At 35.5% G+C, this 71,475-nt stretch overlaps 6 protein-coding genes and 1 long non-coding RNA gene across 12 annotated transcripts; 4 read left to right on the forward strand and 3 right to left on the reverse strand.

Annotated features, from left to right (window-relative positions):
* Nucleotides 1–6,709: 6,709 nt before the first annotated feature.
* LOC122307133 (ABC transporter B family member 28) lies at nt 6,710–15,648 on the forward strand. 2 transcript variants are annotated; one of them, XM_043119794.1, is made up of 16 exons: nt 6,710–7,150; nt 7,740–7,927; nt 8,767–8,790; nt 10,571–10,672; nt 10,925–11,015; nt 11,450–11,550; nt 11,625–11,675; nt 11,765–11,893; nt 12,592–12,654; nt 12,731–13,010; nt 13,702–13,850; nt 13,955–14,044; nt 14,628–14,762; nt 14,839–14,895; nt 14,977–15,033; nt 15,168–15,648. In XM_043119794.1, the coding sequence occupies exons 1-16, from the start codon at nt 6,760–6,762 to the stop codon at nt 15,402–15,404; spliced, it is 2,145 nt and encodes a 714-aa protein (XP_042975728.1). In that variant the 5' UTR covers nt 6,710–6,759; the 3' UTR covers nt 15,405–15,648. The 2 variants fall into 2 exon arrangements, with proteins under 2 accessions (XP_042975728.1, XP_042975729.1); XM_043119795.1 differs by having other exon boundaries at nt 7,011–7,150; nt 7,744–7,927.
* A 61-nt stretch (nt 15,649–15,709) lies between these two features.
* On the reverse strand, nt 15,710–17,004 carry LOC122307134. The gene is made up of 2 exons (XM_043119796.1): nt 16,395–17,004; nt 15,710–16,111 (listed from the first exon to the last, which is right to left on the reverse strand). The coding sequence occupies exons 1-2, from the start codon at nt 16,857–16,859 to the stop codon at nt 15,836–15,838; spliced, it is 741 nt and encodes a 246-aa protein (XP_042975730.1). The 5' UTR covers nt 16,860–17,004; the 3' UTR covers nt 15,710–15,835.
* A 1,794-nt stretch (nt 17,005–18,798) lies between these two features.
* Nucleotides 18,799–22,482, reverse strand: LOC122307393 (calcium-dependent protein kinase 26). 4 transcript variants are annotated; one of them, XM_043120267.1, is made up of 6 exons: nt 22,228–22,482; nt 21,611–21,668; nt 20,753–21,455; nt 20,337–20,633; nt 19,487–19,891; nt 18,799–19,399 (listed from the first exon to the last, which is right to left on the reverse strand). In XM_043120267.1, exons 3-6 carry the CDS (start codon nt 21,339–21,341, stop codon nt 19,134–19,136), a joined length of 1,557 nt encoding a protein of 518 aa, XP_042976201.1. In that variant the 5' UTR covers nt 21,342–21,455; nt 21,611–21,668; nt 22,228–22,482; the 3' UTR covers nt 18,799–19,133. The 4 variants fall into 4 exon arrangements, with proteins under 4 accessions (XP_042976201.1, XP_042976200.1, XP_042976199.1 ...); XM_043120266.1 differs by having other exon boundaries at nt 21,590–21,668; XM_043120265.1 differs by having other exon boundaries at nt 21,547–21,668.
* Nucleotides 22,483–25,612: 3,130 nt separating this feature from the next.
* LOC122307075 (ycf20-like protein) lies at nt 25,613–27,676 on the forward strand. Its single transcript, XM_043119691.1, has 2 exons — nt 25,613–25,818; nt 26,859–27,676. Exon 2 carries the CDS (start codon nt 26,900–26,902, stop codon nt 27,365–27,367), a length of 468 nt encoding a protein of 155 aa, XP_042975625.1. The 5' UTR covers nt 25,613–25,818; nt 26,859–26,899; the 3' UTR covers nt 27,368–27,676.
* A 2,024-nt stretch (nt 27,677–29,700) lies between these two features.
* On the forward strand, nt 29,701–40,607 carry LOC122307074 (zinc finger CCCH domain-containing protein 48-like). The gene is made up of 9 exons (XM_043119690.1): nt 29,701–30,734; nt 30,877–30,972; nt 37,420–37,509; nt 37,648–37,749; nt 38,414–38,560; nt 38,728–38,847; nt 38,947–39,006; nt 39,902–39,999; nt 40,119–40,607. Exons 1-9 carry the CDS (start codon nt 30,309–30,311, stop codon nt 40,261–40,263), a joined length of 1,284 nt encoding a protein of 427 aa, XP_042975624.1. The 5' UTR covers nt 29,701–30,308; the 3' UTR covers nt 40,264–40,607.
* A 17,702-nt stretch (nt 40,608–58,309) lies between these two features.
* On the forward strand, nt 58,310–65,192 carry LOC122306047. Of its 2 annotated transcripts, none has more exons than XR_006241434.1 (4): nt 58,310–58,461; nt 58,575–58,630; nt 59,065–59,349; nt 59,439–65,192. It is a non-coding gene; the product is annotated as an uncharacterized LOC122306047 (long non-coding RNA). The 2 variants fall into 2 exon arrangements; XR_006241433.1 differs by having other exon boundaries at nt 59,312–59,349.
* Nucleotides 65,193–68,935: 3,743 nt separating this feature from the next.
* On the reverse strand, nt 68,936–69,739 carry LOC122306191. The gene has a single exon (XM_043118630.1). The coding sequence runs from the start codon at nt 69,737–69,739 to the stop codon at nt 68,936–68,938; it is 804 nt and encodes a 267-aa protein (XP_042974564.1).
* Nucleotides 69,740–71,475: the final 1,736 nt, after the last annotated feature.

A 71,475-nucleotide genomic window follows, 5' to 3' on the forward strand; every position in this document is an offset into this window, starting at 1 on the left:
GCAGCGAAACAGTTTTTCCACTTCCAATGCATGCAATTAATGCTTCTGAGAATTCATGGAAATTACCGTTGTTCACCAACCGTAAGCAATTGAGCAATATCATCAACATTTGGAGGCTGCAAATATTCATACGATCATTGTCTTGCAAAATTTATTTAGGCTCTCTATTGCGATGTTTTTTACCAATACGTATATATTCATTCATAAAATCTGGAGTAACCCCATATGTCAACATTTGAAGGGCTGCAGTTATCTTTTGCATAGAAAATAAATCGAAACCTTCGACATTATCTCTTTTCTATATGAAGTATGATTCGTAAACCTCTACCTCATTTATAATATAGAGAAATAAGAGACGACTCATCCAAAATCTCTTTCAAAATAGGCTTGAGGAATATACTTGATTTTCTGCGAAACAATCGCGAAATAGGCACTCGTGTCATTGAACATGATCACGTTGAATAAACTTACAACGTTGGCGATTGCCACTATGCGTTGATAACTCTCTATCGGCCTCGGCATTAAGAACAACCTTAAACTCATCTTCAGATGACAAGCATGTTAGTAATTTGTGAAAGAATGACCGAGTCATTTGATGAACATGAATTGAAGATGAGGGGGGAATGTTAAATTTCAGTTTTTAGATCAAATGAGATTTAGGTTTGTGAGAATGTGAATACTATTAGAAGGCGGATTTATAGAGTAAAAAATTACCATTACATTTAGCACAAAACATGTTACTGCTGGAAAAAAAGATAAAACAAGCTACTGTTAAAGAAAGGACAAAGCATGTTACCGTTTGAGGTAGAAATTGAAAATGCTATCGTTGGAGAAATGACAAAAAATGTTACCGTTGATAGAGGAATGACAAAAAATATTATCGTTGAAGAAAGGACAAAAAATTCTCAAGAAGATATGCGGATGCATGGTGCCATTAGAGAAACTGAAAAAAAAATATTACCGTTATATAAAAATGAAAAAATGTTACTGTTAGACAAATACAAATCAAATATTACTCAAGTATATGTAGACAAAATCAAATAAAAAAAAAACACCATCATATTGGAAAATTCACATAGTTTGTTAAAATATTATTTTTAATAATACTATATCCGGGAAAAAAATCGTATAAATGTTTATAAATCACTTTAGAATGTGATATTTGAAAAGAATAGAATAAGATAAAATAGTTAGTGGTTAATAATGAAAATAGAAGTGAGAGAAAAAAAATAATAAAAAAGAATAAAATAATATTATTTTAATATAATAGAAAATGAGATGTATGAGATTTTTTTTGAAGATGAATAAAATTTAAGATAAATTTATAAAAAATACTTTTTAGCTAAAATTTAGAGGATGGATGCTCTTCGAACATTGGCAATAGCGAGGCCCAATGCAAGTGTAAAATAAATAGAGTTCTGGGTTAAGTTGTCTGCAATAGCCTAGTCAAAGTTGATAACTTTGACATAAATGCTACAATTATTCTTAAGTGCTCTCCAAGTCTGGCGAGACCCTGTATAAAGACCAAACAATATTTTATAAATTTTCATCTACTTGCTCCTCTCTCTTTCCCTCGATTTCTCGTTTATTCCCCAAAATCCTCCAAGTCTCTTTTCTCTTTCTTTCTTTCGAACTACTTTTCACCCCGTTGCCCTTCTTCAGCCCGCAGCCCCTATTCAGGTCCAGCGGTCGCCTTCTCTAGCGGACCCCGTCATCTTCGAGCTCTCCAAAATAAGTCTCTCTTCCTCTCTCTTCCTCGCTCTTCTCTCCTTCTTCTCTGTTGAAGTAGTTGTTCGTCGGTATGCAGCCCTCTTTTCTCCCTCTTCTCCAATTTACTTTTTTTCTTCAACAACTTTATTAAATCACATCCTGTTTTGCCCATCCAGATCGAATCAGTTGCTCAGCATCGGCTTGCTCCATGACTCATGCCAAAGGTTCTTCCTCCATGAATCTCCCTCTTCTTCGGTAGTATCTGTTTGGGTAAATGTTTTGCTTTATTTTTTATTTTTTATTTTTTTAGGATGAAATGGTATACGAGATATCATCTATTAAATTTTCTATAGTATTTTTTTGGACAACTATTGATATTAAAGATGACAAGAACTAGATCTATATTTAGCACTTTCAAATCTGCCGTTAGCTTGGAATTGTTGAGATTATATGATGATAATTTCTACCATTGGCCGAAAAATTGGTGGCTACTAAAATCTGGAAGTGCTTGGACCTTGTATATTACACATTGACAACAGATGAAGTTTACTAATATAATAATACAATATTTAGAGGAAATATAAGCCTCGTAAAAGGTCCTCATATGGGAAAAGAAAGCTTAGTACAAATCTTGATGTCTTCTGTATTTATTGAGTTAATCAGTGAACCACTAGAAACCTTGTTAACTCTGCTTCAAAATCTTGATCATTTCTAAATTTTATAAATATGTTAGAAGGTTTTATCAGAAAAAAGAAAAGTTTGATCCATTCTATTTGTGTTGGAACTTGCCACCATGAATGATGGCATGCAATCAGAGAGCTATCCGAGCACCTTGAAATGGTTTGTTTGACGTTGTTTTTCAATGTTGTTTGGGGTTTTGACTTACATATATATATATATTATAAAACATTTATAAGAAAATGTTTTTTGAGGTTTTGAATTACTTTCCTTGAATAGTCATGGGTATGAGTTTAACTAGGACTTAGGACAAATTGGTTTGACTGGTTTGAATTTGATCAAGTTTTGTTTTATATAGACTTATCAAAAAACAAGTTTTGTAATAAGTAGTAAGGAAACAAGCAAAAATTGGAGTTTTGGACTTTAAAATAGTTATGGACTTTAAACAAGCAAAGAAAACAAGTAAAATAGTTGAGTTACTTTAAACTTTATAAATGTAAGTTTTATAAGTATTGGTTAATACTTAAAAATGATATTATATCAGCAGTTTATGATACTGATGCTATGGTAGTATAGGTTGTTGGGACTGTGTTAAATTGAGATTGTATAACTTAAAAGACTGGGAATTATATTATAGCCCTAAAATCCTAGATTTTCAACCAAAATCAATCTCTCTCTCTCTCTCTCTCTCTCTCTCTCTCTCTCTCTCTCTTCACACACCCGCATTTATTTCTTTAGAAGTTAAGGACTAGCTGGCCACTTCCACTGGTGATATATGTAGATGATCATCATGAGTTTTCTTTAGTTGATTCTTAAGTATATTTCATCTAGGTTCTACTTTAGTTTTTCAAATTATATCTTGTTTCATGTGTACTTCTTAGATGATTATTTTATCATCAAAACCAATGCACATTCAATATTTCAAATCAAAACCGTCAAATCCTATACTTGGCTATGTAGTTGATCATGTTTTTCCCAAGGACTTTAATCTACAAATCCCATTAGGCAAAGATATCACTACAATCCCTGATAGTTGTTTGATTGAGTTTATTCTTGATGAAGGTGCGCATTCCAATAGCAAAAAATGAAAGCAAGCAATTTATTGCAATACAAAGACATCTACTTCGCCTTCGACACCTTATAGAGGTGTTTAATTTATAAATGTTGGTAGTAAAGATTATTTTGTGAACTGTTGTGGGGTTTTTTGTGGATTGTTAGTTTGTACATGTATGGACTATATTTGGAAATATGCAAATAGAATATTATGGATGTTAATATTATTTCAAAACATAGTAGCTCTTTTTAACTATTTGAGTAATTTTTGAAATGTCTTTGTATTTTTTTTTTTTACAATTTTGTAACATAGCATGGAGAAGGTTATTGTGAAAATGTCAACTATTTTTTACAACATGACATCGGTTGCCCTCTAAATAGGGGTGAAAACCGAACCGACATCATCAAAAGTGGATGAATCTCGACCGAAATCAGCCGTTTAAAGGGGAGAAAACCATCTACATTGGTCTCGGCATCACTCCAGTCGGTTCGTCGGTGTCTTCGGTGGCAATGGAGGATGTTTTCAGGGACGCCGCAGTAGCCGTTGACTTGGTGAGAGACGAAGCCGAGAGCGGCGAGAGGTGCGATTTGAGAGTGAGAGAGAGAGGCCCTCTGCCCTGCCATGGCTTGCGTGCGCCATGAGAGAGAGAGAGAGAGAGAGAGAGAGAGAGAGAGAGAGAGAGAGAGAGAGAGAGAGAGAGAGAGAGAGAGAGAGAGAGAGAGAGAGAGAGAGGACGGGGGCGGCGTCTGAGAATGAAGAAGGAGAGAAGAAGAAGGAATCGAGGAAGAAGAATGACTCGGGGGACCTTAAACCCTATAATGAAACGGCACCGTTTGGCTTAAGCCAAACGGCACTGTTTCATTTAGTTAAAAAAAAAAAAAAATTTCAGATATTAAACGACGTCGTTTCACTTATTTAAGTGAAACAACGTCGTTTAAGTAAGGTATAAATAAAAAAAAATAGGTTATTAAGTCGGCCGGTTCAGCGGTTTGAACCAGGGTCAAACTGCTGCCGAACCGATATTTAGCGGTTTTGAATAAATTATATCGTACGCCGACCGATTCACCGGCGGTTCCGGCTGGTTCCTGACGCGGCAGGTCGATTCCCGTCGGTGGCGGCTGGTGGCGTCGGTTTTTGTACAACCCTACCTCTAAATTCGTATACACCTGCAAAAGAAAAGCATTTAAAATAACCTTGGATATGAACTAGAAAAAAATATCTACATAAGCTTGGATATTCCATGAACTAGAAAGAAAATCAATGTCATAGCTTTGCTTCAGGTTAAATATTGAATTACAAATTACATAAACTCCAAATCTAAATTAGGTACGGCCATGAATATTCCATAAATGATCGATAAGGTCAGCCTGGAGTTGCCTATGAGTGCCTCTATATCTAATTTGATGATGTTGTGCAATGAATTCTATGAATTCAGGTATACTATCACATGAAATTGGCTCATCTGGAGTCTCTTCTATTTGTTCATAAATGAATTGCTCAGTCCTGAGATATAGATGTCGCTCATCTTCAACGATTATATTATGTAAAATAATGCATGCGTACATAATGTCTTTTAGTACTTTAGGACGAAAAAATCTCGCAGGTCTATGCACAATTGCAAATCTACCTTAGAGTATTCTGAATGCACGCTCCACATCTTTCCGAGTAGACTCCTGGCAAGCAATAAAATGTTTTTTCTTATTTTCCTGAGGATATGAAATTGTTTTCACTAATGTTGTCCACAAATGATATATACCATATGTAATATAATATCCCATTATATATTCGTGACTATTGATTGTGTGATTGCACGGAGGAGCACGACATTCGGCCTACGCAACAAAAACATAAGATCGATCAAGTGCATTGATATCGTTATGCAACCCAGGCAAACAAAAAAAAAATGCCATATCTAAAGATCATAAGATGTAACAGCATCCAAAATAATAGTTGATTCATTCACATGACCATAATACATATCTTTCTATGTAGTAAGACAATTCGTCCATTTCCAGTGCATACAATCAATGCTACTCAACAGACATGGGAATCCACGTCTTTGTTCAGCATATAGTAACGTCACTATATCACTGCTGTTTGGAGATCTCAAATACTCATTACCAAAAATCGAGACAATTGCCTTAACAAATTTTTTCTTGCTTTGTTGTACTATACTTTCTCTGATTCTGATGTACTGGTCCATTAGATCTGCGGTGACCCCATATGTTAGCATCCTAATCGTTGCAGTCATCTTTTAAAGGGAATACAATCTAAACCTCCCACTAGCATCTCTATTTTGGGTAAAATAATTATCGTGGAAGACTACTGCGGCATGTATGCATAAAAAAAAGATCATAACTCATTTGAAACCTTCTCCTAAAAAGATGGGTGGATATATTGGTATTTTAGCAAAATAATCATTCCAAAGGCGTTGATAACTTTCGAATGAATCACGTTTGATGAACTTACGACGTTGAGGAGTACGACGAGGTGTAAAAGATGTTCACTCGGATATTATTGCAATTGCTTGCATCATATCCAACTCATGATCAGAATAATCATCATCAAAATTTGAAAATGGATCTATAGCAAATTGAGGGAAGAAAATTAGAGGATTGGAGGAAGGAAGTTTGGCATTTGATGACTAGAGGATGAGTCTATTTATAGAGTTTGATCCTCAACTATTAATCACAACTAAAAAAGTTGGTAAAAGAATAATGGTTGGCAAAAATTAGTTTATTCAAAAAGTGTAAATGGTGATTGGTTGTTATAGAAAGTTGTTGGCATGTTTGTTGGCTTCAACCACAATTCTAAATATAAAAGTGGAGTAAAATAAATGTTAGTATGTTTATATATATGATTGTTGGGTGAATAGTTGGTAAAATATATTTATTGAATAATTAAGTTAATTATAAAAATAGTATATTTATAATAATTTGTAATTAAATAGTTAAATAATAATTTATTTAATAAAGTTATTAATTAATATATGAAATGTATTTATAAAATATAAAAAAATTATTAAAATATATAATATTTTTTTATTATTTATATTTTAAGATAATTAATCCAATATAAATTAATCTATTTAAAAGTTTATTTTAGAATCAAAAGTTAACATTCTAATCAAATTATGTACTTCAATGACTAATGCTATTACTGCCTCAATCAAGAGTAGCGTGTGCCATTCGCATTCTAGCGCGTGAGATGGACATAACCAATCCCAAAATATCTGACAAGTAAAAAAAGCTAAGCGCGCGCCACCTCACCGTTATCTACCCATCTCTCTCTCACTCTCTTTTTTCTCTAGCACATCCATGGCCTCTGTAACTCACTCCTTCTCTCCCATTCACTATCCCACTCGCGTCCGTACGCACAAATCTAGACTCTCCCCCTCCTCTCTCCCCCTTCCCTTCCAATCGAACCCCTTCCCGCCATTGCCACTCGGGTCAATAACCGTACCAGCTAAGACCAGGGGCTCAATCTCTTTCGCTTACGTGTCCGGACCCGCCTCGGACCCCAGCGTAACCGAGTCCGGCCCGAGGGTCGACCCGCAGGATTTTCGTCCCGAGAAGGTTCGGCCGGCGAAGGCCATAAGCTGGGGACTACTCTGGAGTCTCTTGGGTGCACACAAGCTGAGGCTCGCTATTTCGGCTTTGACTCTTCTTGGTTGCACCACGTGTACTCTCTCTATGCCCATATTTACTGGTACGGCAACCACGATTTATCACTTTCACTCTTATTTCAATACCCGTTTGGAGGAAAGGAAAATAGGAGAAACAAAATAAAAGAAATGTGCCAGGATTATGACTCTCTCTCTCTCTCACTCTCTCTCATTATCTGCATTTTCTTAGGACCAACTGAAGGAAAGCAAAACTAATAAGAAATGCTGAAATCTAATGTTTGGGCCTCTGATAGTGGGAGAGTTTGGTAGATTTTGTAGCGCGAAGTGAGTTTTTGAGACGTTTATGTTGTATTTGGTTGGTAACAGAAACTTTGTAAAAATGGAAATCGAGTTTCAGAACAAGACAAGTAATAATTGGTTTATGAAGTTTATGTAAGTGAACAATTTTGGTTCATAGATATTCCAAATTTTCAATTTGTTGGCAACAAAATGTTGCTTTGCAATCAATTTGTTATCAGGGCACTGGTTCTGATATTTATGACTACCGTTTTGGTTGTATTTTCTGTGTGATCAACTTTATGGAGTATAATTTCGAAAGGCAATCATTAATATAAGAGAGTTACACTTCAGTTATGTATCGTTGCTCAGTATCTATGTTAATGATTTTCCTAGGTAGATTCTTCGAAGTACTTATCGGTGCTAGACCTGAGCCATTGTGGAACCTGCTCGGTAAGGTCGGACTTTCGTATGCGCTGGAACCAATTTTAACGGTTATTTTTTTTACAAACCTGAACACTGTATGGGAGAAAGTTATGTCAACGCTAAGAGCTCAGATTTTCAGAAGGGTGTTGATTCAGAAGGTAAAACAAAATTTTATAATTTCGTATTTATCTTTCCCTGAATCCCTAGTGTTTCACAGTCCTATATTTTCCCTTGGGAAAATGGAATGTTATATTTTGTTAAAACAAAACATTGGAAGACTTTGATAATATTAAATTTTTAAGTTTTGTTGTTATAATATTTCAAATGATGCATGTGTGTCAAACTTTATGAAGTTTTGTTTTTTAGTTTTCAATTTCAAGAGTTTTTGCCTTTTGGGCATGCATCTAAATTGTCACCCGGTGATACTGTTAAGATTTGGGTAATTTGTGGTGGTGTTGCCCAAAACATAAAACATTTCATGCGTTGCTGATGTGAATTGGTATTGACATGCATGTCAAACGTATCCATGTTTGAGAGCACATACAAGAGGGTTGCCATGCCATTATGATATTATTCAGACATTTTGATTTATATCACTGTCATTGTCTAATAATCTCTGATTTGTTTAATTGTAAAATTTCTTTTTTGGGGAAAGTATATTTTGCACCCCTTAACTACCACTTTTTTCCCAGTTTGTGCCATAGATTACCACACCTCAAACTGTCACATTTTGGCAATTTTTACCATCGGCAATTAGCTAACTATCAAGATTGTATCACATATCCTATTTTTCATCAATCTAAATGGTCAAATTTAGGTTTTAGTAGTTTGGAGTACAAAGTAAAAAAAAAAAAAAGGTTGTAGTTTAGGAGTACAAAACATATTTTCCCTTTTTTCCTGTTAGGTTGTTTCTTATGTATTTTATTTTGTTTCAAAATTTCTGTATGAAAGATAACACTTAGTGTTCTATTGTTTTGTTGCTCCTTTATCTATGCAGGCGGAGTTTTTTGACCGATACAAGGTATGTTTATAAAATCCTTGTGTAAATGCATGCAAATGTATTGAAACACATGCACACCCATACAGACACATCCTTTCGAGCACTTTCATATGCCAATCTATGATTCATGTAATGCATGTGGAATAAGCTGTCATGAGATTTTTTGTTGTATTTGTTCAACTTGATTTGTAAGCTTGACTGAATTTCACCTCAAAGGGGGAAGTTTGTGAATTAGAATCCAGCTCACTACCTTGTGTGGCAAGTTGTGTATCCTAGGTCCAACTGCTTTTTAAACTTGAAAACTGTATAAAGCTGAAGTCTGTGTCTTGTACTTCATTATTGGAATGATATATTATTGATCAGGTCAATTATAGCATATTGGGGCATTCTTCTTGTACCCTTGCACTTTCTTACTTTGTAATGATCCAGTGCAGATTTCTAATGTTTGGTAGGTAAGCTGGCACTCAATATATTGTCTGTCTCAGATCAATTCTTGTTGGGTGGAAGCAAATATAGAAAATTTGGAAGATTTTAATTTGGTGGCAGGCATGAGATTGTGGAAACAGATTGGTGTATTATGATTCTTAAAATTAAGAATCTTATTACGAAATAAGCCAATTGTCATGGCAAAGGAAAACAACTACAACAATCAGTAGTGGAAAGGATAAATGGTACTGCCTCTCACCAAGTGTGACTTGGAAAAGTTCGCCGATGAGTGGCGCAGTCAATGCTCTCTTCATTGAATCAACGACACCCACAACGGAACCTGAGGTATTGCCGAGTTTTGGGGGAGTTTCTGCTGACCCCAAACTTCAAATGGTGACCATGGTTCCACCACCCATGTCAGAGGGAACTAGTTCCTCTGTACCTTCTCAGGCACCTTGTGGGTTGACACATAGCCAAGGTGGTGACAGCATTAATGGCGCTGTGGAGGAAATGCGAGAAGATGCTGGTGTGGAGGAAGGGATGGGGCTGTCATTGGTGCCTTGTGAGTAGGAATATTTAGGGCTTGGCCTACAGTTTGGAGCAGAATCTGCAGAAGATGTTCCCTTGATATCTCTCCCACCGATTAACAATATAGCCGATTCATCATCAGATTGGGTTTTGGACAAGGTAAATAAGATACAGCAGTGTGTGGGGATTACCTGCAAAGGATTTGAGGACCAATTCACAGCACTACTCACTGCATTAGAGCGGGGGAGAGTTAAAGCATCTTACTTAGGAAATCAACTATGACGCTAAGGGAGGTAGTTCTAGTTGAGCCAAGACTAGAATTGTATATTTTTAGGAGGCTTGTTCGGAGTTTACAAGTATTGAGGAGTCTGTTGGCAAATTTACACTGGCTTGGTGTACAGGCAGAAACTGGTTTGGTGGGATAGGCATTGGTGCACTTGTGGTGGTTTGGGACAGGCACATCTTTGGCCTTGAGCTAGGGTTTTGTTAGGATCATTTTCCTTGTTTCTATTTCTGCACCCCAACTAGGTGTTTTCTCTTGTATACATCCAGTGTACTTGGCTATGGCTATTGGTATTAATAAATTTTTACTTACCAAAAATAAAGAAATGGTACAACCCACGTCCTCTTATCATTGATTTTTGTTTTCATTGTTAGGCATACAGAAAATCTGTTTTATTATCTGGTCAAATTGTTTCTTTTCCTTTCCTTTTTATTCTTTTCTCTATGAAAGTAATTACCCACATCAACATCTTTCTCTCAATTTCTTTTAAAAAATTCCTGCCAATTGTTTCGGCCAATATGCAGTTTCTATTTTACTGGATTAACTTGGTTTTGCTCCTTACAGGTTGGTGAACTTACCGGTTTGCTAACATCTGATTTGGGTTCTCTTAAAGATGTTGTGAGTGAGAACATTTCAAGGGACCGTGGATTCAGGGCACTTTCTGAGGCAAGCAACTCTACACCATGCACAAGTGAGCTTTGTGTTGTCTACATTTGAGCCAGTGCATAATACTTATGATTAAAAAGTAACATAGATTTCCATATTTTTTGATTTAATGCTACTAAAATTTTATTGTTGTTTGACTGCAATGATGGGGCCGATTACCTTTCTATTATATACAATTTGCCATTGTGTTTCAGTTTTCCATTTATTACCCATCTTCAGTAACATGTCTCTTTATTTTCATTACTCTTGCAGGTCACTGGAACATTATTGATACTATTTGCCTTGTCCCCTCAACTTGCACCTATTCTGGGCTTGCTAATACTTGCTGTGTCTGTTTTAGTTGGTAAATATTTTCTTTTATGTTTTTAGCTTGTACTATGTTGTATGTTAGAAGCTATGTTTATCCTTACTTACCGATAAGCATGACAGCCTTCCCCCCACAGGTGCCAGGGAAAAAAAATCTCTTTAGAAGAAGTCCTTCAGTATTAGAATGATTTTCATAAACATGTTCAGTAACTACTGGCTTGGCTTAAGAATTCTTTCTACATCATTTTGATGCTCTTTTTTGCTATGATAATGACATATTGCCATTGGAAATTTCATAAGCTTGTCTTTTATTCATATTTTTGTCAGTGGCTGCTCGTGCTTCCCTCTTTTCCCTTCTCCTCCCCTTGTGGATGTGGTTACCTTCTTCTCATTATGTTCTAATTTGGAAATGGTTATCATTGCTTTTTTGTGTTTCCTTTCCTTTAGCTGATTATTTTTGGTTTTATCAAGCTGTGTACAAGAGATCAACTGTGCCTGTTTTTAAAGCTCATGGGTTGGCCCAGGCATCCATATCTGATTGTGTGACAGAAACATTTTCTGCCATTCGTACTGTAAGCTCTTAAAATTCTCTGCCAAATTTCTTTCTCTCGCTCCTGCAGATGAATTGTGATGAAAAATGCTACAGGTCAGATCCTTTGGTGGTGAAAAGCATCAAATGTCAATGTTTGGTAGCCGGGTAAGGTCATATAAACACTAGTAGCTGTTGTCACGGAGACATGAAAGCTTCTTCATTGTGCTTAGCATTAATTTTATCGACCTTGGCAGGTTCTTTCTTATCAGGCTAGTGGCATAAAGCTTGGGGTTTTTAAATCCGTAAATGAATCTTTGACAAGAATTGCCGTTTACATTTCTCTAATGGCCTTATATTTTCTTGGAGGAAGCAAAGTGAAAGCGGTAAGCACTCCTAACTCACGACAACTTTTGCCTTAGCACTTTAAATGGATACTACAATTTTCCCTTGTGTTATTTACAATATCTCCTTTTGAATATGGTAACTATATTTTGTCAAAACTTAGTATCTCACAGTTTTTTATGGAATAGTTTTCTGCCTTGAATGCTTTTCCAAAAAGAACTCCAATTAAAGAGAGATGTATTTCAATCTCCTGAAATATGTCTACCTTATTTTATGTTTCTCCCTTTCTAAAGGGCAGAGAATTATGGATTTTGTATTTGAGGAGCTCTCATGGTCCTGTTGTTTTGTGGCTTCCCTTCGTGGTAGTTTCGGTGTTCCTGGCCATTTTGAATCTTTGATGTTTGCTTACTCTGTATACATTAAATTAGATAGTATCACATATGAAAATAGGAATTTCCTTTTCAATTATGCTATGCAAATGGATGCCTTCTTACGTATAAAAAAAGCTAATGGATGCCTTTTTTTCTTTTTTTTCAAATTTTCAAAACAATCGCGCCATACTGATTCACTAACTACAAACATTTTTGCTTTGCAGTAATTCTGATTAAAGCTTTACCACATACTTTTAATCCATATTCAATCTTGCATCGTTTTCATTTTTATATCAATTCCTGATTCTATCAGTACTAAAGCCAAGGTTTTTTTTTTCCTTTTAATCATTCACATTTTCTGCTTACAGGGTGAACTTTCTGTCGGAACTGTGGCTTCTTTTATTGGATACACATTCACGTTAACATTCGCAGTGAGTTCTTTGGTGCTTCTTGCATGCTCATGATATTCTCCTCCCCTTGGTCCTGTCTTATAGATGTGTCTTTCAGGTTCAAGGGCTGGTGAACACATTTAGCGATCTTCGTGGAACTTTCGCTGCTGTTGAGAGAATTAACTCTGTTCTGTCTGAGGTTGAAATTGATGAGGCCCTTGCATATGGTTTAGAAAGAGAAATGCAGCATAAAGAAGTGCAAGATGACAGTTATAAATTATTCCTCATAAACGGTTATGATGAGAAAATCCTCTCTAAGAATATGCATTATATGTCAGCCCTGAAATCATCTAGCAAAGTGTCTAGCTTAGCTTGGTCTGGTGATGTTGGTCTTGAAGGTATGGATCATGCAGTTTTATTCATTTTGTTGAGGTGTATTGACTATCTGATTTGCCTTATCTTCTGTTTTTTTATTGCAATTGTGTCATTGAGTTTTTTGATTGACACCGAGTGTCTGGGAACAACGTCCCAACTAATCCTGGGGGTGCACAGGCCCTTAACAAGGAGTTTTCCGCAAGTGCATGTCGGGTAATTCAAGGGAAAAATCTCTGAGTCTGATGGCCATAGAGATTGTTTTCACCCAATGGGATTTGAACCTCATGGCATTTTATACCCCCCATATCCACATATTATCCTTTTAACAACTGCTAGTCTATTCTATGAGATGATATGCCTGGTTTCCACTTGTTATAGAGTTCTAACTATAAGATCCTGATCGTTAGTCCTTAAAAATAAAAGATCCTGACCAGTAGTGTTTAGAGAAAATTGACCTTGGGAATAGAATTTTTACGTGCTATGTCATATCATTTTGTGATTCTCTGGTCTCTCCTTAAATCTCACTTTTTCCCCTCATTTTGTCAAGATTGTGTTTTCCATAAATCCCTTGTTAGCTGGCTATATTATGGGACAGTATTTACTTGTCAAAATAATTATTATGGGATGGTATTCTAAATCTTGCTATTTGCATACAATAAATTTATATACAGTTAGTTCCAGTGGGAATATGAATGCCCTCCTTTTGATCTCCAGATGTCCACTTCTCTTATCCTTTGAGACCCGATGTGGAAATACTGAGTGGTCTACGTTTAACTCTAAAATGTGGAACCATAACAGCTCTTGTGGGCCCAAGTGGTGCGGGCAAAAGTACAGTAGTACAGCTATTGGCACGTTTCTATGAGGTGTTTTTAATATACTTTGTTTCGTTTAACTCTCTGTTTGTTAAATGGAAACATTTGCTTGTCATGGATTGTGAAGAATCATGTGCATTGTGTACTGTTTGCAGCCAACCAAAGGTCGTATAACAGTTGCTGGAGAAGATGTTCGAACATTTGACAAGAGTGAGTGGGCACGGGTTGTTTCCATAGTGAATCAGGTCTCTTCTTGGGTCTCCACACATCTGCTAAAAGCATCACACACAAATGTGACGTACTTTTGAAGTCAATTCTCATTGCTTCTCAGCATAGGCATGTTTTTATTTCTCAGTAAATTTGTGATATAGCTTGACCGTAGTTACTATGGGTTACATCTTGGTCTAGGTCTAAACCAAGTTGTTGGTACTCAGCTTACCTTGGATTAGTTTTGGGTTGCCAATATGGGATCCTAATAGCAGACCATGTTCTATGCTGTTTGCAAGTATTTGGATTAATTATAACTATCTATAAGCTGATATGTATGCGAGCCAGTTTTTATTTACTAACAAGCTGGAGGTAAAATGTTAAAATTGGGACAGGCTGGGTTTAGGATTGAGGAATATTGAGTTTGATAAGGTTAGTCTCGACCCTTTCCTTTTGATTTGCACTGATTGAGTTGGATTTTGGATGTTTGGTTTTGTTTGTGCTTTTAACGTCAAAGCAACCAACCTGCAACCAAATTTCATAGACGCTGAGAAGCACTAAGAAAAGTGATTATTTCGCACTGTATTGTTGCCTCTATCCAAAGTTCATAAGATGATGCAGGAACCGGTTCTTTTTTCGGTATCTGTTGGAGAAAATATTGCATATGGGCTTCCAGACGAAGATGTATCCAAAGATGATGTGATAAAGGCAGCCAAAGCAGCAAATGCTCATGAATTCATAATTTCACTGCCGCAGGTTAATTGTCTTCTTAGTACTCAAATGTTCTAACCCCGCTAGTTTGTTGTTTCTGAATGTTTATTTACTCAAAAAGGGTTATGACACACTTGTTGGTGAGCGTGGAGGACTACTTAGTGGAGGCCAGAGGCAGGTATGGTTCTGTAGTGTAGAGAGAGAGAGAGAGAGAGAGAGAGAGAGAGAGGCGTTTGACTCTTTATGTTCTGATCTGCAGAGAGTTGCTATTGCTAGAGCTCTGCTTAAGAATGCCCCCATTCTAATACTTGATGAGGTAATGATTTTTTATTCTCTCTCTGTGTCTGTATTTCTTCTACGAGTTTTGGTCACCATAACAAATGACACTTCCCAGTTCCCACCCCTTCCTCATGTTAGAATGCATAATATTTATGATATCTTTCAATGCAGGCTACCAGTGCGTTGGATGCAAAAAGTGAGCGCTTGGTCCAGGATGCATTGAACCATCTGATGAAGGACAGGACAACATTGGTGATTGCTCACCGATTAAGCACAGTTCAGAATGCCCATCAAATCGCGCTTTGTTCTGACGGGAGGGTCGCTGAACTCGGGACACACTTTGAATTATTGGCTAGAAAGGGTCAATATGCTTCATTGGTCAGCACTCAAAGGCTGGCATTTGAGTGACATTAAAATTGCAAGAGTTTGGAACAAACGCCAAGTTGGCATGCGAATGAGGTGCGGCATTGGAGAGTATTGCCTCACCCACATTTACTTCCCTTTTAAATCATTTTCTTTCATACCATTCAGTAAAGTATACGAAGCCAAGAAGTTGCCAGAGATTATAGTCGAGCTGGCGACTCCAAAACAGCTGGAAAACCTTTGTAAATTTACTGATATAAGTTGATATAACATAACACCTTTCGATCAACTGAATTAGTCAAGCTAAAACCGTTCAAAATTTAAAAAAAAAAAATCCACATCCGAAAGAAGAATCAGAACTAAATCCATGTATATTTTCTAAATCCATTCCGATTATGGAAACTAAGAAGATTATCAATGCTCCATCTCTTATTTAGTATGCCTTTGGCAATGGTAAAATCTGTGGTTTTGAAATCTTAAGAAGAATTAGAAAGGGAGATTACAGCATTAAGACAAGCAAGGCATTCAGTAGGAAGTCCAAGGAAGGTGTTCATTAGGAAATCATCAATGGGTTGAACAGTAGCCACCCCAACTAATCTGCAATTCTCTTCTTTATCCAATCTCTTTCCTCTTCCACTTCTTATGGTTCCGTTTGACTCCTCAGATGTCAAAACGGTCTTCACCAGTAGTGGAGGAGCTCTATAGATGCTGCCAACAGAAAACCAGAACTTGGCCATGAATTCAAGATCAACCTGCACGAACAAATTAGAAATCAAATCCAATCCAAGAGAAGATAACTCATGATAATGCTAGAGCAATCTTCCACTTCCAGAGAGCAATTAGAAATCTTATTCACACTCAGGTCTGACACTTTTTCGTTGCACTACAAAGACATGGATTCCTACTTTTTTCTACTGACTTTCTCATCTTAAAGCTATTTGGTGCCGATAACATCGAACAGGAAGGCATCTCAAAACTATTTGGCTACAAAAAGATGTTGAAATAGTAAGAGTGGCATAACTCATTTTAATTTACCTTGCCAGATTCTGGATAAATGCTCCCTTGAAAGAGTTCTGGGACAATATCAATCCTCAGAAATGGTGGTAATGGTAATCCCAAGAACCTAGTCGTTGCACCTGTCACTGGCGGTATATACAGTGTTTTGATGTCAAACGAAACCGAAATTTCATCATTCAAAGGATCACTATCTGGGACCTTTGAACCAGACCCAGTCCCTATTCCACCTTCAGCATCGTATTCAAAATCAGGATATCTTGAAATGCCAAGCTTGCATGCTCCAAGAGTCTTGAACTTAACACCATAGGCATTACTTTTCAGGACTTGGGTTTTGGTGGCTGCAGTGGTGGAAACAACTTCTCTTTGTTCTTGGCTGTTAGAAGAGGCAGACAAGGTGATAGTTTTTGATCCAACCTTTGCTTTTATTGAACTAAATCTGCAAACGACTGGAGGGTTTGAGGAGTTTATTATTTTACACGCCATTTGGTGCGAGCCTTCTGAATTCAATGACGTAAAAGAAGATGAACTGGGATCCTGGAGTTCTTGTGATAAGGAAGTCCGCGTGGAATAACCCAGCACAAGTCTTTTTTCTTTTTCTTTTCGTCACGGAATTGGCTACGTAACAAAACAAAAATATGCGGCTGGCTTGTGGCATTGAATTACAGCCTCATCTTTTTATGCTGTGAAGTCTTACCATGGTTACCCACCATTGCATCATAATTTGCGTGCCATAAATGCCTGAAGATGGAGACATTGGAAAATCGAAAAATCCATCGTAGTACAGACATAATATTATGAACTTAAAATAATGTACAAAATAATATAATATCTTAAAATAATCAAATGTGAATCTCAAAATTTGATAACGTTAGAAATACTAGATCAAAATATACAGTGTAAGTGATATTACATCGTTGGAAATATATTGATAGAGTGAACTGCGTGGTAAAACTAGAACAATACTCACAAGTTTCACAACCTATAAGCCGAAACTAAAAAGAACCATATCTTAAAAGTGAGACTGGTATTTTCGTATTGCATTTAACATAAAGATGAGGTGTTATTATAAAGTCACTTCTATGTAACATACAGTTAGACATTTAAGAGCGTCCTCATCCGGTTCCCCAAAGTACCATATTTTCCATAATTTGAGATTTATTTTGGGGTTTTGATCAAAATGCTCCCCACATCTGGATCTCTATTTTAGGAAAAAGGTTTAGGGACTAAACAGTAAGTCTCTATATTTGGGGATTCACTATTCACTTTCTAAATCATTTTTATCAATATTTTATTCTAATATATCAAATAAATAATTTTTCAATCATCTACACTTTCTCTCATTTTCATATTTATTATAGTTTTAAATAATAATTTTAAAAATAATTTAATTAATTACGAAAATATAAAAAAAATTAATTTTAAAAATATTCTCATATTCACAAAAAAATAATTAAATTTTTTTTTTTAAAACATTCATTAGAGTAATAGTTCAAAAAATAAGAAAAAATATTGAGTAGTTAAATTTGTAAATAGAAGTGAAAGAAAAAATAATTAAAAAGAATAGAAAAATATTATTTAATAGAATAGAGATAAGGATGGGAAATGAAATATAGGAAGTTTTTGAAAGATGAATAAAATTTAAAAAAAAATTTAAAGAAATATGATTTTGAATTAAATTATAAAGATAGAGATAAAAAATGGAATGAAGATCTTCTAAGCCCAATAAGTGACCATTATGTCATTTTACTGGATAAGGCAAAACTCCTGACATTATGTCAGGGCATGCGAAGGGGGAAGGCTTGCCCGGCGCCCCCTTTTTATTACAGATAAAAAATTTACAAACTATTTTACGCATCTTTTCCAACAAAACTTGGCAACACAGCGTCCACTCCCGACCTCGGCATCACAAATGTTAGATGTAATTATGGGTTTTTGATCATTCGGGATTAGTGGTGGGATTTTGGAGAGAACTAAATGAATGTGTCCCCCCACTAGCCGTTCTACACTCATTGTGGCATGCCAACAAAGCTGGTCCATTTGCAGGCTCTATATTTCTTTCTGAATTCTGTAAAGTCATTTTATATTAAAAAAAATGATATAATTAAGCATATTAATAGAATACATACTGAATAAAGAGTAAGTAAAAATTACTGTTGTTTCTTTATCGTTTCCAGTGAAGATGTTCAAAGCGTTTCTTCTCAAGAAAAATATATTTGTTAGCACACTTGTTAACATAGCAAGCACATCAGTAATATAATGTGGATATAATTAACTTAAAAAATAAATTTATCTTTTAAATCAAATTATACCACGTAGATGGTGTGTGGTGTAAATGAATTAAAATAGAATTAGTCTTTAAGGAATAAAAGAAATGGAAATTAAACAATAAATAAGGATAACAGCATAATTCTGGGAAAATATGTAGTTGCAAAGTACTAAAATATGAAGCTTGGAAAAATTCATATCGCAGAGAACCAACTTTATACACAAGGAAAGAGTCCATTTGCCACAACTTGTTACACTAACCTACTGGTGAGAAGAAAAACCTAATACTAACTCTTAGAATCAAAAGACACCATCCAAACCACCACTCCTAGAAACAAAACTCACTCGAGAAGTAACACAAGATTTCAGTAACAAGAGCACAAACACAATATCACACACCAATACGAGACTTCTCTTGGGTATGCCATTTCCTTCGCAATCTTAATACCTCATCAAAGCAATTAGTTCGATGCAGTCAGCCAGTCCATATTTTCAACATACGAGAGAAGATCTAAGGGACGTAGGAAGATGTGTGCATGATGACCAACGGATGACTGATTCAGTCACCATGAGATCAAGTTGCTCGTGGTCACCAAGTCCAATTGTATGGTTCCTCTTGCTATGGGTGCATAAGGTTCTAGACTCGATCTTTCCTCCTGCCCTTTTAACTTCAGGTTCCTTGTGTTCCATTCCGTTTGCCTCGTGCCTCAAGCAACGAGTAGAATCTGGTAACAAGAGCAGCTTGCCCAGGCTTCCCTCTGCATATTATCGCAAAAAAAGAATTATAGATGCAAGTGTTATGAGATGTTAGTTATCAACGGCAAGAAGATTTGAAACTCAAGTACCTTCTTGGAATGGATCCACTCTGGACATGCTGGCCGAAAACTCCAATGCACAACTCCCTTGTTCAATTGCAGAACCAGGGCTGAAGAATGCAAAACTTGGCATTGAGGGAACAGGGGAAGAGAATTCCAGCGTATTAGAATCACCATTGCTGCAGAAGGAAAACCCACCAGCTGCAGGGCAAGGTGTTGATGGTTCCGCTAGGAAAGAAGAAAAAGATGATCTGCATGTGAATGTAGGTGATTCAACCTCACATGCAATAGGTGATCCAGTGCCAAAGCTGACGTCCTGATTCCTGGACATAAATGAGGGAGAGAACGAGCCACCAGCTACACCCCTCTCTCCACAATTTTGGTTTTCCCACCCATTTACTTCTTTAGGTCCATTGTCCTTCATCCAGGGATGCTCTATAAAAGAAGAGTAATGTAGGTTATATTTCTAGCAGAGAGAGAGAGAGAAACAGCAAGGCCTCATCCATATCTTGAGATGTATGATGTTAAGCAAAAGGTCATTTAGCATTGATCAATACTTCAAAAAATATCCTCCAAAACAAATTGTACTGCCTTAAGGAGAAACGAAATATTTCAACAATGGATGGCCAAATCATCTATATTGTGTAACACAACAATCTTGGGATGTCCTAATGATGCATACATGTCTAGGTCTGTCTACGTCATTTGAGAATAATGACACGACTAACTAAACCTTATAAAATATCAAGGTATCATCTCCTTCATCACTGGTATATAACCAAAATCCAAACTAGGGTGCATGAGTTGAATGCTAAAGAAAGTAATAAGTACATAATGCCACTACCAGTAGACACAGTGAATTGTCAAGCGTCCAACCTACCTAAGACCTGTTGAGCAGTAAGCCTTTGAGAAGGATCAGTACAAAGCATTGCACCAATAAGATTCTTGGCAGATTCTGATATGTGATTCCAGGGTTCAGGTGGGAACCTCAGATCAGCTGCCCTAACAGCATTGAATATATGGGACTTCGTCTTTCCCCAAAATGGTGGCATTGCACTAAGAAGAATGTAAAGGATAACACCTGCACTCCAAACGTCGGCAGCCTGGTTGTAGCCCCCGGCAAGGACCTCTGGAGCTATATAAAACGGACTCCCAACTAGCCCATGCAAGCTCTGCCCTGTTAAATGGACCCAAATGCTTAAAATATTGCAGAACTTTAACTTTCTCGAGGAAGTACTAATAAATACAAAACAAGAGCCAATAATCTATAAAGAAAACCAAGAATTGTGTGTATACCAGGCTTGATGTAGGTTGCAAGACCAAAATCTGCCAATTTAATTGGAGATGAGGCAGCCTTTGTGGCCAGGAGGATATTCTCAGGCTTCAAATCTCTATGAACCACCCCATTTTCATGACAATACAAAACCACTTGCATCAGATGCCTGAAGCGAACCCTTGCCTCATATTCGGAGAATCGCCCATGCTTTTCTAGCAGGTGAAATAGCTCCCCTCCAGCACAAAGTTCCATCACCAAATGAACATGGTCTTCCTCCTCATACACTGCCTTGAGATCCACAACATTTGGGTGCCCAGATAGCTTGGTCATAATTTCAATCTCAAGCTTCACACTTCGTACATCATCCAACGTAAACAATCTCTCTTTAGCAATCGATTTGCACGCTAATACCTCTCCGGTTAACTTATCAGAGCATACTCTGATGACACCAAACTGCCCCCAACCCAATTGCTCTCCAAGAATGTACCGATCTTTCAAATTTGAGGTCTGATTTGCGTCCAAAATGGTTTCAGTCAAGCTCTCAACTTTATAACAATTGCAGGGCTGTGTGAGTGTGCCGTTGCCGTTGTTGCTCTTGGCAACAGCCATAACAATTCCTTGCCGCCTCCCACCAAACAGCCCAATATAACAATTCCGTACACTCTTCAGAACCTCGACTAAAACTCAAGTAAAAAGTTGGGAGTATTTTCTCCTCCTCTTTTCCTAGATTTCCATTCAACAGAACCAATTTCAAAGTCAAAATCTTTTGATTTTTATTTTTTATTGATAGGTAATTTCAAAGTCAAAATCTTATAGCGCATCAATAGCCAGTCGTTGAGTGCAGCATCGACGTTTACCTTGAAGAATATGAAACCAACCTTAAAAACAACAGAAGCTTGAGCCCTTTCCTTTCAATCCCTACTGGATCACCCGGATCTGCAACGCGTTTGAAAAGCGACGAAACTCAGACTCACACCATCTATTTCTTAAGATTAAATTGCAATTATTATGCAATTATTACTAATAACAGACCAGTAATAACCCAATTAGACAATTTCTCGAGATGATCATTGAATTCGTCAGAAATATTTGTCAAGCTTCGAAACGAGCTCATAATAGAATTTAAGTCAAATCCCAGCACAAAGGTTTTTTTTTTTTTGGTGATAAGTCTACGCCTTTTCCAATTTTGTGCCATAGCAACAAGAAATGAAAAAAATAAAAAGAAACCCAAATTTGGTTTGAAGCTCCCAAACTGTCTGCTTCTAACCTATCAAAAAAACCCAAAATCACCTCCAAATGACAAAGGCACTAATGACCACCAGGTAGGAAATCCTAAACCCAAAATAGCAACAAAACTCAACACAAAGCCATCAAAGTTAACCTGAAAACAAATCAACCCAGATCCAAAATTTTCCCCTCGACCATATAGCCAAGTACGAAACAAAACCCACTTCTAAAATTCAGACAAAAGGACGCACAGGGTAGAGAGAAAGACCTGGTTAGGGGGAGAGAGGAGGAAGAAGAAGAAAAAGACCACGCAAGAAGGAGTCCGTTGGAGCAGTGGGTTTGAGTTCAGGTGCCTCCCCCGAGACAGAACTCCCCTCCAGTGGGTGGGTCTCCTATGTGAGAGCTTTTTCTCGCCCCCAATACCCAGAAGACTAGTTTTTTGTTCGGTTCCTGTGTTTTTGAAAAATGGAAGTGTAATAAAACGGGGGGTTCCTCGGACATCAAGTCCGACTCTCATTCGTTCAATTACTTAGCACTAATCAACCAAGCGCCTATCCTATCATTCCCTTTGTCTCAACCCTTGCGTCCCATGCTCTCCTCTCTCTTTTTTTTTTTGGCTGATTTATTTGGATCATTACATTTTATAATTTTGTGTCAAATAATCTAAAATATATAAACAGGGAGTATAAATAAAAATTTACAATGTCAAACATTATATTTGAATACCATCAAATTTATTTATGTTTCTCTCTTTTTGAATGGTAAAAAGGAGCATGTTGCTTAATTATAATTAAAAAATATTCTAGTAATAAAGAGATTACATAAAACTAAATTTATAAATTGATGTGATTTGATATAGTACATTAGATTATAAAATTATTTTTATTATAAAATAAATTTAACAGATTTTATGAATTTACATAAATTTGTAAGTTTATTTTATATAATCTTTTTATGCATATAGCAATTATCATTATAATTATGCCGCAATAATTTTTGTTCAATTCATATAATAATTAGGTTTTAGAATAGTGATTTGCACATATATCAAATAAATAAGTCCTATATAATTTTTTTATACTCTATTATGAAAAATGCAAAAAAAAAAAAAAATTATTAGCGAGATCTTTTTTTTTTTTTTAATTACTTAAGCTTGCACAATACTTATTTATTTAATATTTGTAGGTGGCATTACTTGATGCATTTTTTAGCCAAATTTCTCAAAGACGAATTGTTGGTTGAGCTGGAACTGGTGACTTGGTAATATGGGTCGACAGAGGCCAGAGGGTGAAAGACATTCGAGAATAACAAATGCTGTGTACCTATGCATAATCGACAAATATTAAGGTTGTTATACCTGTTGGGACGTCATCCACTATGAAAAAGATACAGAGCTTGAGCATTGTTATCTCATGTACTTCTCACTTAAAAAGGGAGAAAAAATAAAATAAAAGAATTTTTCTCACATCATCGTCCCTTTGGCTCTAATATCACTTATAATATTATTGTAAATTGTCGATCTATTTAGAATAAATTGATGTTAGAAAAGACACCCAGATTTTTTTAGATATTTGAAATGGCATCCTGTGGATTGTTCCAAGAAAACAAAAAAATGCATGAAATTTATGAGATGTTTGGACAATGAGCTGAATTGAGATGCGATGAAATGATAGTTAAAAGTTGAATAAAATATTATTAAAATATAATTTTTATTTTAAAATTTTAAAAAATGAAATTATTTATTATATTTTATTTAAAATTTTAAAAATAAGATCACCTCATTAACAAGTAAAACACTGTAAATAGAAGACAATAAGCTGGAGAGGATGATGATGCAGATGCTATATACCTTGTGATGTTACCAAGACAGTCTATGCCAGACATTGCAAGCACTTTGGTCTCAATCAGATGGGGGTTCCTTAGGGATAACGCGAAAAGAAACTACCACTCGTCCAAAGCTGAAAAATAGATATTTGGACGGTTTCGATGAGCATTTTTTTTTTTTTTACTTTCGTTGGGAAAAAAAAAAACAAAAAAGGAATGTAATTGAGTGATACACAATCACACATCCCCAAGAATTAAAAGGCCCCACAATTTGCGTAGGGGAAAGAAATTCATGATCTGTAGATTTCTACTCCCTTTTTCCACTCCAGTCTCCAGTTTTTAGTGGTAGCATTCACGTCTTCCATCCTAATGGTTAACGATGTGTTTCACACAGTTTTCCCTACAAATATAAAGAATCACAACAAAAAAGAAGCTGAGATGATGGTCGATGAGTCTCTGATGTTAAAGTTATTATTATCTTAAAGTTAAGTACACACATATAGAGTGTTCGTAGTACACAAGGATCGTCTTATATATCTGATTTATGCGGATTAATTGATCATTTCTTATATCAAAAGTACATGTTTCCTCAACTATCTCATTAGTCAGATATCATAAATGCAACGTGACCTTCTATTCACTCTACCTGATAGCAGGCATGCTCTGTCAGTTACCCCCTCGTTGTCAGGAAATTAATGGTTCCTTGCGTTTAGCGCATGCCTGCCTATATAAATCCTCTAAGGCTAGATAATGTAGGGGGACACTAGAGTGGCGTGTCTCATACTCCCATTCCTTTAGGGCCAAGGAGTTGCCTGGCTGGCTCAGGCTCCTTATATTTGGGCCTAGGCCGGGGTAGTAATCCTCTTATACTAATATATAATAAAAGTGTTATATCTACTTACAATTTTATATGTAAAATTCATTTTATGAGTTTTTTTAATTTAAATTTTGAATTTCAAATTTTATAATTTCCAGTCTATTAATAATTAACACATCAATTCGTAGTATTATGTAAGTAAAAATTATAAGTACAGGTAACATTTTAGATTGACATTAAATAATTGAAAAATAAGTTGTTATTATCGATCATTTGATGTTGGAGATGATGAAACTATCATCCCATTTGTAGTCATCTTCAAGTGAGTAGTAGTAACTTTCATTGTGATGGATTATTCTAAGGCCATGTTTGACAAACATTTATTTTTTAGACTTTTTTAATATTTATCGTATCTTTATTCCTAAACATAAAAAACACAAAAACATCTACTAACTCAAGGTTTCTTCACTCCTCATTTTAACAATTTTGAACTTCAATCCAAATAACATTTAAAAAAAAATTCATAACATAACCAAAAATAAGTTAGAAGTATGAGGGCGGCCACCATAAGACCTACATCTTAATTATTTTTGCAATATAGTATACATCAGCTTATATAATTATATATTTTTTTTCTTTAATCATTCAAAATAATTATTCTAAATCCATTCAAAATTTCTAATATTCTCAATTATTTTAGTATTTTTTAATACCTTCTCATGTATTAATAAGATTGCAATTTTATCCACTACTAAAATGCAAAAAAAAAAAAAAAAAATCCAAATAAAAATTAAAAAGAAAATATAACCTAGAAAAAATCATTCATCATACTTTTTTTTATTGATCTTTATCCTTTTTCATGCTCCACAAAAATTTTATCTTGAGTATTTTTCTGTTCATTTTTCCACAAAAATCAACAAAATAAACTAAAAATAAAAAATAAAAAAATCATTCACAAGAAGTTTAAGTGCAACATTTTTCCACTCAAAAAAAAAAAAAAAAAAAACCCAGCGTTTTCCCGGAACTGCTGAGCTATCCAAAACGACCCGTTTGGTCGTTTGAGAGAGTGAGAATACATTCGCCTCGCCGCTCCTCCTCTGCATCACTGATTTACTCTTGAGTCAATCTCTCTTTCCCTCCCTCTCGTTTTCAGGAACAAGGATAGATGGAGCTGGGGAAGCTTCTGAATTTCAAAGCGTAGCAGATACTGCTTTTAAGGTATTTTTTTCTGATTTTGTTCTTTCCTTTTTCTCTGAATTTTGGTTGGATTGAATGCATTTGAATTCTTACATTAGGGGAGATAGATCTTCTTTGAAGTACTTCTTTCATCATTCTTTAAGTTTGAAAGTTCTAAAATAATTGTTGTATTCCTAATGGTTTTTCCCAGGCTCTGAGTTCCGAGATTTTGATTAATCCATTAAAACTTCGGATAAATATACAGTTTTCAAGTTTCTTCTTTTCCCAACAATCGACCTTACAACGTACAAGTAAATCAATTTGCTTAATCATTTTTGTTTTCTTGGTATAGTTTATCATTTGGGATGTATCATTTGGTCTCTATGATGTATTTGATACGTATATCTGAAAAACCTGTTTCTGAGATCGAATTGATTTATATATTGTATTAGGAAAGACATCAGTTACTGGGATATGAGGGTATGAAATCAACTTCTCTGCAAACAAAACAATGTCAAAATTGGTTAGGGAGAATGTGTTGAAGATTTATTTTAGAGGTGCCTAGCAGGGGTTTTAAACCCTTCTGATTCCGATCGCGGCGATCGGGATGAAACAGGTAACACGCACAATAGTCAATATTTTGAAAAAATAAAAATCTTGATGACTTATGACATCTGATGGGGACTGTTGAATGTTGATATTCTTGAGGTCTGCATTGTGGTAATGAACCAAGAAATAGTACTAAGATGAACAGGCCATGACAGAGCCAAATTCTTTGGATTCTTGTGTTACCAACTTACCAGGTACCTCTGAATTAAATATATACCAACATCATATGAACAATTAGGCAGAATGAAACAATGGTTTTCTGATTCTTTTTTAAAACCTTGGAAATTCAGGCAAGATATAATAACCATATTGTAGTCTCTTATTACTGCTCCTGTGAAACTAGTAGATGTTCTGTTAGTGTAGTCTTCTATTCATATATGAGTGGACAGTGGTATTTCTTGCTTTTGTATTTTTCCGTTGTCTGCGTTGAGGAATGTGTTTTTATCTAACGAGCTTGTCTTCAACTTTTTCAGAATAAGCATTGGGGTTGGCCTTGTTGGCAGTGATACTTTAGATGGCACATTCTTCAGGTTTGATCTCTTCCGGCCTCCTGACAATTGGCTTGAGTCCTCAAACCCAAGTTTCACGTGGGAAATATGGAACTTTTCCCTTGAGATCCTCACCCGGGCTTCTTCGTATCCAAGCTGTGCAAGAGAATGGAGGGCCTCGAAGACTAGTTGACATTATCAGACTTGTACCAGAGATTTCAAGGAACTATTTTCGAAGTCCTTCTCGAAGGGCTCTTTTTGGGGGAATCTCTTTGTTGGGTGGCTTTTATGTTGCACAGACGATCTCTTTGTCTTTTGGAGCTTTAGGAGTGAATGATGTGATTGCTGCAGTTGTATGTGTTCTCCTGACAGAGTATGTCACAAAATTTTATTACAGCCAGCCGAAGGTGACATTCCCCCTTGCTCTTCTCAACAATTTTAAGATGGGTTTTACTTATGGTCTATTCATCGATGCTTTTAAGCTTGCCAGTTGACAATACCTCATAAAGCACTTGTAATTAGTTGTCTTGTAAATTCTCTAGTTACATGTTCATATTTTCTTTTTGGAGTTACATGTTCATGTTGTTATATATGATAAAATACATTTTCACATTTGATCTTATCATATTCTTAATTCATCGCCGACCATTTTTTTTGTCTGTTGACTTTACTTTTTCCTAAAATCAGGACCATATCACCCTCTGCTAGTATGTTGTCTGCCTTGGTTGTTATCTTTTGGTGGTCAAGTACGGACTACCTAAACAATAGCATATTTTTACACGAACTATGGTAGCCAATATGACCAAAAAAAAAACAAGACATGAATTGTGTTCATTTAGGAAATGAGGCTTCCATTTGTGTATCTTGATCTGATGGTAATCGCTTAAATTTGAATTGATGATAGAGTCATTTCATTAGCCCAGCACCAATAAGAATTTGCTATTTAACATCATGCATGGTATAGATTATGGCATTTTTTCCTGGTACTTCCAGATCTCATCCATATACTTGGTGTGAAATAGGTAATTTTCTTGTCTCGTAACTTATTGATGATCAAAGCATGTTTTAAAGTAAGCTTTTATACATGTGGTAGGACGGGTACTGCTAAATCTACTTGATTAAAAACAGCTTTGACTGTGAGATACTTGTATTTCAAGTTGTGTTGTTATTAATGTTTGATTATGTATGGTGGTAATTTGTGTACTATGGTACATGCATTGAGATTTTTTTTTTTCCTTCCGATAATTTGAGAGGAGAGGACAGAAGAATGCATTGGATTTTTAGGCTAAATTTTTGTGAGGTGTTTTGATAATACTAATAGATCTAACGAGATGATAGCTAGTGTTTTGAGAAAGAGATTATGCTGTTCTATAATGGATGATGCTATTGGACTTAGTGTCTTTTGTAGGAGTTTTTGTTTTATTTTTGGACTGGTATTTGGACCCAAAAACTTGCGTCAGTTGATTAGAACCATGTGATGAACACCAGCTGCCAGAGGTATTGAATAATTTCAAAGAGACGAGTTTTGCACCTTGGTCTAATCTGGTTTTGTTTAAATTTTAGATAATGTTTTTGTGTTGAAAATGTACTATGATAAAACTAGAATGTTGGAGCTAAAAAGTCTGCAGTGGAGGCGGTTTAAGAATGTCTATCCACCCTCACACTGGTGGTGTTTGAGATGAGGTCTTGTCCTGGAGTGCGCTTATCGATTATATGCATAGCCTAATTTTTAGAGAAATACTTGATCTATAAAAAAAATTACTTGAAAATAAACTTACAAACTGATTTATCTTGATATGGTAGGTGAAATTGTGAAGTTCCTTTTAGTATAAAGTAAATCTGGTGTCTCATATCGAGTTGCATTTGTTTGAAAGTTCTATTTTTAAGTATTCTTTTGTAGATGTAATACTTTTCTAATTTTTATCACGTCCAATACGGGTGATTAAGGCCATGTTTGGATACAAGAAGTGTTTCATCTCATTATTAAAAAATTTTCATATTCTCATGCAAAATATAATAAACAGTTCAACTTTTTCAAATTTCAAAATAATAAGAATAACTTTTAATTTTTATCTCAATTTATCTTATTTCAACCCACTATCTAATTGGCAGCTAAGATTGTGGGGATGTGTTATTACAAATTTTTTAAATTGGATATCATTTTAAGCATATTTGCTTATGTGAAATATTTTAAGTGACTGTGTATTAGTTAAATAGACGATTAACTTAAATATACCATGTCAATAAAAATAACTAAAAATCATAAAATATAAGTTAAAAGGACATTTAGAAAATTAGAATAGGTTTTGATTGAGTACTGTGCCACGTAAACGAGAGAAATATTTTACTTATAAATAGATTTTATTAAAATAAATTTACAAATTAACTAATATAATTTGATATAATACGATAAAATATAAAATTATTTTATTATAAAATCATAAGTGTCACGATTATGAGGAGATGTTACAAAAGTAAATAACAGATTAATATGATGATATGATAGATTTATTTTATAATAAAATTAATTTTATAATCTAATATATTATATAAAATAAATTTATGTTTATAAAACCTTTTCCATAATAATACTTGTTTATATAAAAAAAAAAATCAATCAACGGTCTTGTGGTTTTATGTTTTACTTTTAGATTTTGTACGGATTAAAAACATATTAATTTATCTTATTTTATCTTATTTAATTATTATAATTTTTTAAAAATTTTAAATAAAAAATAATTTAATAATTTAAATATTAAAATAAAATTAATATTTTAATATATTTTATTTAATTTTTTAATTTTTTAATTCAAATCATTTAAAGTTATCTATATCCAAACCTGCCGTACATGATCCAAAGCTGTCCGGACAGCGGCATGCGGTATTGGGAAAAAAAGTCTGTTCATTATTTATTATTTTTATCCAATATCTTTTTAGTTATTATTTACATTAAACAATTAAAATAAATTACTCATTATTTTAATTTATTTGTTAATTATTTGATGTACTTTCAGTGACCCCAATCCAGGGAACAGATAGAGATTAGATAAAACGTAAACAAAACTAGGGTTTCTGATTCTATTTCACCCCAGAATCTCACTCCTGCATCCACACTTTCCGGTTCTAACATTGGGACAGTCCACGATCGCGCTCAAACCATCCGCAATTTTCCTTATTATCTCGCACATCTCCCCAATTCTATTAACTTTTATTTAATTCCCGTAGATTTAAAACCACCACGGATTTTCTACCTCCAATCCACACTACTCAAAGAGAAGCACTTCTTTATCATCTCACCGTGACGTGATTACTTTCTCTCTTTGGATTACAATCTCATCGACTTTCCACTTTCAATTACATAAGGAAAATAACACACACAAAGGCGGTGAGTGCTGGATCAGATTGATCATTCAGTGATTGGGAGGAATTCAAGCTATGGACTTGGACAGCGGCAGCAAGCGCGTGTTCCAGCGGCTGGGTGGGCCCGTGGACCCCAAGAACCAAAAGGTCTGCTACCATTGGCGGGCGGGAAATTGCAACCGCCGCCCATGTCCGTTCCTGCACAGGGAATTGCCACCTCCCCCTTCCAACGGCGCCCCCTCCAAGCGGACCCACGGCTTCGTCGATGACTCATCCGGCTTCTCGGGTCCCCGCTCCAGGACCAATTACACCGGGTCGACGTGGGGCCGTTCCCACGGCAGTGCGAATAGTAGAACAGTTAGGAAGCCGGAGAGAGTTTTCAATGTTTGTAAATATTGGGTTCAGGGGAATTGTGGGTACGGTGAGCGGTGTAGGTACTTGCATTCTTGGAGCTTGGGAGAAGGTTTTGCGATACTAACGCAGCTCGAGGGGCATCAAAAGGTCAAGACTTTGGATGGACTATGAGTTGTTTTGGTGATTTGTATGTTTTGGTTTCGCCTACTTTTGGGGTTTTGATGGTTTTTTTTTTTTTTTTTTTTGTATTGAGGGATTTCGTGTGTTAATTGTGATATTTTTTGAACAGGTTGTGAGTGGGATTGCATTGCCATCCGGGTCGAATAAGCTTTACAGTGGCAGTAAAGATGAGACTGTAAGGGTTTGGGATTGCCAGTCTGGGCAGGTTGGTGTCGATTTTTTGTTTGCTGTGATATTATTGGTTTTAATTTTATTCTTAATTTTTTTAACTTATTTTGATGTTCTAGGAATCTGTAAAAAAAGGAAGTGAGTTTTATAGTTTAAAATTTATTTTTAATTAGCTGTAAAAGCAATACAATTTCCATTGCCTCCACTTCAGCTCAAGGCAACGAGTCCACCTCAGCTTCTCAAAAGAATCTTCAAGCATCCTTGTCAGCAGAATCTTCTCGATCATCCTCTGTGTAATTCTGTTATGCAATTTTACGTTTTTTGTATTGAGGAATCTTTTCTGTTACAACCGTGTCATAGGTGACCTGGAAATGCCCGTGCACACCACCTGCTCGTCGTTGTGAGCAACTCAGTATAGGGCTCTGCTTCTCTATAAATAGCACGCTGTAAATCAATATTCATCAAGACAAATCAATATATTAGTCTTCATTTCTTTCATGGCATCAGAGCTATTCCAAGACTAACATCAAAACCATGGCGGAAGAGTCTGTCTCTCCCAAAGTTTCAAATCCAAACCCACCCTCCTCTAACCCTCTTCTTCCTCATCTCTCCCATCTCGTTAATGTCAAACTCACCAATGACAACTTTCTTTTATGGCATACTCAGATGGTTCCATATCTCAAAAGCCAACAGCCTTTTGACTTTGTTAGTGGCATCAACGTTCCTCCTCCTTCCTTCCTACCTGATAAAATTCCTAACCCGGCCTAAATTGGGTGATGCCGAAGTCAGTGGTGGAATTATTAGCTAGCTGGGCGATGCCGGGAGGCGATCCACAAATCAAAGCTATGTGGAAGATGGTACCGATCTGTATTATGTGGTGCATTTGGCAAGAGCGTAATGAACGAACTTTCGAAGATAAGGAGCAGACTATGGAGGAGATCCGTATCTTATTTTTCAGTACTTTATTCTTGTGGTCTCTAGCTATAGACTTCAATGGACAAAATGTACATGACTTTCTAGTGACTACTATAGCCACCTAGATAGGTCTTATCTCTTGTATACCATCTTGTGTACTTGGGCTATGCCTATTATTGTTAATAAGATTGTGTTTACTTATCAAAAAAAAAAAATTCCTAACCCGGCCTTTCTGTCCTGGACCCAAATTGATGATCTTGAGCGCATTAATCTCATCCCTTTTTGATAATCTTATTGCTCAAGTTGTAGGCCATTCCACTACTTGAGAGGTTTGGGAAGCCCTTGACAAACTTTTCACTTCTCAATCTCACACCCTTATTATCCAACTCTGATATCAGCTAGCCACTATATCCAAAGGATCTAGCACTGTTTCTGAATATTTTCGGAAGGTCAAGCACCTTTCCGACACCATGAGTGCTGTTGGCTCTCCCCTGACCTCAGTTGAACTGCTTTCTTATTTGGAAAAGTCTAGTTGCAAGCACACTTGTGTACTAATATGTGCACTAATTTATTGTGATCGGTCAAAAAGTAGATTTTATTGAAAACAGTGATAATTTAAATTTTAAGTATGAAAGAATCAGTATTGGTACGCAGATTAGTACGCGACTTTGCTTGTATGTAGCAAAACTCTTCTTATTTACTTGCCAATCTTAATAGTGAGTATGATGCTTTTGTAACCTCTGTTACTGCCCGTCTTGAACCCCTCTCCACTGAAGAACTCTAGTCTCTTACTCATCCATGAAAGTTGACTCAGCCACAACAATCATCTTCCCTCGTCCTTTAATCCCTCAGCCAACATCCCCGCATCCTCTCCTAATAGGGGCCGTGGTGCTTACCGTGATAACTACTGCGGCAACTCTTGTGGACGTGGGCGAGGTCGCCACAATCCCTCTCCATCTCCTGCGTACTCCCCCAACTCTTCTTCCCAGATGCTTTCCACCCTTCCTCACTCCAAACCCACCTGTCAAGTCTGTGGCAAAGTGGGTCACATTGCCCTCAAATGTTATCATCACTTTGATCAAGCATATCAAAGTGACCCACCTCGTTCACTGACAACCAACTATACTACCTCAGCTTTAGCCCTAGATATGGCTTGGTACCCAAACACTGTAGCCACCAACCACCTTACATCTGATCTTTCTCATCTTAACCTAACCTTGGCTCCCTATGGTGGTACTAATAAGATACGTGTTGGTGATGGTTCAGCTCTTCCATTCTCCAATATTGGTGACTCTACTTTCTCCACTTCTTCTCATTCTTTTCTTCTAAAAATTTTACTGCATGTTCCTAATATCACCAAGAATTTATTTCTATTAGACAGTTTTGTTTTGACAACTCTGTCTTCTTTGAGTTTCACAGTTCATTTTTCATTGTGAAGGATTCCAAGACGGGGGACTCCTATTCTTCGTGGTCCCATGCATGATGGCCTATACTCTTTTCCGTCGTCCGAGTCTTCTTCCTCTCCTCAAGCTCTATTTGGTCAATGTACCTCTTCCTCTCAATGGCATGCACGACTTGGGCATCCTTCTCTCCAACTTTTGCAACGCATCATCAAGTCAAACTCACTTCCAGTATTCAGCAATAATGCTTCTTCTGTCTGTCCAGCTTGTCACCAAGCCAAGAGTAGTCAACTTCCCTTTTGGACCTCACATCAGCTTTCTACTAAACCACTTCAGCTTATTTACACTAATGTATGCGGCCCTGCCACTGTTCTTTCTAGAGAAGGTTTTAGATATTATGTATCCTTCCTAGATGATTTCACACGCTTTACATGGTGGTTCCCACTTGTTCAAAAATCTGATGTCATCTCAGTTTTTATTAAATTTCAGAAGCATGTTGAGCTCTTGTTTAATGCAAAAATCATTTCTATTCAGAGTGATTGGGGTGGAGAATATCGCTCTCCCATACTCTACTTGAAACTTGGCATGTCTCATAGACTATCATGTCCTCATACCCATCAACAAAATGGGGCTGTGGAACGTAAACATCGGCACATTGTCGAAACGGGCCTTGCACTCATGTCCCAAGCTTCCTTACCTCAATTATTTTGGGCCGACACTTTTCACACATCCGTATATTTAATAAATCGGCTTCCTACCCCTGTTCTCAAAAATAAATCCCCTTATGAAAAATTGTTTCTCAAACTGCTTGATTATAAATTTCTCAAAGTTTTTGGTACCACATGTTGGCCACATCTGAGGCCTTACAACCATCAAAAAATGGACCTACGCTATCTTCCATGTTTATTTTTACGATACAGTGATTCTCATAAAGGGTATAGGTGCCTACATCTCCTTCTGGCGCATCTATTTCTCGCGTGATGTTATTTTTTATGAGAACACGTTTCCATTCTCCACTTCTTCCTCGGCTCAAGATTCATCCCAATCCACTCTTCCATCCATATTGGGGCTTGCTCCCACATTGTTATCTCCTCACTCTCATACTTCCCTTACCCAGCTCGCATGGCCCATTGCCACACCTACCAGCTCTTCTAACTTTTCGGGAACCTATCAATCAAATAACTCTTCACAAGCCCAGCCCACTGAGCCCAATACCATATCTCGATCCTTATCCTCTTCCTTAGATTTTGACGCCTCATCTCCATTTGCTTCTTCTCTTCCCCTTGTTCCACCTTCACTCTCCACAGAATCTTCCCGTGATTCTTCTCCATTCTCTCTGATGGTAACCAAGTCTAAAACAACTTCCCTCTGTCCACGGCAGTATATTGATGGAACCATACTCTGGCCACCATCACGTGGCTATCTTACCACTACCACCTCCATCCCTAAGGAACCACACACCTACACAGAGGCTACCAAATTTGAAGAATGGCGCACTGCCATGTCTCAAGAATTCCAGGCTAGGCTTAAAACAAACTCGTGGTATCTTGTTCCTTGCTCTAATATCACTAATTTGGTGGCTTGTCGTTGGGTTTTTAGGACCAAGAGTTTGTTTGATGGTTCGGTTGAGTGTCGCAAAGCTCGTTTGGGGGCCAAGGGCTACGACCAATAGGTTGGGGTTAATTATTCAGAGACTTTCAGTCCAGTTGTCAAACCAACAACCATTCGTACAATTTTGTCTATTGTTGTTATAGAGAAATGGAACCTTCGGCAGCTTGACATATCCAATGCATTTCTGCATGGTGATCTCTACGAGCAAGTGTACATGACTCAACTGGTTGGCTTCATCAATCTAGACTTTCCCACTCGTGTATTGCGTGTTGCCTAAATAAGGCCATCTATGGTCTTAAACAAGCTCCAAGGGCATGGTTTTTCAAGCTAAGTCATCGTCTCCTTGAACTTGGTTTTACACCTTCCACTGCTGATCTATCCCTTTTTGTTTACAAGCATGACTCTGTTACATTGTTTTTCCTTGTTTATGACGATGACATAATACTTACTGGTTTCCACTCGCATGCAATCTCTTCTTTGCATCATTTTCTAAGTTTAACTTTTTCTGTTAAGGACCTTGGTCCATTACGTTTCTTACTTGGCCTTGAAATTAACTTCCTTCCCATTGGTCTTCATTTATCCCAGCAAAAATATATTTGTGATCTTCCCAAACGTACTCACATGGATTTGGCCAAACCTGTTACCTTGCCGATGTCAACTTCCACCCATTTATCCCTCACTGATGGACCCAACTTCCATGATCCTACCCTCTTTCGAAGCACTGTTGGGAGTCTCCAATATTTATCATTTACCAGTCCCGACATTGCATTCACTGTTAACAAGGTATGCCAGTTTATGCATGCACCCAAGCTTCCTCATTGGCAAGCTGTGAAGTGAATTCTCGGGTACCTCAAGCACTATGCCAGTCTTGGTCTCCAAATTCGGCCTTGTCCCAGTTACTCCTTGAATGCCTTTTCAGATGCCAATTGGGCTGGCTGCCCAGATGATCAGGGTTCAACGGGAGGTTTTTGTATTTTTCTTGGTTCTAACATTATCTCATGGGGATCCAAAAAGCAGAAAACTATTGCCCGTTCAAGCATTGAAGCTAAGTACAAAGCACTTGCCAACTCCATTGCCGAGCTTCTATGAATTCAGTCGCTTCTCAAAGATCTTGGGATTTCTCTCTCCAAACCTCCTACATTGTGGTGCGACAACCTTGGCGTGACATACCTTTATGCCAACCTTGTACTACAGTCCCCAACCAAGCACATGGAAATTGATTTCCATTTTGTGCGTGATCGTGTCTCGGCCAAAACTCTTGATGTTGCATTCATCTCCTCTTGTGATCAGCTTGCAGATGCTCTTACAAAGGCCCTTGCAACCTCTCAGTTTCTACATATTCAATCGAGCCTCAACATGGTGCCCATACTGGACTCGCGGGAGGGTAAAAGCAATACAATTTCCATTGCCTCCACTTCAGCTCAAGGCAATGAGTCCACCTCAGCTTCTCAAAAGAATCTTCAAGCATCCTTGTCAGCAGAATCTTCTAGATCATCCTATGTGTAATTCTGTTATGCAATTTTACGTTTTTTGTATTGAGGAATCTTTTCTGTTACAACAGTGTCATAGGTGGCCTGGAAATGCCAGTGCACACCACCTGCTCGTCGTTGTGAGCAACTCAGTACAGTGCTCTGCTTCTCTTTAAATAGCACGCTGTAAATCAATATTCATCAAGACAAATCAATCTACTAGTCTTCATTTCTTTCAAGCTGGCTTCTATTAGTGAAAGAAATTTTCACCCACTCGAAACAGCGAGGAAGATAACCTCAAAACAGTGTGGCTAAGTGTGTAATATTTTTAAAATAACTATGTGCTGGAGTTAAAATCTTACGGGGATTATCAAAATCATTGGAGAAATAAGTACTAAATGAAAGGTGTTTTGTACTTTCATTTAGTGCATATATATATTTTTTGACTGATCAAAAAAAATATTTTAAAAAAGACCAAGTGCTGGAGTTAAAATCTTATGGGGATTATCAAAATCATTGGAGAATTAAGTACTAAATGAAAGTTGTTTTGTAGAGTGCAGTTGTCCAATGTCATTAATTCTGCCTGTTTGGTCTAAAATGTAGCGAAATGTGTATGGTTCTCTTGACCTTACTGTCCTTAAATACTTAAATGGTTGGCATTAGAGATGGTCTATGAAAGTAATGGTCGTCCATGTGTCTTGGATCACTTCTCTGGAATGTTATAAATGCTAAAGGAATGCTTAACTCTAACAATCGAACTTGTCTAAATTCAAAAGACTAAAGGGGAGTTGTTTCTAAAGAAGAAATGATCTAAGAAAAGGGAAAAAGAAGAAAAAGAAATACAAAATTCATTTTCTGCCAATTGTCAATATCATTTGTTGAACACTTATAAAAAAAATATATCGTTTGTTGAAATGATAAACCTCGTCTTCTTGCTTTCTTGAGTTGAGTTTTTTTCCTTCCCTCTCTCATACTCCAGAGACATTGAAAAATAAATGCTAACATTATATCATAACTCATTAGTTTGCAGCCAATGAAAGAATAGGCAAATTAAATTATATTCTCTGGGTTTACCTTATTGTTTTGCAGTGTATGGGGGTGATTAATCTGGGTGGTGAAGTGGGTTGTATGATCAGTGAAGGTCCTTGGGTCTTTGTTGGGATGCCCAATTCTGTCATGGTAAGATGCGAGGAAAACTTTGGCTTGTGTATTTTATTATAATACAATGTTGTACTTGCTTTTTTTGGTTATAGTATAATGCTATCGATCTGTTCTGAAATATTCTACCTAATTCAGTTGGTGATATTGGTATTGCAGGCATGGAACACCGAAACTAACACTGAGCTGAGTCTTAGTGGGCCTATAGGAGAAGTTTATGCAATGGTTGTGGGCAACGGTTTGCTTTTTGCTGGTACGCAGGTAATTTTTTTTTACTTACGAATATTTGGTTGCATGTCATATTTCCTCTAAAAAAGTTGTCGCTGTTACATTGGGTATTTATGCATTGGTTTTTCTGAAATGGATGGAATTGTATGAACCATCAGATTGTTTTGAATATGTTATGGGGGCTCTGAATATATAAGGTATGAAAGAGTTGTATAAAATATTGTTATTTTTATTTTCAAACCCATCAAAGTCAAAGAAAATTCAAAGAAATTGATAAAATTGTAGTATTTAATTGAAGATTTGTATAAAAATTGTAAAATAGTTGTCTATATCATTTTTTATTAGTATATGATATCTACTATACATAAAATGTAGGACACAAGCTGGAGGTTTACCTGGCCGTTAACTTCAGGGCCCCATGGGATTAGTCGAGGTGCGCATAAGCTGGCCTGACACCCAAGGATATAAAAAAAAAAAAAAAAATGTAGGACACAAGGCATCTTAGTTTCCCTGGAAGTCAGATTTGACAATGTTACCTGAATCTCACTAAGGGAAAAAACCATTGCATCTTTAGGGATATATGTTTCTCTCCTTGTGCCTGCGTGCATGTTTGTTTGCAGAATTAACACATTTGACTTGTATTTCTTATAAAAAACATGTCTTAACTGGTATTGATGGAAGGTTTTCTTTGGTGCAGGATGGGTCTATATTGGCATGGAAGTTTAATGCAGCTACGAACTGTTTTGAACCGGCTGCATCACTTAAAGGTCATACCCTTGGAGTTGTTTCATTGGTAGTTGGAGCTAATAGGCTATATTCTGGTTCAGTGGACTGTACTATCAGAGTAAGTTGGTTTTGATATCATATGTCGTCTGTACATCTCATCCTTCTGGTGGAGTACTTCTAGAGGATTGATTGGAACTACAGTGATTGCATTTGGTATGTCTATTTCTGCTTTTGTTTTTGTTTTTTTTTTTATGAAAAGAACATTGTATTCTGCCTGTTTTTCAGGTCTGGAACCTTGAAACTTTGCAGTGTATACAGACACTTAAAGAACATACTGAAGTTGTGATGTCTGTTCTTTGCTGGGAGCAGTGTCTATTATCATGTTCATTAGACAAAACAATAAAGGTCAATGTCTCTAATGCTTGTCTCATACAATATTAATGCATGTGTATGTTCATATGCGCTTGGGCTATAAACTCTTTATTCCTTTTTTTTTTCGTGCAGGTGTGGGTTGCTACAGAAAGGGGAAATTTGGAAGTAACATACACTCACAATGAAGAGCATGTATGCATACTGAAAACTTACTTTCAAATAAAATAGCTATATTAGAAATATATTAGAAATGAAGTGTATTGAACTTTTGGGGCTTGTTTATGCATTTAGTTGTAATATCTTGAATTCAGATGTGGATATTGATAAAATGAGCATTTCATTTTCTTTTGATCTTTTCAAAAAATTATTGTCGGTAGTCTGAATCTGGAGATTGTAGGATTTAACCTCAAAACCTAATATTGAAGATCAATCTGGTTTTCATTAACGAACTAAGCATGTTGAAATTGGTTGTCACTTTGTCTGTTACAAGTTGATCAACAAAGTTATATAAAGATTTTTATGACAAGGAATCTCAGACCGCATATGAGACATGTATTTTACCCAATTAAACATCAGACCTGTGTAATGTGTCTCCATCACACGATCATGGGGATTGGGTAAATCATAAGCTTTTCACCAATGGAAAGTGATCCCTAGAAATTGTTTGCACCCCGAACCTTATTGGTGTGGTGTTTTTTTTTTTTTTTTTTTTTTGGTGGGGGGCCGTGGGTTGGGGGGGGGGGGGGGTGCTGGGGTTTGGAGGTTGGGGTAGTTAAATCCAAACTACTTTAAACTATTATTGGTATTGGATTCTTGTTAGGAAATTAGTGGATTGGGGTGTTATCATTTACATTATATGAAATCACTGTTCCCTTTTCACATATGATTGTGATAGTAATTTGAGGTTGCATAAATCTATAAAGTTTGTTCCAAGTATGGTTTATTCACGCATACAAATTCCTGAGATCAAATCATTTGCATAGAAATATTAATTTTTGATTGATCTAGTTTATTTAATGATGTTGTTACTTTTTACGCTTGTTTTACTTATAAAAAAAAAATGTTGTTGTTACTTTGGCTCCTGCAGGGCCTGCTTACCCTCTGTGGGATGCATGATTCAGAAGCCAAGCCCATCTTGCTATGCTCTTCCAAAGATAACTCTGTCCACCTCTATGATTTGCCGTCGTTAGTATTTTCTTGGTTGACTTCTCTTAGTTTTGAATTTGAATTTCTTTTGGGAGTCTATTCCTGTTTTCAAGAACCCACTTTGATCTATTTGTTTTCTTTTGGTCTGTGCTGGTTAGATTTTCGGAGAGGGGTAAAATTTTTGCTAAACAAGAGGTTCGTGCAATTCAGATGGGTCCTGCTGGCCTGTTTTTTACCGGTGATGGAGCCGGTCAAGTGAAAGTGTGGCAGTGGTTAACAGAACCAGCAGCTATCGCGCATTGAGCGGCATTATTATTTTTTCTTCCGATTATATTGATAGTTTTGTTTATTTTGTAACTGGTGAGTTTGAGTTGGGAAGGAAAAGTTGAAAATGCCAGTTACTTGTAGTTGTATTTGGTGTATTCTGTTTAGTAGCACCGAAGCTGTTGTCTCCTTTCCTGTGCCATAATTATAAAGACAGGCTTCTCGGCCCAATTCAGGCTATTTTCTGTTTAGGAAGCACCGAAGCTATTGTCTCCTTGTCCTGTGTCGTAATTATAAAGACAGGCTTCTTGGTCTAATACAGGCTATAAGATTTTGATAAATATTGATGAAAACTGAGTAAATATTCGTACTGCTTGCTGCAAGATAATTTGCATATTCTTGTCACTGTGTTCTGCACCTCATCGTTTTAGATACCTTGTACCCTATATTGTAAATCAGGAAAACTTTGTTTTTGTTGCATATCGTAATGCAGGGACCGTTCTTTCCTTTAAAAAAAAAAGAAAAAAAAAAGGTTATCTTTCAGGGCCGTAGATTTGCAGATTTTAGAGCTAGCTAACAATATCAGTAGTTTGTGGTTTTGGTTCGACGGTGGCAGAATGCGAAGTATTTAACATGATGAAGTATTATTTCAGCGATGCTTTACTAGGATCTCTAAGAGTAAGGATCATGAATTCCTCTTCTTCAGTTTGAATCTTGGAAAGGGTAGTGAAGATGGTGCTGCTGACAGAGATCCACCATACCATATGACTAGGGGTGTAAACTTACTGGTCCAGACCAGGAAACCTAGCTGAATCGAATGGTTCGGTCTGAAGCGATAAACATGTTGGTCGGTCTCATTTCATGCTATTTGAAAATTTTGTTTTCGGTCCAATCCCTAGTTGTGTTTTTTGGAATTAGGTCAAACTGGACCGACCGAAGTGTGTATATATATATAATTTTTTAAAATATTTTTTTATACAATTATATATTATTTTATATAGTAGTTGTTGAAGTTAAATTAGTTAATTATGTAATTTTCTTATAACGCATCATCATTGATCATATAAAATATTAAATATCCTATTAACTATTAACTAATATGCTATCGATTAACTAATATATCATATACTAAATCATGTTATAATATGTAGATACATACTCTAGTATCTACACCTAATTAAGTTAATTAGGTATATTTTTTTTAAGAGACCTAAGTTGCAAGTAAGTAGGCCTGCAACCCAATGCACCGTAGTCACATTCGGGGCCGACCCAATCTGACCTGGTAACCAGTTGAGATGAAAATGACCCGATCTGACCCGACATGTTGCGGGCCAGGCCACCGCGTTCCAGAACCGAACACTGCATTTCACGGTTTCACCACTTTCCTTTTCCCTTGTTTCTTCTCTAAGCACCGACACCCCATCACCACTAACACCAACAACAATGGAAGAAGAAACCATGGAACACTCAGATAGCCAAATTCTATAGCCTTTGGGCTCACGCACAACACCAGCAATTTACCAATGATAGCAAATATATCGATGAGAGCAAGAAATTTGGCCGAAGCTTGTTCAAGAGAGCAGAAAAGGTCCTCCTGTGCCTTGGAATGCTTCTCTGTCTTAGGCGACATCTTTTCTCATTGTAGTCTCCAAATAGGCGTAGCATTGAAGAAGTGAAGCAATGCAACGCAAGATATAAGAGTAAGCGAACTAGGCAGTGAGTTTTTAGTTTAGAAATTAAACCCACCCACCTTTAGGTAGATCCCACTTCCATTGTCGTTGGTTCTTTAGATCCCACTTTCGTCATTCTCGCTATCATCAAAAGTTTTTGAATCTTCAGATCTCCAAATCCCTAGATCTTCAAATTGAGTCAATGTTGTCTTTAAATCCAAAGAAAATCGAGAGGGGAGTACGGGCGAGGAGAATGAACGCGATCTTGGAGCAATGATCATGGAGAGAGAGAGAGAGAGAGAGAGAGAGAGAGAGAGAGAGAGAGAGAGAGAGAGAGAGAGAGAGAGAGAGAGAGAGAGAGAGAGAGAGAGAGAGAGATTTTTTCTCTTGTGGGAAGAAAGACTAAGAGTGTGGAAGGCGAGGGAGAACGCGACGGAGAACGGTGACAATGGCTAGGGTTTCGCAGTGGGAGAAGATGAGGCAGAGGAATATCGGTTTGCACGGGTTCGACGGGCTGCATCTAACTCAACCTGCTATGTAATTGTTGACCCGATGAACCCGTCTTTGACGGGTTGTGTGGGTCAGGTTATTCAGGTGTGTCGGGCCCAAGCCATTTATGCACAGACCTACAAGTAAGTATGAAGAATCTATAGACAATGAAATTATTTAATATTCATTAAAATTTTAATACAGGTCATTATGCATTGAGTATCACAATTCATTTACATACTATTGAATAATAAGTTAATAACTATTGAAATCATAAATATAATTATAATTAATTATTTTTTAATGAGTTATTTATATAATCCACGTTAAAGAAGTCACTTAATCTTAGTTTTACTATTTTAAATTTAGTATTAATTTATCTACCAAAAAAGAAAAAAGAGGAAAAACGATTACTCTAGTAAAGGGCCGGACCGAATAGACCGATAGTTAATGGTCTAGTCCAGTCCATAGGAGTAATTGATTTAATTCAGGATGGAAAAATGGTGAACCAAAATTTTCGGTTCAATCCCAAAAATCCTCTTTGGACCAAGGGGATGGGACCAAACCGTTTATACCTCTATATACGACCTTACTATCTTTCGGTCTTTTCTGCCCTCCATTCTATTATGCCCCGACATCAAATGCATGCTAATTTGGAGAAAATTTTTATTTGCAAACAGGTATGAAAAATGCACTCTATATCATTTATATGATTTGATTTACAATAAAAATTAATAATTTGAATCTTGTCATTATAGAGTGTATTATAGGCTGTTAGGGGATAGAAATATAAAATTTTTCCATGCAATTATAGAGTTTATTTCTTGCCATTATAATTTGAATCTTGTCATTATAGAGTGTATTTCTGTCCCCTTGTTGGAAAATTTTAATAATTTAATATAGTGTATTTTACTATCAAAACCTTTATTTTTTGGGCTAAAATTTATTCTTTTTTTAAGAGACTGTAACCGGAGTCTATTAGAACACTGGCTTATTGTTAACTTTGGTTGTTGTTGTTGGTCTCTCAATCGATAAGGATTAGAATAGATTTTGTTTTTTTGCCATTATTCCCAATAACTGTTCCACTAAATATGTGTTGCAATATTTGAATATGGTTGATATTAAGTTGGTGGCCAACATGTTATTAGTGATTCATAATTGCATTTGATTTGATTTGAATGATTCCCATCACAATCTTAGGATGCAACACAATATTTTGGGATACTGATGGATGGTTATGCTGTGACGCCCCCAAATTCCGTTTGGGATCGGACGGACATTTGAAGCGTCGAGACATGCAACACAAGGTTATCTGCCCCCGTTCATGACATATAAGATGCAATGTTCCTAACATGCATCTAACATTATGCAATATTCGCAGCGGATAATTTTTTTTTCTTTAGCAATACTATGCACCAAATTGAAAATATCTCAAATGCTTAAAACATACTTCATACATAAAGACCTATTGAGTAGATCACAACACTAGTCCAAAATGGTTATGATCCAAAAAATACTAAAGATGCAACTCCATTGTACAAGTAGTAATTTTACGTTAACTACTATATTAACATTGACGTCGCACCATCGCTTAGTCAATTGTGTCTAGTTGATCAGCTCCTAATTCTCCTTCAGGTCCTGTAACAAGATCTACCATTCGGGGGGAATGGTAGTTGGGATTACCAAAGTGAGATTTGATTACAAATCTCAGTAAGTTAACAAAAAAACTTCCACACAAGCTAATGATGCATGCATGACAGTAAAAGCATAAATGCATAATCAAATTCATAAGTAATTAAAGCATAACTTGGCGTACAACATAGCATAATTGACATAACTTAAATTGAAACATGAACTGAACTTGACTTGACATGAACTTGATCTGAAACTTGACTTAACATGAAAAATACATACTCCACAGTTGTTGTGGCCCCATGTATTCTATGTGTAAATACATACTCCACAGTTGTTGTGGCCCCATGTATTCTACACAAACTTGACTTAACATGAAAAATACATACTCCACAGTTGTTGTGGCCCCATGTATTCTACGTGTAAATACATACTCCACAGTTGTTGTGACCCCATGTATTCTACACAAACTGAATGTATTCAAGATGAAACGTGACTGGAAAACGAAAGGACTGGAGCCCTGACGTAACATAACGTGATTTGAACATAACTTGAAATACATGAACAACTTGAGATAGAAACATTTCGTAACATGACATAACATATAATAGACAACATATTTAACATGACATACTTGTAATGTACAGTAATACATGACAGAATATATTATGTAACAGATAAAAATTGATGACAGAATAAATTCTGTATAATAGACAATTACGTGATAACTTGACATGGCATGACATATATGATAACATACATACATACATTGTAGTTCCTTTACTTAGCACACATACACAGTAGACTGCTAGTAAGTTAAAAGCTAACTTACCTCGATCTCCGCGTTTCTTATAAAACTTCAAGTGCGACCACGAGGAACTGTAATTAGTGATTCTAAAAGTTAGAACTAAATCACTAAATATTTGAAATATGGAAAATACTAACTTAAAGAGTAAAATTTTCATTTTACTCTCTACATGTGGAAAAAATGACCGTTTTACCCATAACTTAAGGATTTTGCATACTAACTCCAAAAGTTTCTAAAATTTACATTCCTCATGTAAATTTTGTCCTAAACTTAAATATCAACTCAGAAAAATTTAAAACAAAACACAACTATGAAGAACACACTATGGCCAAAACATCCATAGGCCATTTCCCTTGATTTTTGTTGCAATTCCTTCCAACTTCAAAACTCATGCTTAAACCAAAATTTTGCAACAAACATCTTCCAATCCTAAGTTCAAAACCATACTTAAAACATCCATTTAGAAAAAGCTAATAATCAACATCAAACTTTTTTGTAAAAAGATCGAAGCACTTGAATCACAAGTTTTGACCTTAAATCAAAACATCTCCAAAAATTTCAAAAATCAAATCTTACTTCTAACATATTCATAGTATCATCCGAACATCAACCATGCTTTAAATCATCAAACTAAAGTCACCAAAATCACAAAATAACATTTGGAGTTTTTGGTTTTACACTTAGTCCAAAAACAGAAACTTTTTCCTCAACTAGTTTTGATAAATCTCTTGATTTATGACTTATAAATATATGATCTTCAAATCAAACCATCACATGGTTTAAAAAGATGTCCTAAAACATATATAAGCTTCTAATTCAAGATCACATGGTTAGAAATTAACCAAAACATAAATTTAGCCAAGAATATCCACACTTTAGCTTATTTGAATATCTCTTTGCATAAAATTTCATATATTTGAAACTAACACCAAATATTTTCAAAATAATAATATAACATGTATATAAGATGCTTAGGATCCTCTAATAAAATTATCAAAGTCATTGGAATAGGTTTAGACCACCAAAGAGTTAAACTTTCTCAAAACAGAAACTATTTTTCTTCTTCCAGTTTCTAAGTTTCTAAATCTAAGAAAATCTTTCATCAAAACCTTTAATCATGCAAAAATCCTCAACCAATAGTCACATATACATGTTAACAATACTCCATAAAAATTTCGGACCAATATCTATCCATTAGCTTGGTCAAAAACTCCAAACTATAACATATTCTCCAGTTTATCTCCCAGAATGACCTTTCTATAGTTTACACAATATTTGACTGATCAAATGATTTTCAAATGGGGAAAATAAGATATCCATGTAAACTAGACTAAAAAAGGAACAACTTATATGAAGGAGACTTTATGATAAAACACTTACAAAAGCTTCGAAATGGGTGTGCAAAAGACCTCCTAAAAACTATCCGAGAGAGAGTGTTTGACATTCTTTCAATGGAAAGTGTAAATGAAGATAATTTCGTGGGGAGAGGTGGCTGGAGATACTTATGGATGAGATATAGAAGAGATGAGTCTGGAGTTGAGAGTTCAGTGTAGTTTTCTCCTACCCAAAATATCTATAAAAGATTATCTCATAATATTCTATCCAATAGTATCTACAAAAAATCAACTTAAGATATTTTTATCTAATAATATCTATAAAAAATCAACTCAAAATATTTTTATCCAATAATATTCATGAAAATTACCTCAAGATATTTCTTTTTATCCAATAATATCTACAGTTTTGAATAGACGTTTTGTCCGAAAATATGAAAAAATGTTATTGCGCCATAAGACTTTAAATAACCCTCCGAGTCTAATGGCACAAACCATAATACATTTTGACACTTCTAACTATCTCCAATAATCAAAAACACACTTCTGATACCATAGTAAATAATAACACTAACTATGTAGTTAGACAAAAACCTATATGATTAATGGATTCGTGAAAACTTATGGAGTTTTCACAAGGTTCCTAAAGTTAATAGAAATTTCACAATTGAATTTCTAGCGGGCTGTTACATATGCAGTTTGAAAGACACGATTACCATTTTTTTTTCTTTTTTTCTTATTTTTTTCTTTGTGGTGTTGTTTTAGATTTAGGTTACGTTTGAATAGTAAGGTGATATCAAATATTTTATGAATAATAATAAAAAATTATTTAATAGTAATACAAAATAATAAAAAATAAATAAAAAAATGATAAAATAATAAATGATAATAAAATATTATCAAAACACTCAACTACTCAAACTAGACCGAGTTGTCAATTTGTTTTTGCTGTCTTTTATAATTATTTTTGGCATGCTATTTGAACCCAAGATGGGCTCTCTTGACTTTTAAAAAAGAAGTTGCTCGGAACTTTTTACTTTTCCAAACCATCTGATCCTCTATCTGACCTTTGCATCTTGTTTTGATGTTCAAGAGGAAAAAGGTAGAAGACAAGTCAAATACTTTTTATTTTGTTTTGACGTTTCTTTCCATTTTTAATTAATTTCAGTAATTTCTTTATAAATAAGGTAAAATAATTAGAGAACGATTTTAATAGTTATATGGTAGGTATGGTAGGTAAGTCCTATACATTTTAAATATATATATATATATATATATATGTAGATTTAAGACTTATATGAAAAAAATTAAAAAAACTCATTTTCTAACAGGTTGTCTTGCTGTTTTTTAAATAATATACGTGATACTTACACATTTTACGATAATATTTAACATTATTCAAAATAATTTTATATCTTTTTTCTCTACTTTCTTATTCATTCGTCTGCCCTCTCCGATCCCCTACTCCCAACTGAAACATTAAAGATGTAACACATAATACCTAATTTGGTTTGTTAATGGGTAGAGTAGAGCACTAGCTTAATTCATTAATTAAGATGCTTAAAGACTACTTGACTACCGAATCTTGGGGTAATTTAAATTAAATTAATAATATAGGCTCAGGGTGAAACCTTTGGTCTATAGTTTATATAATTTAATAATATTGAACCAAACTCACAGTTTAATATTTAATTAACCCAAAACGTCTCTCTCATGGATGACTAATTGCATTTAACAAACGACTTAGTAGTCCTACTCCAACGACATCCATCAAACACACAAATCCCTCTCTCTTATTAATCAGGTGGAAAGATGTGAGAAACTTGGTGGACCTCTAAACAAGAGTATATCAATGGTGATCAAGTAAATATATTATGAATTTAATTCTCAAAGATATATAAATATCTTTTACAAATAATCACTAAAAGATAAATATCATGTAATATGTAATTTTTAAATATTGTAGCCGATTGGTAATAAATTGTATATATAAGAGTATTACTACTATTCATTATCATCTCATGACGTGATAAATTGTCTACTAATTATTTTTAAAGAAATAATATTTACAGTCGTAGTTATGCAAGTACTGCACAGTCTCTTTAAAAAAATGAATTAATACGGGACTTACATGAAAAAAACTAACTTTTTAATCGTGGACCCTACTCTTTTTCAAAACGATTGTGCAGTATTTATATACTCTACGACTGTATATAACATTACTCTTATTTTTAATGTTGTATCAAAATATGTTGAGTGGATGATGGTTGATAAAGAACGATAAATATCATTTTTATTGTACAAAATTCCGTCATTAAATTATTAATTATATATAAGACTCATAATTTGCAAATTTCCTAAAGTTCAGATGTCATTGTAGCTTGGTAGTTGGTACAGCCGTTTGGTTAAACAAAGTATTTGGTAAATACTAATTACAAGATGATTGAAATCGTTGGTTGAATAATTTATATGTTGTATTTTTGTTGTACCGAAACTTCTTGCGTACAAGCTATCGTGAGAGGTGCAACTAAACTGATGGTGTATGTGAAGAATGGATCTATGGTATTTTTTTATGAGATTCCTATCGTTATAAAAAATATTCATAAAAGTAAATTTATACGTAATTTTATGTGATATATTATATGTAAATTTATAAATTAATATAATTTCACGTGATATATTATATTTATTTTATAATTTGACATAACATATTAAGTTGCAATAATTTATAAGAAATTCTTTGTGATTAAAATATTCTTATTATTTATTTCCTCTGCTAAAATAAATTAATTATTGCTAAAAATGGATTCCATATATATCATACACCCCAACATTAGTTACTTTTTGAAACATGTGCTTGCAAGAACCCTACTGCGAGTATACTTTGAGATTAAGAATAAACATAGAAAAGTAAATCATATTTGAGTAATGTTATATACAGTCGTAGAATATGTAAATACCGTACAATCGTTTTGAAAAAAAGTAAGGTCCACGATTAAAAAGTTAGTTTTTTTTTTTTTTTAATGTGGGTCTTGTATTAATTCATTTTTTTCAAAAAAACTGCCCGACGCTTACACAACCACGACTGTAAATATCATTTCTCATCATTATTAACCCAACTAAGTCTCAATGGGCCAATAAATCAATATCTTCGCTTTTATTTTATATAGTAATACTAAATATAATTATGAATTGTATAAACGTCGTGTATTGTTTTAAAAAAATAATAAATATATATTAAAAAATTAATTATTATTTTTTATATAGAATCTATATTTATTCACTTAAAAAAAAATACGTGATAGTTAAGCGCTACAAATTTAATCTCTCTTTTCAACCACCGTTTGAAACATTCCAATTAACGTATCATGGTTTTTTTGTTTTGTTGTTTGGGTCCATCAAAGAGTACGTTGATTTGGTCACAAATTTCCAAACGTTTGAATCGGTCAGCTGGTCCCGCAAAGGCCGATCTCGAATGCAAAGATCAGGAGGAAAAGTCTCAAATTCCCCTTCCCCTTTGTCCGAAGTCTGAGCAAAGTTAACAAACTCAATAACCTGTGTTTTGGGTCAGGTTAGTTGGTCAGTAGAGTGGGTCTGTGGGTTGATGACTTGGTGGTTATAGTTTAGTTTTTTTCTTTGAAAAATAATATTTATAATGTGTAAATTTTACGTTTTAAAAAAATTAAAATTAAAATTTACATTAAAAAAATCATTTTTTAATAATATATTCTATTTTTCTTTAAAATAAATATGTGTGACTTGCACGCTTAAAACCATATTAAACATTAATTTTTGTAAATAAATCTCTTTGGTGTAAAAAGTATTTAAGTAAGATTTATTAATAATTCTTTTACATAATTTCTGATCGTGTTATTTCAAAATTCCTAGCACGTCATCTTTTTGATGTACGCATTCTAGACAAAATTTAAAAACATATTTAGCAGTGATTAAAGCAAGCAAGCAAGCCATCAAAGGCATTTGTTTAATGCCATAAGAAATTTGTTTTCAATGTGGGTAATGAACATACTCGCACATTTTCCCCTTGTTTTTTTCCGGCGGCAAGAATAAGATATATACGACCAAGAAAACAATTTTGCATAGAAAAACATTGGAAGCATAGGAAACTTCCATACCCTCAAAAGGATCGAAATTGGATATGCTTGAGACCAAATATATAGTAATGAAGTGTGCAAACGTTGCGTAATCGTTTTAAAAAAAAAATAGGGTTCACGATTAAAAAAATTATTATTTTTATATAAATTCTGTATTAATTTATTTTTTTAAAAAGACTGCACGTTACATAACTATAATTATAAATATCATTTCTCTTATTTAATATATATATATAATTTTATTTTCAAATCATTGTATAGAGAACAGATATTAAAATGTTTTATACATCGTCTTAAAACTAAAATAACTCAGCTAGGTAGACATGCAAATCCAAGGAATTTTCTACCTTAAAAATGATTAAAACTTGCCACTAATTAAGCCTAGTGAAATACACCTGCCCATGTGGTTCGCTGGGGTTCAAGTTTAAAGTTTTGAACAGTATGTAATTGCAAGGGGTTTGGAATCAACCGATTATAAAGGAGAAAAAATAAACTTTATTATCTATATATTTATTATTATTATTATTATTTTTCTTTGGTTTATTTTCTATATTGATGGGTTGACTATACACATTTTATATAAAATTAAAGCTGCTGTTCCTGAAAAGTTGCTCACCTAACCGCAGCCCAAAACACGTATTTCTCCGTGAGAAACAATCCTGCAAACTTAAATAGCACTTTCGGTGGAACCTTTCTGATTTGGCCAATAGACACAACCCACGTGTCAAGAGATTGTACTACAATTGTCTACGTACGTTACGAGCTTCTCAATTCTATTTATCCAAAGAATATAACCTAATATTGGGAAAACTGAAAATAAAAATATTATTCAGGTCATTTTCAGAGAAAAGAGTAGGAAGGTGGTTGTTTCTTGTTTACACCATTAAACACTTCATGAACCGAGTCCAATCCATTGAACACAACTTCCTCCCAACTCAGGCGGCCAAGACCTCTCTCTCTCTCTCTCTCTCATACACACACATGTATACATCTATTATCGTATGCATGGGGACACTCCTTTCTCCATATATATGGTCAAAAAAGGCTCTGTTTTTCATCGAAAGCCATCTGATCATCTTCTTTCTTATCTTCCTCTCCTACACCCAAAACCATGAAGGTATCTATGTCCATGGCCGATACAATCTCGTGGTACTGTGCGATAGTCTTAATAGGCTTAATCTTGCTGGCCTCTGTAAGGGAGAATTCTTCAGAAGATGAACCAGTGAGAGGGAGCCAGCTCTTCGACCGGCCCTGCGACGAGATTTATGTTGTTGGAGAGGGCGAAACCCTCCACACCATCAGCGACAAGTGCGATGACCCCTTTATCGTGGAACGTAACCCTCATATTCATGATCCGGATGATGTCTATCCTGGACTAGTAATCAAGATCACTCCTTCAAAATCAAGAAATTAAGTAGCTACTATTGAGGTAGTTTAAGCGAAATATTATTTAGTGTCTTTGTTTTTTATTTTTTCTGCCTTCCCGATACAGGAGTGTAACATGTAAAGAAGTGGAAACTGTTGGGAACTTTTTATTTTGCATTTGGAGTATACTTTTTTGTTTTGTTTTTTGTTTTTTTTTGGTGTGTGTTGTGTTGTATAAAGGGTGATGAATACTACAACGTTTTCCAATAAGTTCATGGACATTCACAGCTATTCTTGGTTATAAAGAAGTTCTTTGTCCATACAACTGCACTGAGGTTCCTAAGAATGTGTTAATTTCTGTTTTCATGGCTAAGATGAATACAACTTTTTTGAGCTTTGCTTCGGGTCTTCTTTCAATGAGAAAAACAAAAATCTTGCAAAGTTGATCTGTTAAATACAACTTTTCTTTTATTTTTTTATGTTAATCACTGAACAAAGTTTGTTCCAATCAACCTTTTGTAGAAAGGTGAAATCGTTAATCTGGCCCCCTTTTTTCTAATCTTTAACAGGCATATTTCTTGCTTACTCTGTTCGTTTTGGGTTGTTGGTAATCGCCTACAAATAAGCAGAAAGAATGATCAATCAAGAACGGTACCGCCTGATGAATAAACAGAAAAAAGAAAAGAGCTGTAGATTGCTAGAGTCCTAAAACAACAAATAAATTGAGAAGAAAAAAAAAAATAGTCGGAGGAAATATTAATGCAGCTCGACTTTGTCAAAAGCGAAGAAATGTTGGCAATGCAAACCAAAGCTTGTTTCTTTTTCCTTGTAAGAAACTACAGTTATGTCTAGCGAGTCTGGTCTTATGGTTGACCTGACCCTAATTTTATTTCTTTAATTCTTTTTTTGTTTGGTTTTAATTTGGGTCCTAATGCCCTGAGTTGATATTACTCCAATTTGGGTCTTAATTCTTGGGAGCAAAGGGTATCTCTCCGAAGTCTTATTTTTTAAGATCCCAAGAGAGAGAAGTTTTTTTTTTTTTTTTTTCCAGCAAAGACCCCACTTTAATGTTGCAGGAAACCTTTTACAGCATTACTATCGACAAGAGTATAGAAAACAAAAAGTTGGTACAAGCCATGTCTAAATGTAGGCAGACTTGCCTAACACATAAAACTCGATGAGATGTTGTGGAAGCTCAGATGCAGAAGAGAACAAAGCATTATGACCATCAGATCCCAAATTTGCCAAGCCACCAGCCAGTATATTTCCTTCTCTAAAAGCATCAACAATCTTGAAATTGATTCCTGTAGCAATATCTAGAACATCACTCCACAATTCAAACTGTCTCCGCGGAGATTGAGTACCATTGCGAAACCAATTCACCACAAGTAGAGAGTCGGTCTCAATTGTAAGATCTTAAATGTATAACCAGTAACAAAGAAGTAAACCAGCTCTTAAAGCAGACAACACTGCCAAAATGTTAGTGCCAGTGTTCATAGTGCAGGAAAATCTAGACACAAATGAGGAAGAAGATCTCAGCACTCCTCTACAACCAGAATGTCCTGGATTCCCTCTTGATGCACTATCAAACTTTAACTTCAGCATACCAAATAATGGCTTTTAACCATAACATGTATCACAGGAACATTAAGACAATCTTGCACACAACATGTAACCATCTCTTAAACCTTCTCAATAATAGAAACAGAGGAGGGAGAAGCAGCATCAAATTTGGGCTTATTTCGTGCAAGCCATATCTCCCATACAACTAAAGAAGAGACAAGAAAAAGACCACCAAAGCGATAACATTCCTCTCCAGCTATGCACTACCATGTGAGAGACTCCAAAACTGAAGTAAAAAACTTCCAAACAACACCAGCCCTGTTACCTTCAAAGAAAACCTGATTTACTAGTCCCACGTTACCATTTAAACAGCTCACACATTTTGGGGGCAAGAGGAACTCCACAAAGCTGCACTTTTTCATCCACAGATATCAAACCGCAATTCCCAAGCAAAAACTGCAACTTGGGTAAGTATTATTGGATTCCAAATAAATTTGGAAAAGGAGAAAGAAGGATAATGGTCTCTTATAAGTTTCCATGCAGATTTAGTAGAGAACAGTCCATCATTGGTGGCCTTCCATACCTGATTGTATTAATGTACAGTTGAGTTTTGTAGGATATAAGGTATTTACTGCCGCCCTAACAAGAGGGATTCAATTCAAGTTTCCATTTAATTGAAAAATAAAAAAGAGCGAGAGAGAGATCTAAAAGAGTTTTGCTATGTAGAAGCAAAATCGCGTACTAATCTGCGTATCAATAGTGATTCTTTCATATTCAAAATTTAAATTAACAGTGATTTCAATAAAATCTACTTTTTGACCAATCGCATTAAATTAATACACATATTAGTGTGCAGTTGTGTTTGCAACTAGATTTTTCCAATCTTAAATGAAGAGTAGTATTCCTTGAAAACAAAACACAAGCCCCAAAAAAATGCATATTTTGAACTTTTGGCCATCTATCAACCACTTTAGGAGGCCTTAGTGGAATCTTATTCAGGACAGTACTTCCACTCAGCCGAATAGGGCATCACTGTTTGGCATATACGATATCAAATGGGGAACTCTGGAATATTTGTTTTGTTCTTGATCCCATTGTCAATGAAGTTAACTAAACAAATTAATTTTCTTTTTTCAATGAATATATACGGGACAAAAGATTTTGCACGAAGAGAGGCATTGCCATGTGAGGAAGTACAAGATTTTCAGATCCTCTGGTTTTCGAGCATGGAATATCTGCTATTATCATTTTTTATTTGTTATGCATCTCTCTGGGGCCTTTTATTGCGTAATGAATATTGATAAAAGGTACCGTTTGAGCTTTAGTTGATACATTGTTGATGCCAATCTCAATTAGAAAAACTTTGCAGATGGGTTCATAATTTTGGCAGATCTGCTAGGGAGTCAAACCTGGTTTCGAGACAGAAGGATGTTGGTGTATTGCTGTCCAAGAATAAATACTAAAAAGCCGAAGAATAAAGCAGAGTGGAAGGAAAATAATGCATGAGAGCATTCTGTACTAAAGACCCCTCACCATCCGATTCTCCTCTCAGCTGCTTTTCCGACTTCTCCCATACATTCAAAGCAACAAAAGAATAATTTTTATCTTGGAAAGAGATTTTTCAAGGTTGGTCATGGAAGATGAAGAAGATAAAGATGTCTGGCGTGAAATGAATCCTCTCCCCTTTGCCCCCTCCCCAACAAAGAAAAGCAGATCCCCAAGAATATCCTCTTCCATAGCATCAACTGTGAAGCATATGCCATTATTTCGAAGGTTTATTCTCTCACTGGAGCACAGACCAAAGTGAATATAAAAGCTTGTCAAGATGTCACTTCCAACACCCAGAAGCACCAGAAGCAGTGCAATGCAGATTAAAAAACAAGGGTGATCAGTGTTTTGGTTCAATAAGCGAACCGGTTATAGGGCGCCTCTCCCTTAGCAGGTTGGGAGGGTAATATGAGTAATGTATACAATTACCAAGATTTTAATCCCTATGACTTGCCAGAGGAGAGTTGCCCTGTGACTGCTTTAGCTTAAAATACAGAACCCTTATGGCCCCTACGCACGCATGCAAAAGGTACGTTAACTGTGGTTCACAATTCACATGCATAGTTGTTTTCTAATACTTCCCCTATACGGTTTAAGCTATATGTGTCCGGATATGCATTTAGGATTTGAGTTTATTACTTACCAACTTATAGTACTTGTTTCAAACAGTGAACTATACTTATTTTCAAGCATTAAATTTCAATTCCATGAAACCGTTAAGTGTTAGCAGTATTGCTTTCTCTTCATGGGAACGGTTGAAATCATCTGAGAAAGAGAGATGCATGTGTTGTAAAATGCCCATGGCATTGGTTCCGATGGTTTCTAAGAGCAGGACCATTCTTGTACAGCTTCGTTTGGCGGAATTTGAATTTTCAATTGAAGGAAGCCGCAATTACAAGTCTCGTTAAATAAATATGAGCACTGAATGAATGTGACAGGGCAGTCTCTTCCTTATGGCCCCTACATCAAAAGCTTGATGTAGGAAAAAGCTTAGTGAAATGAACACGAGTCTGTATCTGGAGCTGGTTTTATGCTAGCTTCTCTGGTACAATGGGGAGGGAATAAAACTTCTTCTTCTTCTTTCTCGTGCTTTGGAATAAAATAACTTGTTTTTCTTTGTTTGATGGAGATTAACAAAGGTCTAAAATATATATGGAAAACCTTTAATAATTGGTAAGAAAGTGTTGCACATAGAATTTTTTATATATATCAACTGCCTAAAAGTATAACAACGCCGGCCACAACATCATGAGTACTTATATTTGAAGAGAGAGAGAGAGAGAGGGGAGTAGAATGCAGTCGCTTTTCAAGGAAGAAAAGGATAGGGGTAAGTTTTGCCTAGTCGGCGACTTTTAAAAGAGAAGAAGATAAGAACAAAGAGCTTGCAATTTTTTTGAGGGGGATTGGTTGTGGTGAAGGGGGCAACTTTTTTTTATGGCATATTTTTTTTTTTTAAAAAAAGAATTTAATATTCTGAAACTCTATCTGACAGTATTTTTTTAATAGTTTAGAAATAAACTTATTGACAATTGTAAACTGAGAAAAAATGTCTTTTGTTAATTATAACACATATCAAAAGAGCTTTGAAAATGAAACATTACTATTTTGTGATTGTTGTGTCATAAGACCATAATATCGATGCAAATGTTGATTAGGATATAGAAGGTAGTTGATTTCTTTATCTTTATGAGAAATTGTATTTGTAGTCTTCAAGTGTGTAGAGTCTTTATTAAATGAGAAAAAGTATCATTTTAAGAAAGATATTTTTATAATTTTAAAAAATTTTAAAGATAAAATTACATAAACCTGCATTATAGTCTTCAAATGAAAATTGTACGTAACATTGCTTTTTTTATTTGGTCATGAACAAAATTATCTGATGTTCCATTATTGAATTAAAGGCTCAAAATTATAAATTCTAACCATTTATTTCGTATTGGATAATTATATTTATTCTATTTCAAACTTGATCTCTTTTAAGGTGATAAAATCTGATAAATGCTTCATAATTAATGTTCAGTTAATTACCGGTACTAAGAAATGATGTGCGTAAATCATAAGTTAATTAAAAGCTCGATTAATGCTATCCATCATCTCAATTCTCATCATTCTCTCATTATTCTATAATGTAACATTAGATGATTGGATACTATTTATTATATTTCATTTACAAACTTATTATCTAATATCATATCAAGGGATGATGAAATAATGATAAGAAAAATAATAATGAATAGATTTTTTTCAAATATCAATCATTTAATTTGAAAGTAAACTTATGCAACTTCATATTTTATAATTTAGGGGATTAAAATGTAATTTGGCGCTTTGTAAAGTGTATTATTTAATTTAATAAAGAAACTTCAAGATAATTATCAAAGCCAACTGCAGTAGACTATTAAATAAATAAAATTGAAAAGTTGTGAACTTGATTGATAGTATCCTCTCAAATTATCATTTGAATTTGAGAGCATTAAGTAGACGAATGATTAAGGGTGTAAGGAGTTCGGTTCGGACTAGAAAATCCAACTGGACCTAACCATTTGGTTTAGAGTAGATTGGACCAAACTCCAGACCATACAAAATTATGTCTAAACTAAAGTTTTGAAATCCATTCCAGTGAGTGTTTTGGTTGCAGACATCGGAACGAAATATTTCGATACCATTTCAAGATATACATTAAATGAATAAATTATATACATACGTAGAAACTATATTCCAAAATAACATCTTAAAAGTATTCATAGTGAGAAACTCAAAAATTTAAAATACAAAGCTAAATAAATTGGGTGAGTAACTTTTGGCAAGAGCGAAATGATAGAAGTTTCGAAGACCATAAGAGAATGATGGAGAGCTGCAAGTGTTTTTCTTTAAAACATTGTTCTCTTGGGTGGGGTCCATTGTTTGTAACAGACAAAATGTCCATGACTTTCTTATTTTAGTTGTAAACTCTAGTTAGGTATGTCTCAAATATACTCTATGTATTTGGATTTTTCCTATTATTATGAATAAAACTTCTTGATTATCCATTAAAAAAAAAGCTAATTAGAATTGAATAAATTGTAGAATGTGTACATTTAATAGGCACATTTAATAAACACCATAATATTATGTTAATGTTATATACAACAAAATGTCAAAAACTTACGTGTAAATGATGTAATAGAATGTTAGAAGTTTTCAGAAAAGAAAAAAAAAATATAAATGTTAATGAAAATAAATAAAAAGCAAGCAAGAGTCGTGATTTAAAAAAAAAAAAAAAAGAGGAATTGCCTTGCTTATAGGGTAATAGCCTTTTAGCCTTTTTGGGGTTATTTTGTAAGATTTCTCATGGTAATCATGTAAACGTGGGGAAAATGGGGTAGTTAGACTATACAAATACCAATTTATCCCTATTGTTGAGTTAATTTACACAAAAATTATTGATTTAATTTTATTTATCCGTTCCTTTCAATTTCTACCCGAAATCTTCGTTTTGGCCATAATACCAAAATCCGGCTAGAATTTGATCAAGTGCAGAATAATGACCTACTCCACATCAGTCACTATTCCGGTACGGAAAATTCCGGCCATTCCGGCCTTGAATAGAACGAATTTTAAAACATTGGTATAAACTCCCATGCTAATCTGCTTTATAAAGGTTTGAAAAATTGGAGGGCAGGCCATTTTTTATTTCAGATGCTGAGTATGTTGTGTTTCATTCTCCATAAAACAAGGTGTGTAGTCTTTGCATTTCTAATTGTGCTATTAAAGCTTATTGGGCCATCTCATTATAACTGCGTTGAAAATTTGTTTATTGATTTCTTTTTTCTAATAATTGCTCCTGCAGCTTGTGCAGAAAAGTTTTGCTCGCTTGTTCTTTAACGATTTCTTGAGGAACAGCAGGTTCATATCTAATTTTGCTTTGTCTATATAGTTTATTCTTTCTAATGATTGCCTGTCTGGATGCCATAATAGTTTATCAAATGTCTTGAATTCTAAAACCTTCGTAACTTTACAAGATGCTCCAACTTACCCCTGCTCAGACAGCTTTTGTAGCCCACTCAGCAAAGGCTGTAAAATCTTAAAAGTCTTTTAGGAAATCCACTACGTTGCTGAGAAATTATCACGGATTAATAATTTCTAAATGTCCCAAAAATGTATTGTTATGAACTTTTTCTGAACTTATAGTCATACAATAATACAAGAACAACTCTTTGTGGGCGTGTTGTTTTACCTAGGACAGAACTTCTTAGAAACCATGGAAAACCACTAAGTTTTATATTTATTTGACTCATAGTCAGTTACGTATGGTATATGCATATGCTCTTTTTCTTCAGCTTTGTTGATGAGGCTGCAAGAGAAAAGCTAGCCCCATTTTCAGCACTTGCTGGTGATGACAGCTGTCAGAACCGGGATCTTGAAAAAGTAAGCTTAATAGTCTCACTATGAGCTGGCTATGAAACTTTGTTGCTGCATGCTGTCAGGCAACTCAGCAAGTTGCTAAAAGTCAATATGATGCGATGACGACCTTAATCCTAATCCCGAAACAAGTTGGTAACCTGTACACTGTATCTCTTTATGCAGCTTTTGCATCCCTTATTCACAACAAGCATAGCTCACTGGTATGAACTCCCTCCATTCCTATCTCTTAGATTCAGTTTGCCTCCAAATTTGTTGAGTGCTGAGTGATGCTGTTTTCATCAACTTTCAGGCAGGTAAGCGGGTAGTTATGTTTTCATATGGGAGTGGTTTGACTGCAACAATGTTCTCATTCCAACTTTGAGAAGGTCATCATCCTTTCAGCTTGTCAAACATTGCGAACGTGAGGAATATTTCTGGAAAGTTGAAATCAATAGGTGTATGCTTTCGTATACCTCTAGTGTCCTTGGGTTGTGTCTATCTTTATATTAATGAAATATCTTATTACTTATGAAAAAAAAGGGAAGTTGAAATCAAGACTTGAGGTATCTCTCCTTAATAGAAACACGATAAGAGAGGAAATGTAAAAGCTGTGTATATTCTTCATATTTATCTGCTTGTACAGTAGTGGTATTTATACACATAGTAGTCTGATTATTGTTATAACCGTAAGGGTCATATATGACAATACACAACATATTCTAGACTATTCTGCTCCTTAATGCTGAGGTGGTGCAGAGGTTGAGTTGGCCTTGGCATCTTTTGTGATATGGTTAACATCCCCCTGCGAGCCAAGCAGTCCTGGAAGGATTGTGAGGCTTGACCGAAGTGTGCAGAACCTTGAGACATAAAGTGGCTTTGTAAAGATATCAGCAAGTTGATCCTTGCTTGAGAGAAATGATATTTGAAGAGTTTTGGCATGAATGCGATCCCGAAAAAAATGAAAATCAATATCAACATGTTTCGTGCGAGAGTGCATAACTGGGTTCACTAAGAGGTAAGTGGCTCCCAAATTGTCACAATAAAGAGTAGGTGGTTTGGGCAAAAAAATACCCAGTTCAGATAGAAGTGACTGGATCCAAATTAACTCACACGTTGCATGGGCCAAAGCCTTATATTCAGCCTCAGTGCTGGATCTTGCAATAGTGGCCTGTTTCTTGGAACTCCAGCAAACCAGATTTTTACCATAGAACACACAATACCCTCTAGTTGATTTTCTGTCATCTGGACACCCGGCCCAGTCAGCATCCGAGAAGGCAGCTAGTGTAGGAGACTGAGATGGTGTGATTTGGAGCCCATAATCCAATGTATGCTTGAGATAGCATAAAATACGCTTAACAGATTGCCAGTGAGAGATACAAGGAGCGTGCATGTACTAGCACACTCGATTTACAGAGAAAGATAAATCTGGCCTGGTGAATAACAGATACTGTAAACTGCCCACCACACTCCGATATAAGGATGGATCTTCCATAGATGTAGAATCAAAAGCAGTAAGCTTAGTAGAAGGTGACATGGGGCTACTCACAGAGTTACAGTCGAGCATATTTGTTTTCTTGAGTAAATCAAGAATATACTTTTTCTGAGATAAGACAAGGTCATGAACATCTTGATGGCATTCTATGCCCAAAAAATAGTGAATCGGTCCCAGATCTTTAATGGGAAACTCAGCACTCAACAGAGTCACAAGTTGATCTAATGCAAATTGGTTTGAGCCCGTAAGTACCACATCATCAACATAGACTAAGAAGTAGATAATAACAGACTAATGCTGATAGATAAACAATGACGTATCAGATTTTGATACACAAAAACTCAATTCAAGAAGTTTGGAACTAAGCCGTGCATACCACGCACGAGGGGCCTGTTTAAGGCCATAAAGGGCTCGATTCAATTTGCACACGTAATGAGGAAATTGTGGGTGAATAAAACCCATTGGTTGTGACATAAAAACATCTTCATCAAGTGTACCGTGCAAAAATGCATTTTGTACATCTAGTTGATGTATCGGCCAGCCAGATAAAATAGCAACAGATAATACCAACCTGATGGAAGTAGGCTTTACCACCGGACTAAAAGTTTCTGAGTAGTCCAGTCCTTCGAGTTGGCTGTAGCCTTTGGCTACAAGGCGGGCCTTCCTGCGGTCTATGGTGCCATCAGACAGGTACTTTGTCTTGAAAATCCACCAACAGCCCACGAGATTTTGAGAGGTATCAGGAGGAACCAATGTCCAAGTTTTATTGGAAAGCAAGGCATCGAACTCAAGTTGCATGGCCTTTCTCCATTCGGGAAACTTAGAAGCTTCGGTGACAGAGGTGGGTTCGGCTGGAATGACAGCAGAGGTTATATGGGCACGAGGGTGAGGCCACGAAATTGTCCCGTCGGTTCGTATTTTGGGAAAATGTTTATGGGATTTTACTCTTGTTTGCATAGGATGAGTGGAAGAGACTATCGGCACAGGGGAGACACGAGTTTGAGAGGAAAGATTTTCAGAGGTAGGAGATGATGCCCTAGGTGAGAAAGGTAAAGGGCTGGAGTCGGGTGTGGGCTTAGTGGGTGGAGAAGGCTCAGTCTTTTGAGAAGCTGAGGTGGGCTGAGCTGAGTGTGGGCCCGAGGACAAAACAGAAGGAATAAGTGAGTTTGAGGCAAGATTGGGTCCAGTGGGATTTAAGGGACGGGTTGGAGGAGATGGTAGAGTAAAATGAAGAGTTGGCCTGGAACTTGGATCAGAAGAGTAAGGCCGGGAAGTGCAGGAGGAAAGAGTAGCAAAGGGGAAAATACTTTCATCAAATAAAACATCCCGAGAGATGTATAACCGGGCAGTGGGGATATGAAAACACAGGTATCCATGATGATCCGAGCTATAGCCAAGAAATACACAGGGAATTGAACGAAAATTCAACTTGTGTTTATTATATGGTCTGAGGTTAGGCCAACAAAGACAACCAAAGGTTTTAAAAAAAAGTGTAATCAGGTCGTTTGTGAAATAAAATTTCAAATGGAGATTTATTGTGTAGAACTGGTGTAGGCATTCGATTTATTAAAAAAACAGCAGTGATAAAGGCATCGGACCAGTAAGTCTGAGGTGTAGAAGAATGAGCGAGTAATGCAAGGCCAGTTTCAACAATATGTTGATGTTTTCTTTCAATGGAACCATTTTGAGAATGAGCATATGGACACGAAAGACGGTGAGAAATTCCAGAGGAATGTAACAAGGTATTTAGAGATCAAAATTCTCCTCCCCAATCATACTGTATTGCTCGAATTTTTGTATTAAGAAGAGTTTCTACATGACGCTTAAAAAATAAAAAGATAGAGACTACATCAGATTTACATTTTAAAGGAAATAACCAAGTAAATCTGGTATAATCATCGACAAAAGACAAGTAATAACGAAAGCCACCACGTGACAGAACTGGAGCAGGGCCCCAAACATCTGAAAAAAGAAGCTGTAGAGGAGCAGTTGAGTGAGATGCAGTAGGTGCATAAGGAAGTTGGTGCATTTTAGCTTGGCAGCAAGAAGAACATAGACTAGAAGCTGATGGAGAAGCTGACTTCACGGGTAGAGAGGCTTGTGAAATTATTTTCTGAACAACTGACATAGATGGATGGCCTAAACGCAGATGCCATTGAGATGGAGGGACTCGGACAGCAGTGTGAGCTTGAGGTGAGAAAAGAGCAGGAGGGAAGATGTACATCCCATTGCTAGTAGGACCTTGAAGGAGTATTTTCTTGGTGCAAATATCCTTCACATAAAAACAAGAAGAGTGAAATTCAAAAAACACTGAGCTGTCCTCACAAAGTTTTCGGACAGAAATTAAATTTTTAGAAAGTGAAGGAACATGAAAAAGTTGAGGGAGTAGAAGATTGCCAGAGGTGGATGGAAGAGTTGAGCTGCCAACATGTTGAATGGGTAGAGAGTTTCCATCTCCAACACGCACCTGTTCATCTCCTTTGTACTCAGATGGATTAATAGTTAGATTAGAAAAATTATGAGTAAAGTGATGAGTAGCCGCAAAATCTGGATACCAATTGCTGTCAACTGAAGAGGCTGTGTCATTAGTGAAAGATGAAGCAAAAGTGAAGTGAGCTGAGAGAGATGGAGGTGGAGGTGATTGATAGCTGTGATCAAATCTATAGTAGCAGGAAAGAGCAGAATGTCCGGGTCTATTGCAAACTTGACACGACGGGCGATGTTGGGAAAAATAGGATGGGGTAAACCGACCATTATTTCGACCTCTTGCTCGGCCTCTATAACCTCCTCTGCCTCTAGACATACCACGATCCCTGGGAGTAAAGTTGGGAGAATTTTTTGTGGTAGCATTAACTGAAAATTCAGGTGAAGCAGTGAGGGTGGTCTGTTGATGGGCTAAACGTGACTCATGAGTGAGTAGGTAACTATATCCTTGTGAGGGACTGAGAGGTATGATTTGTGTAGTGATTGAGGTAACAACCGAATCGAAATCAGATCCCAAACCAGCCACCAAATAAGTGATAAACTCAGAGGAGGTTAGAGTTTTACCAGTAGCTGCTAGAGTGTCACGAAGGAGCTTAGCTTTTTGATAGTAGTCTGCAATGGAATCGGGTCCCTTCTTCAAAGTGTTCAGTTGATATTGAAGTTGCATGACTCTGGCCTGTGACTGAGCTGCAAATAAGTCAACCAAAAATTTCCATAACCTCACGTGAAGTTGAGGCATCAAGAACATGAGCAATTAAAGACTCGGACAGAGATGAGATTAGCACACTCATGATAGCCTGGTCTTGTTGTTTCCAGGTTAAGTATGCTGCACTCGGTGTTGTAGAGTTTTTGTCAAACATCGGAGGGGTGGTAACAGACCCATCAATATAACCATATAAATTCTGACCTTTGAGGTAAGGTATTAGTTGCGCCTTCTACAAAAGGTAGTTATCATGGTTTAGTCGAACATTGATACAATGAGTAGAGGAGGGGAGGGAAAAACTTGTGCTGAAGGTAGGTGTTGAATTTCGAGAAGGAGGTGTTTTTGTCATGGCTGAGTGTTGTTGGATGCAAGTCTTATTTGGCTCTGATACCATAATAGAAACACGATAAGAGAGGAAATGTAAAAGCTGTGTATATTCTTCATATTTATCTGCTTGTACAGTAGTGGTATTTATACACATAGTAGTCTGATTATTGTTGTAACCGTAAGGGTCATATATGACAATACACAACATATTCTAGACTATTCTGCTCCTGAATGTTGAGCTGGTGCAGAGGCTGAGTTGGCCTTGGCATCTTTGGTGATATGGTTAACACTCCTTCACAACTTTCTTTAACTCTGGGCCAAATCAATTTGTGCTTGCCTTGGTTCTTAGGCAACAGGGAGCTTGGCTGGCCTATTTTTTTTTTTTCTTTTTAAATGTGGTCTTAAATGGTAACTATTACTCCCCTGCCCCAAGTCCCTGCTGAGAAGTTTCATCAACACACATCATCGGCTCATTTGCACCCTAGCTCAATGACCATTTGAATTATGACCTTTAAACAACACCATCTCACGTGCAGTTTCCTCCTGAGAAATTTGTTGAAACTTTTGAGGCCCATGGAGCTTCGATATGGACCGAAGGACATTGTGACAAGCAAGATAGTCCTGTCTTAGTCCCGGGCACCTACTATCTCACCGAAGTTGACTCAACGTACTGGTGATTTTACACCAAGCAATCTGACTACATAGTAACCAATCCTTATAAGGCATTAAGGCTTCTACCTTTGATAATGGTTCAGTAGTTGTTGCTCAATGATAATTACTTGCTTGATAATATCTGACTGTTCTCTCTCCCCAAGTTGAAGTGTTGTTTGTAGTGGTGTAATTGTCCAACCAGTCTCAGTCTCTAGTTGTTTTTTTTTTTAATCAATGCGTCTCTTTTGAAATATTCAGCCATGTTTGGCCTGTTATTCACCGTCAGAAACCATAATTCTAGATAATTCGCACCACATACTCTTGGCTTCAGATTGGAAGATAATCCATTACACTGTACGCTTCTTGTGAACTATAGCCACCTATTATTGGGCAACAATTTTGCTACTTAGACCTCATTTTGGATTTTGAGTTGATCTTAACTTATTTAATCTTATTTAATTATTACAATTTTTTTTAATTTCTACACAAAATATAATAAATAATTTAACTTTTTCAAATCAAAAAATAATAATATTAAAAAATAATATTATAATATTGTATTCAACTTTTATTTTATCTCAACTCAATATTTAAATCTCACCTAAATGAATTAAAAGACTCCAGCTTCCCCCCTAAAAAATAGAGAATTATTCTACATATAGTTATTTTTACGTACTATTCATACATTTAATTAATGTGATTAGTCAAAATAATTATTTATATTAAAAAAAGTGATGTAGCCAATTACATTAATAGAATACACAAAAAATATAAAAAAATTATTACACATAAAATTTTTATTTAAAAAAAATCCTTTTGCTTTAATTTCTCTACACCCAAACAACAATATTAGTTCCCTTCCTTGAAGAAAGAAAGTGTCGTACAGAATTCTTGTACCAGCTTTCACCAACCGTACTTTATGCTAAGCAACTATACATACAACAACAATAATATACTTCTCTCTCTAAGTAATTTTATTTTTATCTTAATTTTTTTTTAATTTTTATTGTTCTTGTGATAATCTTTTAAAGTAATCATATGCACTTAAATGACAATCACTTAACATATACCACATAGCAATATGATTTGGAGATGATAAATCTAGGCCAAGAATAATTGAAATAATTTTTTTGTTGATCGTACAAGATAAGAGCTTAGCTGGAGATACTTGGTACCAAAGCTGAAGGCAGACGGGCTCTAATTTCTACGGGTTTGTGCAACATTGAGTGGCTTTGAAGTATAATGTAATATACATGAAAACGATTGAAATCTTTGCTTTTTCCAAACCATGATTAACTATATATATTGTGTACATCGGCAATCCTTTTATCATTGCTATTCATTCACCATTTCTGAGATCTATTTTTATCTTTGCCTAATCGAAAACCAAATTTTTTATTCCTTCCAATATTTTGTCCAAGTATATAGTAAGGAAAATGTTCAGTCTATATAGACTCGTAAAAAAAATATTATAAACACACAAAAGAAATATGCAAAAATAAATTTTTAGACTTACGTGATTTAATATAATACTTCAAATTATAAAATTACTTCTATTATAAATTAAATATAACGAATCTCATAAAATCAAATTAATTTATAAATTTATTTTTATGTAATCTATTTGTATTTGTAATAAGTCTCAATAAGTAAATTACACAATAACGTGATATTACTTCAATGTCACGTCAGGAGCTTGGACTCAAGAGTTTAGAAATTTGTAAAGTGTTCGAAAATGCTAAGAATATTTGTTTGAAAATTGAAATATTAGCGACACCTCTATGTGTAATTTGCTTTTAATAGATGTGTGTAGACTTAATGAAACGGTAGTTGAACACTTAATTTAGCTAATGTTATTGTAAATTAAACTACATTGGATTAGCCGAAGCAAAACCATCCGGCCCATGAGCTATACAGTAAAGCTGAAAACAAATCTGACTTGTTACTGTAGCAAGGCCATATAATTCTATATCTATTTTCTCATAATTCCTATTTGCTAATTGTTATAGATGGTTAGATTGTGAAAATGAAATAAAAATTATTTTAAATAATAAAAATGTATTAGAATAATGTTACATACAGTCGTTAAGTATGTAAATATTACATAATCATTTTGAAAGAAAGTAGAGTCTACTATTAAAAAGTTAATTTTTTTTTATATAAATCTCGTATTAATTTATTTTTTTAAAAAAGATTGCACGGTACTTATATAATTACGATTGAAAATATCATTTCTCAGATAAATTTTAACCGTTGAGATTGCTAATCCTATAAGGATACTCTAAAATCACTTTATAGTATTTATGGATGCTCAAGTCAATGTTAAATGAATAACCCCACTTTGTCCGGCATTTGTTGGCACACTGATTACTAATTAAGAAAAGCAGATATTCCATTAAACTTGTAGTATAGATCTCTTACAAGAGGAGGTGGGCTGTCGACCAATCAAGACAGTTTTGACAAATGAAAAAGCTATAAATGAATCACCACGAATTAAAAGGCGAGTTCGATCGTTTTCGGTTCCAACATTAATGAACATCCTCGTACAATGGTTCCGTGTTTGTTATCACTACGAATAATAAAAATGTTTTATCGATCTTATTTCCATATCGTTATTATAATTTTTTAAAATTTTTATATAAAATATAATAAATAATTTAATTTTTTTAAATTTTAAAATAATAATAATATTTTAAATAATATTTTAAAAATATTTTATTATAATATAATTTTTTAATATTAATTTTATTTTAAAATTTAAAAAATTTGAATTGTTTATTATATTTTGTGTATAAATATATAAAAATTATAATAATTTTATGAAATGAGATGAGATAATTTAGAGTTGGATATCCAAACCAGAAGAAACATGCAAATCTAACCAATAAACCCAACTATCGAAATTTGTTGATATAGTTGTACTCTATTTGTGTCTCGTTTGTTTTCATAAATAAGATAAGATGAGTTGAAATTAAAATTAAAAATTGAATAAAATATTATTAAAATATATATTTTTTAACATTATTTTTATTTTGAGATTTGAAAAAGTTGAATTGTTTATTTTATTTTGTGTGGGCATTTGAGAAAGTTTAAAAAAGGAAAAATCTAGTTACAAGTACAACTATGTACTAATATGTGTACCAATCAAATGTGATTAATCAAAAAATAGATTTTATTGAAAGTAATATTAATTTAAATTTTGAATATGAATGAATCATTATTGGTATACAGATTAGTACGCAACCTTATTTATATGCAGAAAAATTCTCAAAAAAAAGTCACTCTTTCTTAGTACAATATACTTTTTGAAAAATTTCACCTGTAAGTTGGTGTACACACTGTCTCACACTCCATGTTGTACGACAATACTTGATTTATAAGAAAATTTTAAAATTTAAATTTCTTACATATTAAATCTCGCCATATTAATGGTATAGAATATGTGATTTATACACCAACTTATAAGTATAAGAACTTTTATTTTTTTTAAAAAAATGAAAAATACAAAACATCCATATCTCATAAGATAAATGATTTCTATAAGTCTTAAATAGATAAATTTAGACAAATTTTGTGCAATTTGTTTATAAAAACGTAAACCTCGCTTAAAAAAATATTAAAAAACCTATTATCTTTAAGTAAAACCTACTTTTTTTTACAAAAAAAAATTACATAAAACTTATCTATATGAAACTTATATACAATATTACTCATCTAAAAAAGTTACATACTAAGGGCATTCATAATAGATTTTGTAAAATACAACTTTACATAAAATATAAAGAAAGATGGCCAAAAGTAATTTACATTGGATTATCTATTATGTTTTTCTATACTACAGTCATCTACCATAAATCCTTTCCACGTAGAGATTATTGTTCATTGATCTAAACATTTTTTTTTTCTTATTAACCCTTTTATCACTTTGATAAGTAAACGGTAGTATTAATGATAAAGGACAGAGTCCAAGTACACAAGAAGGTATACAGGTGGAGCATCTATCTAGTTCGATACATTAGAAACAAGAAAATCATGAAAACTTAGGCCATTAAAGTCTACTGCTATGGCCCAAAGGCATAAAGTACGGAAAAATAAAGACCGAAGCTCCTCTAAAGACCGCTCCTTATCTTCAAACGTCTGATCATTACGTTCACGCCATAAGCACCACATGATGCATATGGGGACCATCTTCCACACTACTTTGAGGGACCCCACCCGGAATTGCCCAGCTGGCCAGAAGCTCAACTACTGAAGCCAGCATTACCCAGTTTAACTCTAAGCGACTGAACACTTCGCTCCACAATGCTCTAGCTATCTCACAATATAGCAAGAGATGATCCACTGATTCACCCTCTTTTTTGCACATACAGCACCAATATGAGATAATTATTCGACACTTACGCAGATTATCTGTTGTCAATATCTTCCCTAGAGCTGCTGCCCATGTGAAGAAGAGTGCTTTGGGGGGTGCCTTATTTCTCCACAGGCTTCTCCAAGGGAATTGGGAATCCGGTCGACATGTAAGAGATTTATAAAAAGAGTAGACCGAGAAAATACCTTTACCTGCCGGTATCCACCACAACTTATCTGCACACGAAACCTGTAGTCTCGCTGAATATACACGGCTGAAAAAAGCCTCAAAACAGTTCATTTCCCAATCTTGGGTAGCTCTACTAAAAGTGACATCCCATTGGACTTGGTCCCCTGAAAGAACCATAAGGTCTGCCACTGAAGCTTCTTGGTCACAGGCCACTAGAAAGACAGATGGAAACGCATCTTTTAAGGCCTCCTCCCCACACCATATGTCCCTCCAAAATTTTACATGAGTACCCTCCCCCGCCACCAGTTTAGTGTGTCGAACAAATACCCCCCACCCTCTTCTTATGTGCTTCCAAACCCCCACGCCGTATGTACCATTCCCCTCTAGTACACCATCCGCCCCACAAGCTACCATGTTTGTAGTCCACAACCAGTTTCCAAAGTGCTTCCGGTTCCACATTATATCTCCAAAGCCACTTCCCCAGAAGGGCCCGATTAAACGTTCTCAAATTCTTAATCCCCAACCCACCTGACTGAATTGGCCTACATACCTTTGCCCAGCTGACTAGATGAAATTTTTTTTCCTTCCCCAACCCACTCCATAAGAAGTCTCGATATAATTTTTCGATCCAGGCCGCCACACTTGCTGGAATTGTAAAAAGAGACAAAAAATAGTTTGGTAAGTTAGAAAGGGTACTCTTTATTAGTGTCACCCGGCCTTCTTTAGACAGGTACAATCTCTTCCACCCTGCCAGTCTTCGTTCAATCTTTTCGATTACTGTATCCCAAGTAGATATGGCCCTTGAGGCGGCTCCCAAAGGTAATCCCAAATAAGTCATAGGGAGGGACCCCACCTTACACCCAAGTATATTGGCCAGGTGTCGAGTGTTACTTACATTCCCAACTGGTACTAACTCTGTCTTCTCAAAAATTCACTTTTAGTCCTGACGCTGCTTCGAAGCATAAGAGTAGCGCCTTTAGTGTCTTCAACTGGTCTTGCTCTGCATCGCAGAAAATTAGGGTGTCATCTGCAAAAAGTAAATGTGATATCGAGATAAAACCCCTATGTGAATCTCCAACTGAAAATCCAGCCATAAAACCATTTCTCACCACCGCCTCTGTCATCCTACTCAAAGCTTCCATGACAATAACAAAGAGTAGTGGGGATAAGGGATCGCCCTGTCGTAGTCCACGAGAGCTACTAAAGAAACCTTCTGGGCTACCATTAATCAACACAGAGAATCTTGCCGTCGAAATGCACCACCTAATCCATGAACACCATTTTTCCCCAAAACCACATCTCTTCAGCAAATAAAGGAGGAAGTCCCAGTTAACATGATCGTATGCCTTTTCCATATCTAGTTTACACATTATACCTGCTTTACCAGACTTTAATCTACTATCCAGGCACTCATTGGCAATTAGAACAGAGTCCAGAATTTGTCGACCCTTTACAAAAGCATTTTGAGGATTCGAAATTATCTTACCCAAAACCGCCGCTAATCTGTTGGCAAGCACTTTGGAGATGATTTTGTACACCCCACTAATGAGGTTGATAGGTCTGAAATCCTTCACTTCTGTTGCTCCCGGCTTCTTCGGAATCAAAGCAATAAAGGTGGCATTCATGCTTTTCTTGAATTTTCCAGACACAAATAGTTCTTGAAACACTTTCATGATGTCCTCTTTTACAACCTCCCAGCATGTCTGAAAGAAACCCATAGAAAATCCGTCTGGACCTGGTGCTTTATCTTTCCCCATTTTTCTGACCACTTCATATATTTCCTCTTGTTTGGCAACCAAACAAAACCAACATAGACTTCTAAAGAAATTTGAGGGCTTAACTCATCTTATAAAACTGATTCAATAAGAGGGTTGCTTATTATCATGCCCAAGATCTTATCCACAGGCAATGTGAGATTTATTTCTTAACACCCCGCTCGTGCGGGCCAGTGTTTTTTTTGGTCCTTGTTACGGGATAAGTAGTGTGGGCCCCAATTTGTTCTGTGGCAGGCTCTGATACTATGAAGAAATTCATAGCCCTAACTCATCTCATAAAACTGATTCAATAAGAGAGGGTTGCTTATTGCTTATAAACATGCCCAATACCTTGCCCACAAGCAATGTGAGATTTATTCCTCAACAATATCTGAT

Source organism: Carya illinoinensis, chromosome 4, assembly GCF_018687715.1.
Source record: "Carya illinoinensis cultivar Pawnee chromosome 4, C.illinoinensisPawnee_v1, whole genome shotgun sequence".
Classification (NCBI taxonomy): domain Eukaryota; kingdom Viridiplantae; phylum Streptophyta; class Magnoliopsida; order Fagales; family Juglandaceae; genus Carya; species Carya illinoinensis.

Bases quoted from the DNA above. Each gene is read 5' to 3' on its own strand.
- LOC122307133 (XM_043119794.1), top strand. From the start codon at position 6,760: ATGGCCTCTGTAACTCACTCCTTCTCTCCCATTCACTATCCCACTCGC. The intron at 11,676-11,764 runs GTAAGGTCATAT...CGACCTTGGCAG, and splicing joins TGTCAATGTTTGGTAGCCGG to GTTCTTTCTTATCAGGCTAG. The intron at 15,034-15,167 runs GTAATGATTTTT...CTTTCAATGCAG, and splicing joins CCATTCTAATACTTGATGAG to GCTACCAGTGCGTTGGATGC.
- LOC122307134 (XM_043119796.1), bottom strand. From the start codon at position 16,859: ATGGCGTGTAAAATAATAAACTCCTCAAACCCTCCAGTCGTTTGCAGA. The intron at 16,112-16,394 runs GTAAATTAAAAT...TTGTTCGTGCAG, and splicing joins TTTATCCAGAATCTGGCAAG to GTTGATCTTGAATTCATGGC.
- LOC122307393 (XM_043120267.1), bottom strand. From the start codon at position 21,341: ATGGCTGTTGCCAAGAGCAACAACGGCAACGGCACACTCACACAGCCC. The intron at 20,634-20,752 runs GTATACACACAA...TCCATTTAACAG, and splicing joins TGCAACCTACATCAAGCCTG to GGCAGAGCTTGCATGGGCTA. The intron at 19,892-20,336 runs GTAGGTTGGACG...CTTCTTTTATAG, and splicing joins TACTGCTCAACAGGTCTTAG to AGCATCCCTGGATGAAGGAC.
- LOC122307075 (XM_043119691.1), top strand. From the start codon at position 26,900: ATGGCACATTCTTCAGGTTTGATCTCTTCCGGCCTCCTGACAATTGGC.
- LOC122307074 (XM_043119690.1), top strand. From the start codon at position 30,309: ATGGACTTGGACAGCGGCAGCAAGCGCGTGTTCCAGCGGCTGGGTGGG. The intron at 37,510-37,647 runs GTAAGATGCGAG...TTGGTATTGCAG, and splicing joins GGATGCCCAATTCTGTCATG to GCATGGAACACCGAAACTAA. The intron at 38,848-38,946 runs GTCAATGTCTCT...TTTTTCGTGCAG, and splicing joins CATTAGACAAAACAATAAAG to GTGTGGGTTGCTACAGAAAG.
- LOC122306191 (XM_043118630.1), bottom strand. From the start codon at position 69,739: ATGGTAGCTTGTGGGGCGGATGGTGTACTAGAGGGGAATGGTACATAC.